General features: G+C 32.2%; 3 protein-coding genes, 1 long non-coding RNA gene and 1 pseudogene across 5 annotated transcripts; 3 read left to right on the forward strand and 2 right to left on the reverse strand.

Annotated features, from left to right (window-relative positions):
* The first annotated feature begins 6,659 nt into the window (after window positions 1-6,659).
* Window positions 6,660-10,856, forward strand: LOC105766774 (laccase-17-like; annotated as a pseudogene).
* A 2,808-nt stretch (window positions 10,857-13,664) lies between these two features.
* Window positions 13,665-19,176, reverse strand: LOC105769855 (two-component response regulator-like APRR3). The gene is made up of 12 exons (XM_012590787.2): window positions 18,846-19,176; window positions 17,728-18,067; window positions 17,171-17,332; window positions 16,908-17,041; window positions 16,469-16,636; window positions 16,160-16,343; window positions 15,682-16,078; window positions 15,551-15,578; window positions 15,041-15,337; window positions 14,659-14,940; window positions 14,410-14,483; window positions 13,665-14,315 (listed from the first exon to the last, which is right to left on the reverse strand). Exons 2-12 carry the CDS (start codon window positions 18,020-18,022, stop codon window positions 14,240-14,242), a joined length of 2,097 nt encoding a protein of 698 aa, XP_012446241.1. The 5' UTR covers window positions 18,023-18,067; window positions 18,846-19,176; the 3' UTR covers window positions 13,665-14,239.
* A 376-nt stretch (window positions 19,177-19,552) lies between these two features.
* On the reverse strand, window positions 19,553-22,521 carry LOC105770633 (mitogen-activated protein kinase homolog NTF6). 2 transcript variants are annotated; one of them, XM_012591912.2, is made up of 6 exons: window positions 22,130-22,521; window positions 21,564-21,693; window positions 21,307-21,444; window positions 20,765-21,097; window positions 20,390-20,573; window positions 19,553-20,293 (listed from the first exon to the last, which is right to left on the reverse strand). In XM_012591912.2, exons 1-6 carry the CDS (start codon window positions 22,282-22,284, stop codon window positions 20,118-20,120), a joined length of 1,116 nt encoding a protein of 371 aa, XP_012447366.1. In that variant the 5' UTR covers window positions 22,285-22,521; the 3' UTR covers window positions 19,553-20,117. The 2 variants fall into 2 exon arrangements, with proteins under 2 accessions (XP_012447366.1, XP_052485995.1); XM_052630035.1 differs by having other exon boundaries at window positions 21,564-21,712.
* A 1,677-nt stretch (window positions 22,522-24,198) lies between these two features.
* On the forward strand, window positions 24,199-26,429 carry LOC105770031 (uncharacterized). The gene is made up of 2 exons (XM_012591062.2): window positions 24,199-24,452; window positions 25,831-26,429. Exon 2 carries the CDS (start codon window positions 25,840-25,842, stop codon window positions 26,227-26,229), a length of 390 nt encoding a protein of 129 aa, XP_012446516.1. The 5' UTR covers window positions 24,199-24,452; window positions 25,831-25,839; the 3' UTR covers window positions 26,230-26,429.
* Window positions 26,430-33,737: 7,308 nt separating this feature from the next.
* Window positions 33,738-35,936, forward strand: LOC105771029 (uncharacterized). The gene is made up of 2 exons (XR_001126388.2): window positions 33,738-33,864; window positions 35,640-35,936. It is a non-coding gene; the product is annotated as an uncharacterized LOC105771029 (long non-coding RNA).
* Window positions 35,937-62,458: the final 26,522 nt, after the last annotated feature.

Consider the following 62,458-nt stretch of genomic DNA (forward strand, 5'->3'; position numbering starts at 1 on the left):
AATTTGCCTAACTAATTTCATAATTTATGAAAAATCTCTAGGTGCAATAATACTAACTAAATTTGGATTAATCAAACTACACAGTTTGCTAATATATTTTGAAAAGTATTTTTTTCAGCAAATTCATCTTCTGTTTGAATCAAGTCTACCGTTGCATTTAGTAATATTAGGTTCGACCGCCTTCTATCAAATACATATATGTTGCTTAATTTTATTATTAATTGTGTTGAAATCGCAACGACTTCTATTATCTGAGCTTTTGACCAAACAACGCTAAGCTGATATTTAAATGGCTCCATCGGGAATCTTGTGCCCCAAGTTTCAAGTTCTCGTGATACTACAAGGTTCGGCCAATAAAAACTGCCACCTACTCGTGTAAACTGTAACTGGCACCTTCACCCCTTAACATCATAACTTTTGTAGTTCTCGTGACAGCATATAATTCAACTTCGTCAACGCATAACTACCAATATATAATAGAAATCTCTAGTTGATGTTACTCTCCAAAAAGATGAAAAAAACTTCAATCTCTCTCTCTCTTCCCATTTTTTTTCTCTTCATTTTTTTCTTTAGCAGGCCAATCACAATTTTTTTTTCTCACTTCCCTTTTTATTAGAATCCAAAGTGCATCCACGGTTGGTATATATAGCCTATTGATGTTGGCCACTACAAACACAACACCAAAAAAAATTATATTTTACTGCCATGGGTGTCGGCCACCATAGTGTCGACATTAAAAAATAGAAAAAAAAATTTCCTGTTGCCTGCCACTACAATCATGGGATAAAATATTTTTTTTAGTGACATGGGTGTCTACCATTACAGTGTTGGCACCAAAAAATACCGATTATTTTTTGCAATATTGACCACCTAATAAAAAATTATTATTTTTGGACCGGAGAATACCTATATTTTACAAAATACGAGAGAAAAATATATATGGGTGTCGGCCATTACAGTGCCGGAACAAAAAATATTTTTTTTAAACCCCCAGCAATCAGTAGACAGTGATGGGAGAATGATTGACTTGGGTGCCTACCACCGCCCTCAACTGTTCATTTTAAGTAACTCCGATCATTGTTTTTAAAATTGAGTCATTATTGTAAATATTTATTTTTTTAGGGTTAATTGAGTAAAACATCAATAATATAGTAAGACATTAAATAAGGTTGTCTTATCATCGTCATTTACGACGTCAGCAATGCCGGTATTTCGGGTCAGGTCACTGTCACCCACTATTCTGTTGTAGTAGCCACAATTTAATTCAACAACATTTATATCTACATTTTAGCATATGTTACAATTATACTATATAATAAATTAATCTGAATATTAATTTAATTAAGAAATGATTTTTATAAATAAGTCATATTATTTTTATATAAAATTAATAAAGACTCACCTATAATTAAACATGAATTTAACTCATCATGCTTTTTTTAACGTTTAATTCTCCTATTTTAATTAAAGTTTTATTTGATTTTCGTGTAAATTTAAAAAATATATTTTATATAATTTTGTACATACACATAATGTGTCATAAGTTAAACGTAAAGTAATATATAGACACAGATATATATATATATATATATATATATACATATTATGATATTTACATTAAAATAAGGTTTTACTGCTAAAGTTTTTTTTCCATTTAATTTTTCTTATAATGAATTATTTAACTGCAGATCCATTTTTGTTGGAAGTAGCTAAGTGATAGGTTTTACTTTATTAATTGTAAATGTTCTGTCCTAATTACTTAAAAAAAAACTATTGACTTCATAAAACTACTATTGATTTTTATTTATATATATTTGAAAAGATTATGTTTGATAAATGTGTGGAAGACTAAGAATTTTCCCCAAAAGAACAGTGTAACGAATATAGAGAAATGGTAGTGATTAGTTAATCACTTGAAAGAGGTTTGAAGTTACTGTAGTTTTGGATAAAAGGTTGCTACTTCCTCAAAATATCCATTTCAGTCTGAGCATAGTTATGTACAATATTTTTAATTTTATTAATTTATATATCAAAATATTTTTATTTTTTTAAAAATATCATCAATGATCATTCAATTTTATGCATGGTATTGACGGGACTATGCATTTAGCTTATGAATTAAAATTTTATATGTAACAAGCAAGATTTATTTAGGGTAACAGAAAAAAGAGAGGTTAATGCATGACAAGTGAGTTCTTAAACTAAACATTAATTAATAATGTATGAAAAAGAAAAAGAAATTAACCGTGACATAACGCAAAGAAAAGCCTACATAATCATTAAATTAAAAGAGAAGAAAATTTAAAATTTATGACGAAACACAATCAATCAGAGTTATGATCTTCTTTTTTGTCTGATAGAAGTTAATTTTCTTACAGAAGTTCTGTGGAACTGATTACAGCAGGGTTGATTAAACAAAGTTAATGACAAATACACACACAAAAAATTGCTATTATGAGTAGTTTTGGTTAGGGTAGCTTCTTCTGAGTTTCAGGGGGCTCAGAAAACCCTAAAACTCTCCTTTTTGTTTAATGGAGAGTTCGTTATACTGCATTATTTAGCATCGCTTTCTTTTTTGGAAATAGAACAGCAACCCCTTATTTCTTTCCGTGCCTGCTACTGCTGCTACGTTGCATTTTTTTTTCTGACAATTTTTTTATTGAAAAGATCCTTTTTTCCATAGTTGAGTTTAGCATAATTTAGTTTTTTGTTTCAAAGGAATGAGCTGCGTTTGAAGGCAATTATCCATGGATAATCAAGGAAGATAATAAAGAGAGAAACAGGAAAAGAAAATAGTACTCTGTAATTAATGAAGATTCAGGCTTTAATTACCTAGAAGTGACTGGTGAGCAAAAAGGGCTGCTTTCGAGCAATAGTTTTTAATGCTTCTTTAAAGATATATCAATCGAACTATATAAAATTGTTTGCATTTTGACTGTGCATCTCCAGTAGTTTCCCTGTAAATTACCATATTCAATATTAGCCCAGTGATTAATCTGGCTTCATCTTTATATATACTCCTTAAAAAATATCGGAAGCTGTTTTTTCTTTTCCATGCATGTGATCGAAATTTTTGAAAACATTTTTTGATTTCAACTGCTAAGGAATCAAACCGAACATGCATCAGAATTTCTTCTTCTTGGGAATGACTACTGTAAACCGCTTTAAATGACATATAGCAATATAGGTTCTAACTAAGACGCCACTTGTTACATAATAATTATGTTTAATTTAATTTATTAATTATGTGTTTTAATCTGATTAATTCACAATATATGAATTTATTCATCATTAGTGCTTCAATACAAATCCAAATCTGAAGAATATTTATACAAAATTAGACGATATGAAATAAACTTATCATCTTTGACGGTAGTCTGAACTTGTTCTAACAACCGGTCATAGGTCATTTCAATGTAGCTATAGAAGCTACAGTACTCAATTTTATTTTTAAATGCTAATGTTTCATTTTAATGCTTAAAACTGATTAATCTCTCTCTATATACATATATTAATAATTAATAAATATTATATAAGCTATATCCCACTGGCTTTGATGAAATACGTAACTCAAATACTAGCAAATAGCAGGTTAATTTACCATTCTGGTGTTGCTCTTCATCCCCTACGGCAGTTTTAGGGGCTTTTGTGCGGATATTTATGATCTTCTGTCATACTGAGCCTATCGGTCCTACAAGTTTGATGTATGCGTCACTACGACGGATGCTCATAAATTCAGGCTAATACGAAGAGTAAATATGAAATACATATACGTTATGGAGCTGCAAAATGTTACTCGCCTGTGCCACACTAACAGGATTGCATGCCAGTAATGGGCTAGTTTCCGGGACCTCACAACGGAGGGTATCCATGGAAACAGACAGCTTCGGTGGGGATTGGCCTTGGATGGACATATACGTGAGACCCAGTTTCTGTACAGATTTTGCCCTGCCTATGTTACTTCACCATTTTAGGCGTAAGGACCATACTTTGGGGTGACCTGCCAATTTGCCAAGCTTGACAAGGAAGTTTCCGTCATCTGTCGATGAATAATAATGAATGAGTAGAGTGAAAAATCAACAAGTTTAGTTAATGCGGATACTTTGGCAAACATAAGACATTGATACATTAAATTGCAGGAGAGATTCAATTACCGACAAGTGGAGGCCCAAATGTCTGCGATGCCTTACACTATAAATGGACCCTCAAATATAACTGCTCTGCCAAAAGGTGTTTTGAAATGATATGATATGATGTCGTCACCATGAATTACATGTACATATAGATATTGAATTTAATGCCTCTTAACTTATATATTAGTCTGACAGGACATACTTGTGCAGTTTAATCAATGCAGCTTCCAGCGATGAACTTTTCTTCTGCATACCCTTACGACAGTTGAAGCTAATGCTGTTTACGTGGTTAAATATAAGGAAAATTATATTTATGTATTTTATATTTAAATTTAAATTAAAATATTTTTTTATCATTTTTAAATAGTGAAATGGATTATTTAAGTGTCAAGTGATAAGGGGTTAGTTGTTATTTGAATCCATTTCACATTTCATCTTAGTTTGTTTCGAGGTAAAATTATCAATATTTATATTGGTTTTAGGATCTTAGTATCTTGTGCTGAATGTTGGTCTTTTAGCTAGTTTTAAGTATTTTTATGTTTAATGTGGAATAAACTATTTTTAATAAGGTTGGAGTATTGAGAATTTTGAGATTTTTATTGAAGATGTGTGGGTTTCCTTTTAGATTTTTCTAGTTATAGTGAGTTAGTATTTTAGTTTAGTAATTGTAATATTTTATTTAAATGAAAAATCTTATGTAATAATTTTTAAAAATATTAACATACAAAACAAGTATAGTCTTGGTTGAAATGGTAAATGAGGGTTGATATATTGAGTTTAAATTCTATTATATATATGTACATAATTTTCTAGAGTTTATATAAAAAACAAAAAATACCCTCAAAATAATATTAGTTACTTTATAATAATATTGGATCTTTAGTAATTTCGCAATTGAATTGAGACCCGATTGATGGGTGACCCTAACTCAGTCAAACTCTTAAATATAATACTAGATACTAGATCATGAATAAAAAAAACATAATCATGTAATAAACAATGTTGTTTGAATCGGGCCAGCCGAGAGACCAGTTTGAAAAGTAGTTTTGAACTGGTTAGATCGAGAATTGGTACAAATTGATTGAACCAATTTTTTTTAAAACAATATTTTATTAAAAAATTTAATAATATTTTAATTGGACTGGTTAGATTAATCGAACTGGTGACCTGATCGGGGCGACCATTGATTTAATTTAAAAAAATGAGTAATAAAAATATTTATATGAAAATTAAATGTGATTAGTTGAAATGCTGAAGTGAATATGTTAAAAACTTTAATATTCTAAGGTCAGATTATATTGTGTGTTTTTCTAATTTTATATAGAAGATAAAAAAAAGTAAAATACCATTTAATATTACTACGTCAACTTTCATATATAGTGAGATACAGATAGATATAATTAATACAGCCAGAATGTGTTCAAAAGGACCATTTGAATGCGGTTTAGACAGGGGTTTTGGGCCTTCTAAACTTCTTTTAGCAACTTGTTTGAGGAGTTGTTGGCCCATATCCTTCTTGGCTTTTCTAGCTCTTACTTTAAATTAAAAATGGGTTGAATTTATTTATTAATTATATAAATATAAATATTAATCTTATAAAAAAAATACCAACTCTTTTGACCTTTGGAGATGAGATTTAAAAAGGATATATTCTTCAAAATTTGGAACCCATCAATTAGCAACTTGGTACAAGAAGGAAGTTTGATTTCCTGTATTGTAATCAAGCTTTGTCTGTTGATGCTGATATCTTTGCTTCAGGCATGTTGCGTCCATTGAGGTTTCTCTAAGTATCATGTTCCATAATTTTTAAAAAATATTTGTATAAACTATGCATCTCACACTTGTTGCCTTTAGTACAATCGTTGATGTTTTAAATATTCACAAAGGCATATACTTGGAGTGTATATCTCATAATTATATCAATTGACACTTTCTACATGAGGTTGTGGTTATGAATGGGGTTTAAAGATGAGAAGCAGCCGCAAAGATAAATAATAGAAATTTCTTGTTCAGTTGGTACTAATTAATGATACCATTTTATTCTACTTGAATTAGAGTATAAGTGTCGGCTAAAAACATGTGTTTGACAGAAAGATATTTAATTTCTTAAAGATCCAAGTAACTCTAAATATGTATTGACATGAATATTGGAAACAGGTAAAAAGAAAACGGAAAAGAAAGAATCATGGAATTTAAGCAAGTTAATGATTTGAATTGTAAGACTTTACAATAACTAAAATTAGAGTTATTTAAGGAACAAAGGCCAGGTATGCCTGCTTGGCGGCTAGTTTCAAGTCCAAAAGTAGCGATGTTTGCTATACTTAGTAGTTGCTCTCAGAAAGTAAGTTAGGATTATTAGTTTCTACACAAAGCCGAAGTTGTCAGTTGAAAAAGAAAGGAGACCGAATAAATTGTTTATCTTTGACGGCACTTCCCCAAGTCGAAGTCTAAGCCGCCTGATCTCTGATCCATATACGTGTATTCAAGCTGTAGTTTAAGCTTTAAAGTCTCTTAGACATAAATAGTATGGCTGCTGTTTATAAATCAACAGCATTTATGGGTGTCTTTGTCTTCACATTTGTCACTTTATGTCTTTTTCCACTGCCTGTAGCTGGGATCACCAGGCATTACAAGTTTGATGTATGTATCCCATTCCCATCGACCACTTTAAAGTCATTGAACAGTATAAAAGAGAAGTCACTTTCATTTTTGTAGATCAAGCTGCAAAACGTAGCTCGTTTGTGCCATGCCAAGAGCATCGTAACGGTAAATGGGCAGTTTCCTGGTCCTTGTGTCATGGTAAGGGAAGGCAACCAGCTTTCAGTAAAAGTGGTTAACCATGTGCCCAACAACATCACCATTCACTGGTATGGAAGTTCTTCACTTAAACACATTGTTTATGTAGTCTAGGAAGTTCCCTCAACTGTAAGTTACTACCCTTTTAGGCATGATGTTCGACAGCTTTGAACTGGATGGGCGAACGGACCGGCATATGTGACTCAGTGTCCCATACAAAACGGCCCAAGTTATGTGTACAAATTCAGAATTGTAGGCCAAAGGGGAACTCTCTTCTGGCATGCCCATATATCATGGTTAAGAGCAACTGTTTATGGTCCCTTGATCATTCTTCCTAGGCTTGGTGTTCCTTACCCATTTCCCAAGCCTTACAAAGAAGTTCCCATCATTTTTGGTAATAAATTCTAAATCAAGGGACATAAAGTTCCATCTATTTGTTTCTTCAAGTGACCTTACTTTTGCTGACATAAATCGTCATGGATGATGATTAAACTGCAGGTGAATGGTTCAATGCAGATACAGAAGCAATTATTAGCCAAGCTCTTCAAACAGGTGCAGGACCAAATGTCTCTGATGCTTACACCATCAATGGACATCCAGGACCATTCTACAACTGTTCTGCCAAAGGTACAAAAAGGCTAGTACTACAATATGATGAGCTAATTGAGTCATTTAACTCAGCTGGAGAACTTATTATCTATTGGCAACCTACAATCTTTGACTTTTCAAAGATATTTGTGTCAGAAAATTGGGCACCGAAAATCTAAGCATTTAAGGCATAGATTTTTGGGTTGAAATTTAGTTTAGGATAATTGCAATTTTAGTCCCTAATTGTATAGTGACTTTACAAGTTGATCCTTAAGCTTCAACTATAAATAGGCCTAGTTATTTCTCATTTTCTCCATCCCACAAATGCCATTCTCTACTTAAGGCATTATTCTCTCTCCTTATTTGTAAAATTTCACTTGTATTTTAGAGTGAAATATATTTGGTAGTGCCCGAGGATGTAGGCAAAATTTGCTGAACCTCGTTAAAATTCTAGTGTTCTTTATTGTTTATTTTGCATATTTTGCGAGTGTGATTGTAGTGATTTATTGTGCTATTAAATTACGATAGAGGGATATTCTGGCTAGGAAAGACCTGGTACTTAAGCGATCCTTGTGATCCACCTCTCTTTCCTGGGAATTGAACTTAGTGTGATTTTTTAGTACAATAATTTTACTCTTTTACACGCTTCCGCGCAACATTATCATTCATGACAGATACTTTCAAGCTGAAGGTGAAGCAGTTAGTATAGTGAGCAGGTATATGCATAATCCTGGAAAAGGACATTGGCAAGCTGTGAAATGGATTCTACGGTATATTCTAAAGACCGTGGATGTTGGATTACTGTTCAAGCAGGATACTACACTTGGTAAAGGTGTTATTGGGTACGTTGATTCTGACTATGCCGGTGATTTGGACAAACGAAGATCAACCACCGGTTATGTGTTTACACTTGCTGGAGGACCAATAAGTTGGAAGTCTACACTGCATCTCTGATTGCGTTGTCAACCACGAAGCCAAATACATGGTCATAATGAGGTCAGAAAGGAAGCTATTTGGTTACAAGGTATGGTTAAAACCTTGGGATTGGTTCAGGAGCATATTGACGTGTATTGTGATAGTCAAAGTGCTATTCATTTAGCAAAGAATCAAGTCTATCATGCACGTACAAAGCATATCGACGCATCGATTCCATTTTGTGCGGAAATTATTGATGAAGGAAAATTCGTCTTCAGAAGATCAAGACTGCAGATAATCCCGCAGATATGATGACCAAGGTGGTAACAACAATCAAGTTCGAACATTGTTTGAACTTGATCAATATCCTGCAAGTTTAACAGTTGAAGAAGGCACTATCAAGTATTATTGTCGAAGGCAGAAAGAATTGTGTGAAGATAAGATTATCCTAATCAAATCTTCAAGGTGGAGATTATTGGCAACCTACAATCTTTGACTTTTCAAAGATATTTGTGTCAGAAAATTGGGCACCGAAAATCTAAGCATTTAAGGCATAGATTTTTGGGTTGAAATTTAGCTTGGGATAATTGCAATTTTGGTCCCTAATTGTATAGTGACTTTACAAGTTGATCCTTAAGCTTCAACTATAAATAGGCCTAGTTATTTCTCATTTTCTCCATCCCACAAATGCCATTCTCTACTTAAGGCATTATTCTCTCTCCTTATTTGTAAAATTTCACTTGTATTTTAGAGTGAAATATATTTGGTAGTGCCCGAGGATGTAGGCAAAATTTGCTGAACCTCGTTAAAATTCTAGTGTTCTTTATTGTTTATTTTGCATATTTTGCGAGTGTGATTGTAGTGATTTATTGTGCTATTAAATTACGATAGAGGGATATTCTGGCTAGGAAAGACCTGGTACTTAAGCGATCCTTGTGATCCACCTCTCTTTCCTGGGAATTGAACTTAGTGTGATTTTTTAGTACAATAATTTTACTCTTTTACACGCTTCCGCGCAACATTATCATTCATGACAGATACTTTCAAGCTGAAGGTGAAGCCTGGCAAGACATACCTTCTCCACCTTATCAATGCGGCTCTCAACGATCAACTCTTCTTCGGCATAGCTAACCATACCCTTACAGTTGTTGAAGCTGACGCCGTTTACGTTAAACCATTTAAGACCGAAACAATCCTCATCGCCTCTGGCCAGACCACGAATGTGCTTCTTAAGACCAAACAACATATCTAAATGCCTCATTCTTCATGGCCGCTCGACCGTATGTGACAGGGTCGGCCACATTTAATAATTCAACAGTTGCTGGCATTTTAGAATATGAATTATCACCCAATAGCTTACCTTCAAGCATCTCAGTTAAGAACCTTTCTCCGTTTAAACCAAATTTACCTACTCTAAGTAACACTTCCTTCGTAGCAAATTTCGCGAACAAGTTGCACGGCTTAGCTACTGTACATTCCCCGGCTAGCGTACCTCATAACGTAGATAAGCAGTTTTTGTTCACAGTTGGCCTTGGAACTAGCCAATGTTGGCAAAACCGAACCTGCCAGGGACCTAATGGAACCAAGTTTGCAGCTGCAGTCAATAACGTATCTTTCCCAATGCCAACCACAGCATTACTCCAGGCACACTTCTTCGGAAAGTCACATGGGGTTTACAAAACTGATTTTCCAAGAGAACTTAAAATCCGATTTGATTATATGGGCACTCCACCCAATAACACTATGGTAAATAATGGAACAGAACTACTAGTCCTTCCTTTTAACACAAATGTGGAGCTAATCATGCAAGACACCAGCATACTAGGAGCTGAAAGCCACCCTCTTCATTTGCATGGCTACAATTTCTTTGTTGTTGGCCAAGGTTTTGGGAATTTTGATCCACAAAAGGACCCTAATAACTTTAATCTCATTGACACTGTTGAAAGGAACACTGTTGGTGTGCCAGCAGGAGGTTTGGTAGTTATTCTTTTCGTAGCTGACAACCCAGGTGAGGAGAAATAACACCTTAGTGCAATTGCTTCATTTTTAGTGTATGTATATTGTACCCTAAATTGCTTATTGGTGACAACTGACGACAGGGGTATGGTTCATGCATTGCCACATTGACGCCCACCAAAGTTGGGGCCTGAAGATGGCTTGGATTGTGTTGGATGGAGATCTACCCAATCAGAAGTTGAGTCCACCCCCAATGATCTTCCCATGTGTTAACAATCATCAATCTCTTGGACTTTATTCACTAGGCAGAGAAACATTGGTGAGGGAATATTTTTGCTCATTTCAGATTCAAGAGGCAGGTTCCATAACATATCAAATAAGGAATGTTTATGTAATAGCCTGAATTTTAGGGATGTCGAAAACAGTGGTTCGAGACCACCAAATCTGGCAATTAAGCTCGTAAATTTTTATCATTTAATATTTACAAGCCAAATCTGGTTTTTAAAAGATTTTTAAATTAGTAATTTGTGTTTTATAAGGCTTTATTAGATCAAGTGATTTAGAAAAGAGGTATCAAGATCTCGGTCCTATAAACCGAGCCATAAATATTTTTATAAATATTTACAGAGTGTCATTAAGGTAGTAGTAAAGTTTCGTTAAAAAATTTTAACGTTTTGGTAGTTAATTAATTAAAAAGAACTAAATTAAAAAAGGTACAAAACTTGCTAATTAAAGAAATAGTGATTAAATAGCATAAATAGTAAATAAAGGAGGACTAAAAGAGAAATTGGACCCACATGGGATGGTTGAGGCGGCATAAGCATAGAAAATTCAAGGAATTGATGTGAAATAACGGTAAAATTGTAAAATTTGCCAAATTTAAGTGAAATAAATAGGAAAGTAAAATTCTAGACATTTTCATCATCATTTTTCAGTTTTAAAACAGCCATTGAAGAGGGTTTAAGCTAGTTTTCAATATTTGCTTCATGTAAGTTTAATTATTGCACTTTCCTCAAATTTTTTTATGTTTTGAGACACTTACAATTAGGTCCAACTAACCATTTTATTGGTTTTTCATTTTATTGAAAGTTTTGGAAGATATCATTGATAAGTTTATATGATTTTAGTTATTAGATGATGAAATTGAGATGTTGATGGATACTTAAAGGTATTTTATTAAAGGATTTTGGATGAAATCATGATTTAGGGATTAAATTGAAACCTCTTTATTTAAAATATATATATGCCCTACTTCAATCATTAAAATAATTATTAATAATTTCTGAATAGATTAACTAAACTATTTTCATATGATATTATAATGAAAATATTCAATTAAAATTTTTTTAACTTAAATTGTAACATACTAAACGGACTCGATTATAATTAAGGTTTGAATCACAATTATATAAAAAAATATATTAAAAATTCTAATATATTTAGATTTTTAACTAAAAAATTTAACCTGCATTGTCACTAAAAGAGAGGATACCCTTGAAGCGGTTGAAAATACAACAACAATACCATCAATCAATCAATAAAGCACGTGTTGAAATGGCATGACAAAAGCAATAGTGGTATTAAATTTTTACACATACACGCTCGTCGTAACATCAAATTTCATTTTTAATGCCATGAGAACTCGTTCCGCACTGATGCATTTAGCTTCAACTGAAAACGTACACATGCTAAATAGTTTGTCTTTCTAGAATTCTAATCTGTACTTTACAGTACAACTAAGATTAAGGTCAAAGGTCGAAAAGAAAATTAAGGTATCTGATAGATTTATACATAATTTAATTATATTTTATATTGATTTTAAATCATTATTTGGGATGAATAATTCTCTGTGCTTATTTTTTATTTAATTTAATCTTTAAATTTAGTAAATTGTCGTATCAAAATCTGAAATAGATATTTATTCTTACATTGAAAATTAATATTTTCTTTAAGTTAATTTTAAATTTAATTATTGTTTTATATAAGACCTAAATTTGATAATTATTTTTATTTTGAGACTTGAATTTTAAAATCTTTAGAAAATATCAAATGTTTACTTAAGAAAAATTAAATCTAATATAAAAATAATTTTTAAGTTCAAAAATTAATTTGAAAGAATTTATGGCCAAAAAGTGATAACCATTTCGTATTTAATTTATTCTAAATTGTCGGATACAATTAAAAGAGGATAACATGCGGTAGGGCCCAAAGACATGTGCAGAAACACATTGGTAATCTAGGTGAATGGAGTGGAGACAGAGTGGGCGGCCCTTATATCAAATCTTTGCCTCCTGCCCTACTTTCTCTCATTTTGTTTGACCCATTTCCCTTAAAATCAAAGTTAAAAGAATCAGTTCACTAAAAATATATAATCTATTAATTCACGAATTGAATATTTTTTAATATTTTAATAATTAATTTGAATAAAAAATTAATGATCCGATTAATTCAATCACTAGTACACCTAAAAACATTTATTAGATTTATGCCCTCAAATATATTTATTAAGGTATTGAGTTCAAATCTTTATTAAATATCCTCAAATTTATATCTATTACCTTAGGGTAAACTACTAAAATAGTCACTTTTGTTTGCCTTAGATTACATTTTAGTCACTTATGTTTAAAATATTACGTTTTAGTCACTTACGTTATCGTGTTGTAACATTTTAGTCACTGAGTCGTTAATTGTTGACAATGGTGTAACAGTAAGTTGATGTGACATGTTAAATCATCATTTCAAACGAAAATTTTAGATTAAATTCTACAATTGATCCCTATATTTTTTCATTTTCAATGATTTAAAAATCTTCTAACTTTTTTTTTCCATTCTCTTATGCTTCTCCCTCTATTTTCCTCCATTCTTCATTTCTTTTAACATAGTTTTTCTATGCTTTCCATTTTTAACTAGTCCATAAGCTCGCCTCACTCAAAAAAATTAAATTGTTCAAAAAAAAAACATAGAAAAACTAAGTTGAAAGAAATGGAGAAGGAAGGAAAACAAAGGAATAAGCATAAGAGGATGGAAAAGAAAGAAAGTTTAAAAAACATAAAAGAAAAAAATTAAATTGCTCCAAACGAAAAAATATGAAGACCGATTGTACCTAAAATTTTTGTTTGAAATGATGATTTAACGTGCCACATCAGTTTACTGTTACACCATTAACAGAAACTAACGGCTCAGTAACTAAAATGGCTCAGTGACTAAAATGTTACAACGTGATAACATAAGTGACTAAAACGTAACATTTCAAACATAAGTGACTAAAACGTAATATGAGCCAAACAAAAGTGACTATTTTGGTAATTTACCCATTACCTTATAAAAATATTGAACTTTTTTATAATTTCACAATAGTACATATTTGGATGAAAAGACGGTTCACGTCCTATAATTATTATCTAAAAAGAACTCTCCCATAATTGGTTGGGACTATTTATATTTGTATTATTTTTCTCTTAAAAATTACCCAATCCAGAAACACTTTTGGGAATCGTGTTCTCTCTCTCCCCCCCCCCCCCCCTTTTTTTAAATGAAAAACAGAGGGAAGATGCATCATGCTCCACATGTAATTAAACGCTCTTTCATGGCTTATGTCCCTCACAATCACTACTTTTAACTATTTAAACGTGGAGAAGCATGTTTGGAGTTCAGGCCAGATTCAAATCCGGGCTAAGTCGGATATAAGTTCTAAAACCTATTGTTTGTTTTTCATGCGATATAGAAACTATGTCAACGTATTAATTCCCAAGACATACGGCCACTGCTCATCTTATGTACGCAATATTTTATAGGCATGGGAAGGGGAAAAGGGAAAAGTTAGTAATACTAATCAGCAAACCTTGCCTGTGTTATCTTAAACTATCAGAATATCTGTCTTCAGATGTGAAATCGTAACTCAAACTATCTTTTCCTCCCCAATCAGAACTGAAAAACAAATAGAGAGGATTAGAGACCAGTTTAGAGTAGTAACCATGCAACGACCAATAAATCATATACATTAGACTTGGGAATATCATACACGGTTCGCCGCACAAATTGCCCCTTCACACGAGGTCGTTGTTCTGCCAACTTCTTCCTGCTCTGATACCGTACCTGACAAACAAGAACCATAGAAGAAGGCCAACTTCAAGATAAACTCTAAAGCAGAAGAGGTAAGTGCCAACTTCAAGTTGTTTTATTAAAAGACGATTTGTGCAGGCCATCAGGATATGGTTACTATGCAATCCCCATTGTTCAAAAAAAAAAAAGAAATGAACAAGTGAATTACCTTCTTTTCAAAACATCTTTCTTTCCTTTTCTGGCGAAATTTGGTCAAGGCAGCCGCTCTCTGTGCAACCCGGTCTTCATCTGCGCCACTACCACCACTTCTCCCACTCGCTGTCCCATTGCCATCTTCCGTGACTGCATGTTCAGCACGTAAACCTGTTTCACTCCCATTATGTCCATTGCTACCATACTTGCTCTCTGAGGCACTCCCATTTACACTACTGGATGATCTACATTGTTTATCAGTTATTGCCATGATCTTCAGCGAGGTATCATGACCAACCTGCAAGTGATAATGTTCATTCTCAGTAGGTGCTGTGAATGAAATACCCAGTTTGCACTTCTTAATTGCGAATGAGAAGTTTAAACTCAGTATCATTTACCGTTTCAGGTGACACTTCCTGAGATGAACAAATACAACATCCATGCATTGGTTGGAAGGAAGAAGAGTGAAGGCATTTAAATGTTGAAATGGACCCAGACTTGTCAACCAAAGCTTTTGGCTTTGGGCCGACAAATTTAGCAGTAGTAGTCATATCATTTTTGTTGTTGCTTCCTACTGATGACTGATTCAAAAGAATACCATTGGAATGCGATGGAAAAGTGCACATTACTTCAGTCTTCTTTGTGACAGAACTATGATCAAGTGGAGAACAGCTTCCTACATTCCCTGTGAGAGCCTGGAATAATGGCCACAAAAATTAGACCCACTCAAGAAGTCTTGTCCCCATGGACCTACTCTTTCTATGTTTACTGATCTCGTATCATTGGCAGCAGAATAGTGCAGTGGTGTGCAAGCCATTGATCAAGTAGAAAAGGGGAAATGTTGTGAATTTGAGTGATTAAAACAGAGGCATCCCTTATACTAGTTGCCTCAGTGCTATGGACCATACCTGCTTAGCCGAAGATGCAGTACTGTATCTGCATATCGAGTAAAGGCAGCAAGTAAAAAAGAATGATTCAAGTTTGACTCTAACAGTAAAAACGAGAAATTCAGTTTAAATTCTGCAAGTAACATTCTTACTTTGAGAAAGCTGATGAATCAGAATGTCTCAAAACATTATGCCCATCATTTGCAGCATTTCTACCATCTGATGCTCCTTGCCACCTCTTAAGAGTCAGTTCAAAGGATAGCTTTTCTTCAGATCCATGGCAAGCTCCATCTTTAAGTTGTGGGACATCAGAAGGGCCGCCTGGAGCATCAGAAGCTCTACATTCAGCTTGTTGTAATGTGGTAATTATATCAGGGGTTCGATCATTGCCAGTAATGTTCTCATCCTGGTGCTCAAACCATCCCCTGTCAAATAGCTTAGAGGCTGCTTCTGCCAGGTGAGTAGGTGAATTTTCGCATTGATTTCCACATTGCCATTCATGATTGCTTTCAACTCTTACTTCTAAGTCCTTTCCCTCAGTGGCATCAACTGGAAAATCAATTACTTACGGTAAGAAAAAGAAATTGTAAAAGAAAGATCTAAATGATCAAAACACATCATAACGCATACAAAGTTGTTCATGTTGTTCTTGGCATTCTTTTCTCTGAGTAACACATGTCCATGGGCTCCCACATTTTTCATGCTTCACATGAACCACCTGGGCACAAGTGCTATTGGGAGCATCAGGAAATCGATTTAAGGAAGACATCAGCTGAGAACTCTCACCTTCAGCTGCCCTTTTTGTCCATGAACTCTAGAAAGAACACAAACATCCTCAATCTTAGATGCTAAACAATGAAAAGATTGATAATTGCAGTAACAACCCCTCACAACCCCCTCCCTCATCTATTCGTAATTAGTTAAGTTACTTAAAATGACCTGGGTGCCACTCCCATTTTCGCTTCCATTACAACCCACCAGAACATCACTGTCATCATCATGCTCATCAGTGTTGGCAGCATAATTCTCAGGCTCATCATTAACTTTCGACTTGATTGACTTTTTTGACAGTGTTCCGCTTTCACTGACACTGCCACTGCCACTAGACTAAGAGAGAATGAGAAATTAATTCAAATAGAAGAGATGCTTTAAAACACATTGCTTTCAATGAACTGAATAACAACAATAAAATCGGAGATAAGATGTACAATTCCACTACAAAAAAACTGCAATTGATACAACATCGGCTTCAAGAAGTTGAGTCAATTCCTTTTGAGAGTTCAACTTTACTATGAAATTTTGTGTGGCATTACTTTCTGAACTCCAATCTCAATCATAAGACAACATCTCATTTGAAGCAGAGATTAGAGGAACTCACACAGTGGCATCTCCTCCAAACATGCTGCCAAAGATTTTTAAGTTCATTCTTCCGAATAGGTTTTACTAGAAAATCAACTGCACCCTCTGACAAACACTTAAACACTAGATTGATGCAATCATGAGATGACATCACTGCAAAATATAGAATGTCACCAGTGATGATAATTAAATATACCATGTATGTAAATCAGAAATTATCATTAAAATTAGACCTTACGTCTCAGTTAAAGCAATTTTGAAATGCCAGTATATGAAACTTACTTATCACAGGGATATTCTTCAACATTTTGTGGTTCATAATCATGCATAAAAGATCACTTCCTGATAAAACAGGCATGTCCTCCTCTGTCAGGACAATGTCAATGTGGTTAGTTGGATCTTCGAGAAGTTTCCATGCTTGAAGACCATTTGCAACAGCCACAACTACCAGTAAAACACGTACATAAGCTAGTCTTTCAACTTCATATAGCTTATAATAACATAAATGTCAAAACAAGTACTTAGTCAACGGCACATCAAAATCTTCTACAAGTTTTCCATGCTTGAATACCAGAAAATCATTCATTTAAATTTTTAATTAAAACTAGTTACGGTGGCTCACTCATTGACCACATTTAAGGCCACCCAATTTGGCCATCCAAATTATGTAAATATTCCTAAAATTTACTTCTTCAAACAAACAATAGATTATATTCATTCAGAAGGAAAGTAGAAAGAAAATTTTTGTTTCGACATGAGATCCATTCTAATAGCAACATCTTTTAAGAGTTTAAGTTCTCAAAATTCAACATACCAATTAAATAAACACCAATACTCACCTTCATAACTACAATTTTGTAGTAATGCACTAACAAGATGGCGTGTCAGGTCTTCATTTTCCACAAGGAGAACTTTGATGGTCCTGAACGGGAGAAACCTCTCCCAACGTATCATGGAACCTCGAGGTTGTTGCTGAGGAATTTCTGACACGTCATGCACCTCAATTGCTTCCAAGGACCCATTATTTACATTTAAAGTTCTCTCAACAATCCTTGATCCATTTTCCCCAATTGAGCCTGAACCTTGCCCATCTCTCTCTACTCCATGCCTTGCTTCTTTCTGCTCGTGACACATACTGTTGTCCACCTTTCCTTTATCGACAAAACCGTATCATTTACACTGAATTTCACAGACAGAGCTCCCATCAACTAATTCAAAAGCATCAACCATAAGGAATGCAAACAATTGAATAGATACGATGCTCTCGTTTGGTCATAACTCATAACAGTAAATTAAATAAATGAACCATCTACAGTCTGCTACATCCACTACAATATGCTAAGAACCAACAAAGTAATAGAATCTTTATACATCCAAAGCAGAATTTACATTAAAAAAATGGCAGTCCAAGTTCTAAAATATTATATTCAAATTGCTAACCATCTCGGAAGATGAAATCAACTTAAGATATCTCTACTTTAAAATTTCAAACGTACTTGCTACCTGCAGCAAAATCCACTGTCTAATAGCTTTTCAACAAGCAACAAACTATCCATTCCATCCCCGAATAAATCAAATGCTTTCACAAGCAAATTTCAGATCTAATCGAAAAAAGAATAACCTTCTTAAAGTCACACTTCAAATAACCAAGTCAAAGGGAAACATTTTTAAAGAGAAAAAAATGTAGTGGAAATGAATATGTTTTTTTATTAGGAAAAAGAGAGAGGAAATCGTAAGCAACAAAGAAGTGAAGCTTCAAGCTTTCTCACATGTTTCATTCACCTTTTCCTCAGCAGCCAAACATAGCATTGAATTATATAAAAGAACAGGGTCCTAGTAGATTTACTCAAGCGGAAAAACCCCATTCAATTTTCTTTAGAAAAATAAAATAAAACTTCAGAAGAGAATTGGACACAAATGGATAAACCAAAAAAGAGATGGACATGAAAGTTGATACCTTTACAGCTTATCCATGGATAAGTAAGCCGCCATGAGAAACACTCGAACAAGAATTCCAGATTACTTTGTTAGTGGGGTTTTCATAAAAATTATATAACGAGTGAAGAAAAATGCTTGACTGACATTGAGAAATATTTGAAGGGGGAAGAAAAGATATTATTAGAGAGGGAGGTGCTGACGTGTAAGAAATGCGGTGTGGAGCTGCTGATCACGTGGCAAGTGGCGAAATTACGCATGTCAAAAATATGAGCCATGGATGGAATGATGAGTTGGATAAAATCAAAAGCTGAGAGCATAGCGGGGAAGAGCCGAATCTTAGGTCGATACTCGCAGATCTAGAGAAGGAACACGTAAGGCCCGTTTAGTGGTTTTTGTTTTGCGTGTCTATGGGAGCGGATGAGACGCCCTAGGTAGAAACGATGACGTTTTGAAGTTTTTCTTAACGTAGGATATGAGAAATTAATAATTTTAATTATATTTAAATAAACTAAAGAATATTTTTTTTATAAGTCCTCAAATACTTTCATTGATGAAATATGAAATAGCTTGACGTGATTCATTGATGGTATAAGATGCAGCATCAAATATTATCCCGGAAAAAATACAAAATTAACACAATTTTTCCATAATCTTCTCTTTCTTCCATTTTTTATTTCTCCCATCCAAGAGATAATAATTTACAAAAATAAAATAGTAGTAAATAAGTTCAAAAAATTTAAGATACATAATATATCCTTAAGGTATTACTCTTTGATCGTCATTTCTACAGTATAAAGTATAAACAAAATGTATATAAACAATATACAAATAGATCAAATACCATACAAAGAAAAAGGCTAAAACACTACTGCCTTTGACCCAAACCCGAGATAAATAAAACTAGAAGTTACTTGAACTCGAAAATTACTCAAACTTTAAAACTTCAAATGATTCTACCCAAAATAACCCGACCTGTCTAATTGACTGGTCTAATCGCAATACAGATCACCCTGTTTTCATGGTTGGTAGGATTCCAAATACTGTATATAATGACTCCAACACTATCCCAATGAACCTAGAAACAGAAAGTCAAAAACATTTCCCACCATCTTAAATCTCAACACCTCCAGGGAGAACCTATCTCCCTATATATATTTTGTATTTTTGGGTTAGTACCCGAATAGTCTTGCGTTTATGCAAAAGCCAAGCTTCTTCATGAAACTCAACGTTTGAACCAGGACTTCAATGGAGCAAAACAATATGAAAGAAGTCGTTTACTTTCTTACTGACTTCATTCCGGCATCTTATCTTGATTGAAGTTCAAAGACTCCCTCCATATTAGCTCTTTTATGTCTTCTTCGTTCAAGGTCATCTGCTCAAAATCGAAGACGAAAGGAGATGGACAAGTGGGCTCTTCATTGATTTCATGAAGACTTGACAAATATGGGTGATTCAGCGCTTCCTCAACTTTACATGCATCATACAAAACAGATGTTTCTTATAAGAAAATGAACAAAGAAACCGACAAGAAAAAAACATTGTAAATTCCCTTGCCAAATTTACCAGTGATACGCTTGCTTGGATCGAAAACCAGCATTTTTTCTGCAAGGTCAATTGCCAAGGGAGATACGTCTGGGAACTTTCCAGCAAAAGGTTGCTTAGGGAAATGAGGAAGCTGCTTAACATACTTTCGAGCATTGTCACTCCTAAGGAATCCGAGATCCGAATCTTCTGGCGACCCTAGTAGCTGTTTTATGAAATAATCAGAAAAGTGAGATATTTATCTAAACATGTCTTATCATCCACTAAAAATTTACAACCTGCTTCATTCTTTCATTGTAAACAATACCTAAAAATGGTGATTATATAATATTCAGTGCTCTTCTATGAAACTGAAGAATTGGGTTTAGGTTTGAGTGAAAACCTAAGGATGAATACCTGAGTAATAAGCCCCAACTGCTGAACATAGTCTTTACCAGAGAAAAGTGGCTCCCTTCTAATTATCTCCATTAGAATACAACCAACCGACCAGATATCGATAGCAGCAGTATACTCTGAACAATTGAGAAGCAATTCAGGGGCTCGATACCATCTGGTTACAACATACTCGGTCATGAAGTCTGTCTCTGAGGTGGTTCTTGCAAGACCAAAGTCACAAATTTTGAGATCACAGTTTGCATTGAGAAGCAGGTTGCTAGGTTTTAGGTCACGATGCAGAACATTTGCCGAGTGTATGTACTTAAGACCCCGCAACAGTTGATATAAGAAATACTGCAAAACAATATAGTTATAGCCCAAGTTCAGAAAATACACAATCATATTAAACTACCATTGGTGATTCATGATATCGAAATATGTTTATTGCAATCTACTATGGCATAGTACACGGGCCAAGATAGACTACTGATGACACCAGTAACATCACAAACTAGGACCTTGCTAAAGGGGAAAAAAACTAATAAGAATGGTACATAACCCACCTGACAGTGATCATCGGTGAGAGCCTGGCTAGACCGTATTATCTGATGCAGATCAGTGTCCATTAGCTCATATGCAATGTAAACATCATTGAACTTTTCCTTCTCTGGCGGGATTATTATGTCCTTGATTTTGATAATCTGCAAAAAATGTTAATGCAACACTTCATATCCCCTTCATAGTATAACATGAAAAGAATAAGCAAACCCAAGAAAATGTATTAACAATGAGCAAACGAGTTAAGAATCTAGTAGATTACATTATCATGATCCATGTGACAAAGGAGCTTGATCTCACGGAGTGTTCTTTTAGCATCAATCCTGTTGTCGAATGCATTCGCAATCTTTTTTATTGCAACTTCTTCCTTTGTCTCGGAATTTGTGGCACAGCTGCAATTGTCACAGGATCCTATTTCATTGTGACTCAAAATATTATTTTGAAACTTTAATCTCGTGGTCTCTCTTTTAAAATTAAGGCTATCTGATCGAAGTACCAAACCCGTAAAAAATCAAAACCAAAATTATTACTGAACAGTATAGTAAAAATAGTAACTTCTTCAAACATCAAATTGGAACGAACCCATAGCTCATTTCTGAAATTTCTGTAAAAGGGCACTAAAGATTTCCATTTTCTACACTTATAATTAGCTCTTCTGCTTAATCACTAAAATCCCAAACAATGAAGAAAAGAATCCAAAAATTCAAGCATTTCAATGAATCTGCAGCTTAAACTCTCATCCAACGAAAACCCAAAACGGAAAAAGAAAATAATAAAAAAAAAGAAAATTTTTGCATCAAAGGTAGAAGAAGGGAAAGAGAATCATACCAAACGATGCCGTAAGCGCCACGACCAACAGGCTGAATAGGAGGAACATACTTGGAAGAGACTTCGAAGATGTTACCTAAGATGTTGTAACGTACATATCTGCCATCGTAGGTTGGGGTTCCTCTGAGATCAATCGCCGTTCCTTCATTCTCCATCTTCTTTTATCACTTCCCTTGAAAAGAAAACAGTGGTGCAAAAAGAAAGGAAAAGAAAGGCGTGTTTTTATGGAAGAAGGAAAGAGAAAGCAACAGAGCGGCCAATTGAGGTTTGCTTTTGTTTGTGGATTTTGAAATTTGAATGTGGAACCAAAAGTGAAAGGACTGTTGACCATACAAAGAATGAAAAAGTCACTGGGAAAGTTTTACGAAAAGTGACTTCCCTAGATAACTTGATGAGTGGTAGGATTTTGTTTGTTTACCAGGAAAATAGTTTACATATAGCACTTGTTAGAGGTGTCATGCAGAGTTCATCATGGGCCGGGCCGGGTTTGGGCCATATCCACACAAAATTTTAGGCCTGATTTCTAGGCTCGGGTTTAGCCCGGTCTGAAATATGGGCCTAAAAATATGTCTAAGCCTTGCCCCAGAGAAACTTGCTAAGTCCGAGCTTGGCCTTGCCCATATTAAATATATATATTTGATTAAAAATAAAAAATATATATATATATTTGATTAAAAATAATATATAATTCGGGTCGGGTCGGGCCGGGCTAAAAATTTTACTCGAGCTTGACCCGTTTTCTAAACAGGCCTAATTTTTTTGCCCAAACCCATATTTCGAGCGGACCGTAAAGCCGGGCTTGGTTGCCCAACCCATGATCACCTCTAGTGTTATGGCCGGGCGGTTCTGGGCTAACCAAAATTTTAGACCCGTTTATTAGACTTGGGCTCAACCCGGATAAAAATGTAAAAATTTGAATCTGACATGGTCCACTCATATTAATTTTATTTATATATATATTTTAAATATAACATATCAAAAATACTAAAAATATTAAAATAAATATTTTCCAATAAATTTAAAATAAAACTTAAAACAAATGTATACTTAAATAATAATAAGATAAGTGCAACTTAACAAACAAATGTTTCTAAAATAGTAATAAAATTAACAATAAAACAAGTGTTATATAATATCCAAACAATAATAGCAACATAATAGTAAAATTGTAGTAAAATAGTAAAATAACAACAAAACAGTAAAAAAAACACTTTTTTTACATATTCAAGCGCCTAGGCCAAAAAGCCTTAATCGATACTCAATTGCTTTCTAAATGAGACTTATTTTTTGCCTAAACCCATTTTTCAAGCCTATATTTTTACCCAAACCCTCCCACTTTTCGAGCGGGCATGGACAGGTCTACCCCTTATACACTTGTTTTTTTATCCCACACTCAATATGCAATTCTTAATTTTAAACACTTTCGGTCACACTCTTCTAATTCAAATTTCGACCTTATTTGTCATTTGTTATCAAAATATGCTTTACACTTTAATTTCTTTATATTTTTTAAATTTTTAAATTTTAGTCTTTAGCAAGTGATAAGATTAAACTCATTAAGTTTCGATATTTTCAAAATTTGATGTGACAAACATTTTATCATACATATAATGTCATGTCAACTTGTTATTTTACATATCACTCACTAAAAATTCAATTAATAGGCTAACTATTATTTACGTACTAAAATTTTAAAACTTAAAAAGTATAAAGACTTAAAATTACCCAATTGAAGAATACGCTACTAGTTGGAGCAGGACTAAAATTTTAAATTTTGAAAAATATAGGGATTAAAATTGATCAAATTAAAGGTCAGGGACTAAATCCAAATTTTCAAAAAGTAGAGGGACTAATAGTAACATTTAACTTACGTTGAGCCCACTTGATCATGAAGTGGGCTGCTAAATAAGCGCAAATGTGGGCTAAGGCGGATCCCAGCAAGCTGCAGAGCCCCATCTCAAAAATACGTGGATCCATCATGTATTCCTTCTTATGATTTATGAACATAACATATTTCTCGATATTTTGTCGTGTTTATGGGCTTTTTTACGTATTTTAACCTCATTTTAACCATACCCCTTCGTGATTCCACATTCCCGCTCCCAGCCCCTAATTCCCCTTCCAAATCCCTAATCACTTATTCACAGACACGACACCTCCCCCACCAATCTAGGTTTTATTTTTCTTTCTTCGATTCTTCATTTGTTTTTTTTACTTAAAAAGAAGATTTGTTTCGGTTTCTTCTCAACATTCATACGAAGACGGAGAAGACGAAGAAGAAAAAGAACATTCCCATTCTGTTTTTTGGTCAAACTTCAATCAGGTTCTTTTTCTTCTTCTTCTTCTTTTTTTCGCGTGTTTCAACTCTGGGTTTTTCTTGTGTTTGTGATTTTTTTTGTTTATATTTTGTTATTGACCCTGAAATCTAGTCAAGACTTTTTTTCATATGATTTGCGCATCGCATTGTCGTTTTTCTGGTAATTAATTAATTGATTATTGTTAAAAGATAATTCCTTTTTGGTATATTCTTGTGCGTGGGATTCAAAAACTGATGGGATTCAGATCTATATTCCTAGTAATTTGGTGTATGTTATGCATACATTTGTGCTTTCATTAATGGATGAACAGTAAGGTTCATCTATGTTTGGGATTCAGGGACTAGATAGTTTTTTTTTTGTGTGTGTAAAATGATCAAATTTGGAGAAGAAACTAGATTTTAGGTGATTTAATTGAGTTATATACAAGATGGATATGGGGTATGAGTGTCGGTGGTATATAACTTCATGTTATAGATCTGTTTGTGAATATATCTTCATGTTTTCGATCTGAAAAATGTTTGTTGAATTTGCTTGTTATGTTATTTACCAAGCTTACTTCCGCGGAGGATGTAAGTTCTTGGAATACCCACATTGCTGCGAGAATGAAATCTAGGCCTTAATTCTTTGAGATTGCTCCTATAATTACTTTGTCTTACAGTGGCAAGTTTATGGCATTTGTTGGATTAATAGGGAAGGACCGCTTATGGAAGTTGTTTGCGATTTAAATAGAAACTGCAACACCAACTTTACTGGATCATTATTTTACGGTTTCAGCTTTGCTGCCGTTAATATTCATAGAAATCATTCAGACAACATCTGCAATAAACCCGAAATGAACATCTATCTAAATAGAGAGAAAGGACAGATAAAAAATAATAATACGGGCTGGGTCTGAGCTTAGCAAATATTATTTGTGCTGGACTTGGACAAAAATCTAAGCCTGTTTTTTGGGATGGGCGGGGTCTGGGTCTACTAATTGGGCTTAAGATTTTGGTTGGGCTTGGCCCATGGACACCTCTAGTACCATGGTGGCCCTTGTAGGAGGCCGATCTGATTGCATTTTGCCTCCTCCACTAAAAAAATGGGCTAACTAGTCCTTCTACAATAGATCAAAGAGTAAGTTGGTTTTGTTAAAAATTTTATCCATTTTTACTGTTAAACATTGATCCTGGGTGTTAGAATGAGGTACAAATGGCACACCACACAGTTATTCTATCAAGAACGTTAGTTTTTATCCGTTTTTAGAGTAAACGGGGAAAATGCTATGTAACTCCTAGTACAAGAGCCTCCATGATACTTTTACTACTTTTTTGCCTCTGGACATTAGTCAATGTTGGCTAAGTCTAAACACATTTCAATTTAATCAAATTTCTTTGCTCATAGGACTCAAGAATGGCTGGGAAAGCAGCACAATCTGTGGTGAAGGCAGTGGGAGAATACCAATATCCATGGCGTGAAAAGTTGGCCAAGTACAAAGTAGAGTTATCAAAGGGAGTATGGGGCTATTGGGAACTTGGAGCCTGGAAGCCTCTAGGCATCAGTGCCAGGCATCGAGCCAGACTCCGAAAAGAAATGCTTCTAGCGGGCCAAGATTGGCCATACGATCCAGAGAAGAAAGAGATGAGAAGCAAGATGAAAGGTCACAAGTGCGACAGAATAGCCGCGGAGAGAAGGGAGAATACTGCTAATTTGATGCAGAAAATGCCTGAGATGTTGCTTGCTTATAAGAAACGCAGATGGGAGAAGAAAATGAAGGAAGAAGAGAAAGCTAAAGATAAATAAATCTGCATTTTTTCCTTATTTGGGTGGTCGAGAACAAAAGAAAAATGTTGAATCTTGTACTAAGGAATTCAATGTTGGGTTTTTTGTTTGAATTATTATGTATTGACTGAATAATGTTGATACATATGTTACCAATGAGATGGAGCTATGGGTTCTCAGGGTGGATCTCAGATAATGAATTAGGGTTTGATATTCAAGCACACCATTGTTTCTTTTGCAGGGTTAGTGTTTTGTATAGTTCACTAGTTCAAAGAATAATATAGGATATTAGGATAACATCATTTTGGAAATGGTTAGCTGGTTTTAGCTTTTCTTTCTTTCTAGAGTTCTCACCATTTATATTTATTTGTCACCTAAGGTTTTTTTTAAACTTATGAGCCCAAAAGGATTCCAGTTTTCTTCATCTTCCGCTTATAGCGCTTTTCGTTTCAGTTTCAATCCGGAAAAACCCTAATCCCTGAATTTGAATCCAATAAAGGGAGGTGTAAGGATTCAATTTTACGAGCTCTCAAGAAAGGTAACTTCATTCAACTTGTAATTCTTTTTCATATCGCGTCTCTCTTCATTTTACTTCAAACCCCATAAGAAAAAAATATTACTTTCCCTTTTTTTCTTTGTTGGGGTTGATTGGATTTTCTGTTTAATGGAGGTTTCTTTGATTTGGTTCTCCAATGTTTTTATAATATAATGTTGATATTTAACCTTTTTTATTTGGTTTGATTCTTGTAAATTGTGTGAAGAATCCTTAGATCTTGTTTCCATAGTAAAATTTTCTTAAGCAGTTTGCCAATAACATGCAGTGAACTTGTTTCTTAAAGATATTGAATGAGGAACTGTTGCTTAGATATGCCCAGTTCCGTGCTATCAGTTAGGGCCGTGAATGAACGAAACTTAAACAAAATGGCTTTCGTTCAGCTGTTTTATTCGAATATTGTGAAATTTTTTAATCAAGACAACCCTCTCTTCTTTTTATTTTTTTCATTATTTCTAAATTATGCTCTCTCTCTTTGTGTGTAGAAGTAGTATAGAACCAAATAGGTCATTAAAAGAAGTGATACTCAGATTGAGATCAAATACAGTGACACTCATTGTCATCCCAAACTTCACTGTACGAACAAATAAAAACTAAAATACAAGCACATTTTGGATACAATAAAACTATCGAGGCTTATATTTATGAAAATGAAATCATTCCAAGGTTTTTTTTTTTAGGATTTTAATAATTTTGTTAACAACTACCTATAGAATATTTTGAAATTTCACTCAATACATCCAATTAACCATCATTATATTTAATATAAAATCATTACTACTCTAAACCTTTACTAATTTAAAATATTTGAGTTTGTGCTATAAATTAAATCCACGTTAATTCAATTAAAATATTATTTTATTTAAAAACAATAATTATTATTACAAATATATCTCTTTTTATTTTTTAAGACTTGATTTTAGGATGTTAAAATTACCAATTTATTTATTTAAACATTTCATTCCAATTTTTTACATAAAAATTTCTAACTTTATTTTTATATAATTTTGTTTACTTAAATCGTATTGTAGTGATATAATTAGAGTTGTCCATGGACTGAACCCTAACAAAATTTTAGGCCCAGTTGGTAGGCTAGAGCTTGAAAAATCGGCCTAAATTTTTGCTCAATCCTATCTAGATTATAGATGCTAAAGTCAAGCCCAACCTGTGTTACAACCTATAGTATCAATACAATAGAGAATGTATCGATACTTGCTATGAGGTATCGATGCATTAGAGAGGGTATTGATACTTAGGCAATGTTTCTTTAAATTTCAAAATATTAAACCTTAAAATAGCATTGGTACTTTTGTGAAAGGTATCAATACTTTCAACCCAAGGTCGGGCTGAAAGTTTTTTACCCGAAGTCCAACTTGTTTAGAAAATGGGTTTCATTTTCTGTCCAAACTCATCTTTCGAACTTACATTTTTACCTAAATTCTCTCGTATTTTGAGTAAACCCCTGAACAAGTTTGGATATAAATTATAGTAGAGTGATAATAAGTAATTCATTGAATAATGTGAGAATAGAGGGGGCAATTGTTAATTAGCGGGCCTCACTTCTCAGCTAATCCCACTTAATAAAGACCTGGTGGGTTCTTTGTGGGCCTGGGTCTTTAACTTTAATATTAATTAAAATTACAATAGATCCGCCATTTATAATTTTCTATATTATCTAGTTAATGAAATTTCATTTAAAATTATTATTTTTCTCGAGAAGATACATACACTTTCTTTTCTTTTCTTTTTTCCCATTCGTGAGAATAATTTTAAGTGATTCTTATTCAAGATGCTTTTCAAATATTATTATTTTAAATAAATTGTCAATAATTTCAAACGAAACGAATGATACCCCAAAATCTTAATAAATTTATATATATTTAAAATTTTAGAAAATTTCAATTAGGCCCCTCGAATTTCTCATTATACTTTTTAATTTTTTTGAAACTTTTAAAAATCTCATAAAATTTTAATTAAATTCCCAGTTTTTATTTTAAAAGAAAAAAGAAAAAGAAAATCTCATTACACTCATAAAATTTTGCTAAATCTTCTCAAAATTTAATCATAAGATGCGATGGATTTGATATATTTTAAATCTATTTTCAGGAAATTTAAATTAAAAAATCAACTCATTGCATTTGATATTTGTTGCTTACGATACCTCTCACGTTAAATTAAAATTGTCGTGTTGAATGTTTTAGTTCGACAAAATAAGGCAAAGGCATGTAATTAGATAAAACCATTTGAGTTTATGAAATCGTTGACTTTGAGTAAATTTGTGGAATAGGAGTCCAGAAGGACAGCTGTTTTATCACTTTCACACCCTGTCTCACTTATTGTATTAACATTTGTTTAAACCATAATAAAAGCAACTGGCAGACTTTCGGTTTACAAAAACATCAATCACTTCATTTTTTAAGTTAATGGAATTAAAAAAATAAAATCATTCTTGCCCTACACCTATCTTTCTTTTTTATTTCACATCTCTTTTCCAACCCAATCTATAATCCAACTCTTTCATTTTAGTCATTCAATCGTTCAATCTCTGATGACAATTATTTTATTCACGTTACGTCATATTTTTACTTTCTCTTTTTATTTTTATTTTTGTCACCCAATTTTTAAGTTGCATTCATTTTGGTCACTCAAAAGTATTATTGTTCTAAAAGAATTAAGGATTAAAGTGAAAAAGTGAAAAGCGATAGAAGCTAAAATAATTATTTTAAAATTATCAATTTGTACTTGTTTATCTCATTGTCAAAAGTTCTAAATTTATTTTCTTGTTCAAAATTGAAAATTTAAATTTTAAAATATCAAAATCAATTAAATAAATTATTGATTCTTTTTATTCTTTGACGTTGTCAACCGATGCGATTTATTACCATAATATTGGAAGTAATTAAATTAATTTATTTAGTCTCCTCTTAAATCCGTAAGTTTTATTTTATGTTTCCAAATTAAAACCAACTCAAATCAATCATTTTAAGGATTCTACATGGAACCCCAAATTTCTTTGATTATAAGATCTCAAATTTTTCATTCTAAGCTAAAATAAAGAAAAATCCTTACAATTAATTAAATTTGTCTTCCATGGAAAACAAAATCCATAATTTTTTTCCTCCTTCTTTACTCAAAAGAATAAGCAATTAATCTAATTAATTGCAATGTTTTTCTTTGCATATAGCTTAGTATGGAAGATTCATGATTATATAATAAAATAAATACAAGCTTCACAAAAATTATTAAATTTGAGTTATCGAGTTTATTTCGTTAATAATAATATGAAAAGCATAAAAATAAAATTTTAAAATTTAGAAGGAAATTAATTTAATTAATTTCAATAATATAGTAACAAAAGAGGCAACATTAACAATGGATAAAAAATTTCAACATTTTATTTAATTGATATTGATAACGTGAAAATTAATATTACAATATTGAAAAAATAAATTTAGAAATTTCGACAATGTGGTAAATAAATACAATTTGATAAATTTTAATTCATTATTTTAGTTTCTTTTGATTTTTACTTTAATCCTTACTTTTTTTACCCCAACCAATATGTTATAAAATATATTTTTTGGGTGGTCAAAATGAAAGCGACCTAAAATTATTGGACCAAAATAAAATTGTAAATATAATGTAAAGTGTACAATTAAACATTGCTAGAAATTTGACAATTAGGCAACCAAAATACAAAGGCTGACAAAACATCCTAAAAGTTGGATGTGTAACAAACTAACAGTACACTTGTAATCATATAGTTGTTGTTAACTCATTTAATTTGGGGGTTTTTTACTCAAATAGGGTAGAAAAAAAATTATGTACTGAATAGGGTGTCAAAAAAATTATTTACGAAAATATGGTACTTTTTTCATTGGTGCCTATCTCAGAGGCGCCAATGAATAAAAAAATATTAATTTTTTTTGAATAAAATAATTTTTATTTTTTAAAAAATTTTAAATAAAAATACGAGTCAAAATGCGATCAACGGGTCAAAGGAGAAAATGGGTCGGGTGGTGCCTCGTAGGGAAGCACCATTAAAAGTGACTCATAGGAATGTGCCATTAAAAGTGCCTCATAGGGAGGCGCCAGTGGGTAATTTTATATGTATATTGTAACTTTTTGTATGAATATTGTAATTATTTTATAATTAATTTTGTATTTATAGTTTTGGATTAGTATTTTGTATGAATATTGTAATTTTGAAATTTTATATGAATATTGTAATATTGTTTGTATGAATATTGTAACTTTTTGTATAATTAATTTGTTAGTAATTTAGGATTATGTTATAAATTTTTGTGTTTGTAATTATTTAAAATTTAATTTATTAGTAATTTAGGATTAAGCTATAAATTGTTGTGTTTAGTTTAGTATTTGGTGAGTTTAACATAAAAGTTTATATAATGTAACTTTTATATTATGTAATTTTATTTGATTTTGTATTTATTTAACAGTATTTATTGATTTTTTGAAACAAGTTTTTATATAAGATAAGATCATTGACGCCTCTCAGCATGGCACCACTAATGGCGCCTCCCAGATAGGCACTACATACTGATCCGGGAAAATATTTAATTATATTTTATAAAAAAATTAATATAAAATATTCATTGGTGCCTATCTAATAGGCGCCATTAAAAAAGAAAAAAATTAATATTTTTTATTCATTGGCGCCTCAGATAGACAAAAAGAAAAAAGTAACCCATTTTCATAAATAATTTTTCGATAACCTATTTCGGTACATATTTTTTTTCTACCCTATTTGAGTAAAAACTCTAATCTTATGACAAAAAACAATAAAATGTACACATGATATAAAAAGCAATATAAATATAATATGAATACAAGAACATGACAAAACCTAGACTACATAAACTCTGACATGTATAGTTGTGTTTTTTGTTCATATTTAATATATAGTTGTGTTTTTTTTTTTATAACCCTTTAAAAATCTATTTTTAAAGTTAGAAAAAAAATGAACGGGTAAGGAAAAGAAGAAAGATAATCTAAAGAAAAGAGAAAAAGGGGAAAAAAAATGTAGTTCAAAACCCAGCATAAATATTACTGGGATTAAAAGGAACATGACAAGAGATTTATGTCTGGGAAAAGTGAACATTTGTGTTAATTGGTGACATCATCAAGCAATATTAGGAGATGGCCAACCATGAGTGTCAGCATATGACCTAAGCTTATGACAAGTGTCGATTCTGTTGGGTGCTTCAAAATTTAGATGCGCAAACAGAGACATTTGTAACCCAAGGTTATTTTAGGCTCGAACATAACCTAACCACTAAAGTAAAGCCAAGTGATGGGTTTTGAAATTCAAGCTAGTTACAGTCGAAATTCAGGCATACAAACAGCGAAAGCAAGAGTAAAACATTTAGGACGACATGTCGTCTTCCAAAACATGGTCCAATAGATTGAAATTTCGAGTCTTTAGAGATTTTTATTTTATTGTCTTTTCAAGAATTTAATTAAAAAGAACAATGAATTAGTCATAATCTTTTCCATGGATTTGGACAAAATTGGATTCTAGCATGTTGTATACATCAAAACCAATACAGGGTCTGTAAATAAGAACTACAATCCCTTACACAAGGAAAGACCAGAAAACAACAGAACACCTATAGGCAAAAAAGGGCAAATTATAAGATCAGACCACTTAAAATTTGAGTTAGAGACCCTGTACAAAAGTATGGAGAATTTTATAACCATTTGAGATGAATGATCAATCCGAATTGTAGGCAGTAGGGGTTGGAGCAGGTGTAGTGGAGGTTGAGCTAAACCCTGGACCACTTTCTTTCATCTTGCTGGGCATTTTCTTGGCTACCGACGCCATTGAAGTAACTGATTTGAAGAAACCCTTGATGATTCTCATCTTAACTTGGCCTCTCCTAGGCGGGAGACTTTGTTGTTGCTTCTTGGTGGGGCTTGTAACAGTGAATTCCATTTCTGCCAAAATATGGGAGTTGCAAAGCAGAGGAGTATACCAAGGAAAAAACAAGAGTATGAAACCGTTTAATCTCTCTGCTTCTCTTACAAGGCAGAAAGAAAAAATGGAAGAGGGTTTGTTTTGTTTTAAGGACAAAAATGATTAAGGGAGTTTTGGGTGTTTGAAGAGTGTTGAGAACTGAGACAAGTGTTTTGAGTGAAGCAGGGATTTATGAAGAGAGCAAAGCCTTTCTAAAGGATAAAAAATTTGGTTTCTTACTTGGAGACCAAGTCTGAGGCTTATGCTGAGTTGGAAATTGAACTGTGGGAAGAATTTGATCAGGTGTTCCTAACACCATTAAATCCGGTGGGGCTATGATTTCATTAGAAGCATCAGATTATGTGAAAAAAATAGTAATAAATAAAGAAGTAATGTAAAGCCAAATTTGTGTCCAGAATCTCTGACTCTCCCTTTCTTTTTTGCCCTGCAGAGATTTTGAGCATGTCACCTAATCACCTTCAACTAGAGAACCAAATTACTGCCTTTATTTATCTAATTCAGAGAGAAGAGAAAGAGATTGCAATTATTAGATTTAATTTTTTTTATCAATTCAATTCTGACAACACCTCTGTAACAGCCCAAAATAGGGCCTAGTTGGAACAGTAGTTTCAATACCAAAAAAAAAAAACTCGAAGTAGAAATATTTAATTTATAATTATTTTAGAGTCTATGATATGTTTGGGTGATGGTGTGCAAATTTTGTTAAGAAATTTTATCGATTAAGTGCCCAATTTTATTATTGGGATCCAATTGTATTAATTGCAAAATATGAGTTCTAGAACATAAGTACTTGTTTTAAATGGGGGTTTAAATTAGAGGTCTTTAAATGACAAATAGACCATCATATTTCGTTATGGACAAAACTAGTCATGGAAGGGTAAAAATTGAAGGTATAGTAAAAAGGGCATTTTTGTCATTTGGGTGTTTTAAGGCATAAAAGACAAAATTGAAACCCAAAAATCTGCTCATTCTCTTCTCCATGCTGCCGAAACTTTCAGCAAGTCATGTCTAGGTTTCAAGCTTTTTCAAAGTTCAATTATCAAAGAAATCGAGATTTGGACCAAATACGGGGAAATGTCAATCAAAATAATCGACTCGCGTTGAGGTAAGTTCGTACGCGTTAATCATTGTTACAATTATGCTTTTAATGCTTTGTTATTTCATAAATTGTATACACGAGAATACAGTCACGTTTAACGATAAATCGGCTATGTTTAGCACTTAATATGAAATTCGAGATAGCTTCAGCTATTTATGGCACTTAGTGTGCGATTTGGAATAGCTTCGGCTATTTATGACACTTAGTGTGCGAGACTGAGATAGCTTCGGCTATGTAAGGCACTTAGTGTATGAAACATTGAGTATTCGATAATGTTACGAGAATGTGTAAGTTCGTATAGTAAGTTTATAAGCAATTAGATGTTAAATTCTGAATGAATGTTAATTATATATATGCTGAAATGAAATATGCAAATATATATATAGCTAAATGTGTTTTAGTTCGGAAAGTAAAAATAGATGTGAATGCGATTTATTGATGTTTAGCACTAAGTGTGCGGGTATGAAATAGCTATGACTATATGAACGGCACTAAGTGTGCGAAATTAAAATAATGATGTTGGATAATGGGCACTAAGTGTGCGAAATTAAAATGATGATGTTGTATAACGGGCACTAAGTGTGCGATACCAAGAGCAACTTGGTTAGATGAGAAAGAGCACTAATTGTGCAACTTCATTATGGCATCGGCTCGAGATGAGTTTTGAGTGCCAGTGTAAGACCACGTCTGGGACATGGCATCGGCACCGATATGTGATCCCATGTGAGACCATATCTGGGATATGACATTAGTGTCCTACCAGGTGTACGAGATATCCCAAACATCCCTAATATTACAAGTAGTTCAACGGGAAATTCAAGGAGTATGCTCAAGATAAGTAAGAGTAGGATATGTGAGTATTATGACTAGGCACAGGTATGTATATGAGATTCATAAATAATGTGCTCAGATTATGATGCATTATTGATAAGGATGCAAACAAGTAAGATGTGTCTATGATCACTTGATTGTTGTGTGCCAAGATATAATATGCTTTGGTGTAAGTGTATATAAATGAAAGTGGACACAAAGAATTAATGAATGAGTGAAATTGACCTTAAAACAGTTGTGGGCAACAGCATTAGTATAACTTTGAAAAATCACCAAAAATGGTGGAAATTGAATTAAAGTCTGGGTGAGATATGAAATTAAATATTAATGAGTCTATTTTTTCCATAAAAGAAACAGAGTAAGCAAAAGAAGTGTGAATTATGAGGTATTTGAATTTTAGTGAGACAGGGTCAGAATGAGTTTCGGAATCACCTGTTCCAACTTTGAAAAATCAGTAAAAATTGTACAAAAGTAACTATGGAGTATAATTTATATGTTTGAAATCCTTATTATGTCTATTTTCAAGTGAAATAAACGAGAACATCAAATGAATTTTGTACGGGGAGAAAATTGATTCGTTGTGAAGAAGTGTCAGAATTGTTGGACAGCGAAACAGGGGTAAATTTAATGAATAAACTGTATTAATTGGCTAGACCAAAAATTCTTAAATTTTTATGGTAAGAAATTATGTGAGTCTAGTTTCAGGGAAAATTTACGGTTCTTCATTTGGAGTTCTGTAACTCGAGAAATAAATAATTTAGTAACAGTGACTCAAGTAGACAGATTAATGTGAATATTAGTAATAAAGTGTAAGCATGTGATATAATGATTATATCATCATAAGAAATTATTACAGGATTTGTCCACACAAGTTTAATAATTTCTTATTATTTTCATATGAACTTACTAAGCATTTATGCTTACTTCCTTCTCTTTCCTTTGCCTTATAGTATCGCCAAGTTAGCTCGGGAATCGGTGGACGTCGGAGATTTGCTCACACTATCAATTAGAACACTTGGTATATCTAGATACATAAATTTTTGGGTTACGGCATGTATAGTAGGTTTGGTCGTTTTGTCATATATGTCATATTTCTTATGGCCTAAAATGTTGACCCTTATTTAATAAATGTTCTTTTTGATTAAGGCTATTTGGAGATGGCCAATACGCCTATGATATGGTTATTCATGTATGTGGTAATTGTATAATTGAATGTTGTGGAGGTGGTTTACAAATGATTTCATGAATGACGATGTGTATGGGAATGTGAATGTAAAATTGGATATTCGGATGTCCAATTATAGTGTGATACATGTTGACGAAATTTTATGACACGGTTTTAGATGTTCAAGAAATTTTAAGTCCGGTAACACCTCATACCCTGTTCCGGTATTGGATACGGGTAAGGGGTGTTACAACCTCAGTTGGTTGTCCATTAATGATTCATTATAATTATAACAATCAAATTACGGGAGGGTTTAAAAAAATGCAAATTTGAGCCACAATACAATTAATTAATATATGAATTTAAATGTGAACCCTTTTTTAGGGCACCTAAAAAAAGCTCGACACTTTTTGTCCCCTGCTTGTTTAGTAAGGGTTTTTTTTTCAACTTGTTTCATAAGTTCTTGGCTTCCACTTTCTCTTTTTCTAGTTTGTTGGGGCTTTTATCACTCCGAAATTCTCCATTCTCCTTTGCCTGCCCCAGTGGAGGCTTCTTCCGGCTGCTTTGGGATTGCAAGTTTTATGCTCTTTTGTTTTGTTGGGCTTTATGGTCTTCGCTTAAGGGTAAACATTGGGTCCTTTGCAGTGTCGAAGTAAGGGGCGATCCGGACCTGGACTAATTGCCATTCATTTGAAGGCAAGGTGAGGACAAGTCTAAGAGCCTGCCAAGAACATTCTCGTTTGAAAGCTGACAAGCTGTGATGGTTTACTTTTGTTCTTTTTATGAATTTTATTGCATCTGTTGTTTTTGGTCAACAACATTTCCATTACCGCGGCGGCCAAGGCTTGGAAAAGGACTCTTTGCATCATAGTGACTCACATTTGTTGTTTTGGCTTGAGTTCTCCTTTATCAATAATGGAGGTCTTATTGGAGTGTTGGATTTTCCTCTATTGCTCAACTTAGAACTTTAAGGTTATTGGCTAGTTTTGGGAACCATGTCTCCGACTAGTTTGGCAATGCTTTTGAAAAGTGCTATGAAAAAGTACTTTTGAGAAGTGTTTTTAAAAAGTTTGGTTTAAAATTTGATTGTTTAGCATTGCTCTCGAAAAGTGCTTTTGAAAAATAAAATATCCATTTTAGACATATTATTATCAAGTAACAAATATGTATTTAAATAATATTTAAATTAGTTAATATTATTATATTTTAGTAAGAATATAAAAAATTATTATAACTTGTTGTTAATATTTTAATATATGAAATAAAAATTTTAAATATTTTTAAGCAATAAATATTAATTATTTATAAAATTTAATTAGAATATATAAACTATATTTTAAATATTTAAATATAACCATTAAATATTTGTAATTAGTATTTTAAAAAATATTTTTTTATTTTTAATTAATGATTTTAACACATTTGTAATTAAGCACCAAGAAAAAAAAAGAAAGTACTATGTTATTGAAGGGGTGAAAAAGTAATTAAGCACCAAAAGTGTTTTTGAGAGAGGAAAAGCTAAAATTTTTAGCTTCTCCTCTTCAGAAGTGTTTTTGAAAAGCACTTCTGAAAAACTAAAAATTTCAGTCAAAAATAACTTGTTCTGCACAGCTTTTCTTTCAAAAATACTTTTGGAGTCTTCATTGCTTTTTTTAAGCAATAAAGAACTGGCCCTAAATGTTGAAAAGTACGAGCAAGAAAATTGAAACCCATTCACTTGAATTGATGATTAATCCTGAAATCAAAATTATAACCACGAGACTTACAAAAGCTCATAATTTCAGGCGCACCCCATAAACAATATCATTTTCTAATCCTTTGAGAACTGCAAAAATTGAAGTTTAGAGACCGACAATGCACCCTGGACCTGCCTAACTTAATTAGGCTCAGAGACAGTCAAGAGAGAGTGGTTAGAAAGAATAAGAAGAACAAAAAAAGGGTCAGCTCATTGACAAACCAATAACAAAAGAGTAGTTTGTTCATCCGGCTAAGCTAAGCTACCATTGCTACAGCAGGGCACGACTTGACTCGAAAAGTCCATCATTACATCATTTTACCAAGCATCGTCCATGCATCAGAATGGGACCTAACTCAGATGCCATTACAGCACAAAAAAATATTGGGCAGGAGTTATCTTGATCAAATCAATGTTATTTTGAGAATAAAAATGAAAAAGAAGTGGAAAGATTTTTCTGTTCGCATGTAGGAGTTTGGAGAATTTTGGGTTTCATATCTTGGCGCGTACAGTGGATGGAAAGCGTTGTTCTTTATTTGTATTTGTACCACGATTATATTTGCTTCCCTTTTTTCTTGGAGGTTGCCAGGTAAATGGCCTACCATCTTATCTTTTTATCATTTTGTAGCTGTTAGCCAGTAGCGGTAGCACCTGGTCCTGGATGTTGACCTTGTCTTTTACAAAAGCTTACATTCTGCTATATTAGTCTCTATGCATTGCATTTGTTTTTATTTTGCTTTTAAAATTTATTTTTGACCAAAAATAGCTGTTAAATTAATTATATTAATTAATTATTTTTAAATATTACAATTAATGAATCTGAAGGCCAAAATTTCAAAATTTAAAAATCTATTAGAACTATAGAATCAAACTGATCATTTTACTCATTTCAATTAATAACCTAATTTAATCTTTACAAAACCCATGGCCTTCAGACCACTGTCATTTCATCTTTTACCAACTCATATTTGAAATTAGTATAATGGATATATATTTGTAATATTTTAAAAGTTCAAATATGATGCAAGCTTTTATAATCTTTCTATATTTAAAATTTACTCTCTCTTTAATTTTAAAATTAGATTTTCTATTATTTGGATATAAAACTTTAAATTTAATTATTAACCTCCTTAAATTCTTCTGTTAAATTTTGATTTATTCCGCATAAATTTTTTTTTATAACATGGCTATTAAGTTAGTTTTTTTATTATTTGAAATGTTTCTCTAGATAATTTAATAGGTTGGATATGAATTTTAAAATTAAAAATAAATAAACTAAATTCTTGAAATCAAAAATAAAATTCTAAATATATAAAAAAATACAATATTTAAAACGTATTTTATTATTTTAATTATAAAATTTTCACATTAACATATTTGATAAAATATATAAATCACGGTAAGTTGTAATAATATTATTATCCTCATTTTTAAAAATTTTTTAATTGAGATACCACACAAGAAGGTTGGATCCAATAGTATAAAATGAAATAAAATTCTCAAAAAAAAAAGTGTAACTTTGTGTACGCCCTATATTGATTCTGACTTTTGTGTATGATCCATACAAAGTTTATATATGCATGCAACACGAATCTAAATTAACCAAAAAGTTACAAATATTATATTAAAACTAGATCCTTTTAAGAATATTAAAATTGAAAATTGAAAATTGAATTTGTTTGCTACGAACTTCGAAATGGGATTAAAAGGGAAATATTATTATATCTATATACGACTTTAAATGTTTATATTTATTACATCAAGTTTAATTTCAACTGTGAAATTGGACCAACCGTATACAATGTGAACGACAATGATGCAAAGATAAATTACTATATTCCTGTTGACCCATTAAATAATGCAGATAATAGCATCGAAAGTGCTCTTTATTTTAACATTACTTTTGCTGTGCTTTTCCACCAACAAATGAAGAAAAAGTGCAACTTCACCTATTTTTTAAAATATACGATCTGACAGCATTATCAAAACCGACCGAGTCCTAGTATTGGTTGTGGTGAAAAGGAGAATTTTCACCTTAGGTCTACACTTGAACGACTTTTGTCAGTGAGGGCTTGGTGTTTGTTTTCTTAATATATGATTAGATTGGTTATAATCAGTAGAATTCCACCTACTAATTACCACGCTTTTCATTGGTTTTCGCTCTCTCTCTCTCTCTCTTTTAAACACAAGAAAAATGATGAAGTTTATGATAACTAGCTTCACTCTTATGTCGCTTCCCAAACACCATGTGATTATGAAGAAATAATGAAATAAGAGATTGAGTTGAGTTGACCCACAGGATTTGCCTTGGCGTCTACGTTAATTTTGATCCTCCCTTGTGGTTTTATAACACACAAAGTTAAATCAACCGGATTTAGGCGGTCGCCGTTGGTCTTTGGCCCCTCTTATCCCGCTTCTTTCTCTTTTCCCATTCTAATAAATACCCGAAATGGATTTTTTTAATTATAAAAACGGAACAGATTATTGGAACTTTGGGTCTTTCCCATGCAAGGTTCTTCAATAAAAGCAAAGCACGGAATTTCACTTTTTCTTTTGATTTGACTCAAATCCCACTAAATAAAAAACGAATGATAGAGTCATAGAGATACTCTCTACTAATATTTATTATTTATTAGAATGGATTTTAAGCAGAAGAAAACAAACAGCTGCCAACCCATAACTTTTCAAACAATCATGGCTCCATCTCCCAAAGAAAAACACAATCCATATCCAGAACTCAAAATTTGCAGAAAATCCAAAAGTTTATGCAAACATGAAAATCTTCAGACTACTGAATCATAGATTCATAGTGCATCAATTACACAAACAACAGATGGGCAGTAGGAACAGAATGACAAATAAACCCCGAAACAAACCAGCCTCACCATGAACATCATCTCCTCTCAAAAACTAGTCGGAAACAACTATGGAAGAGGGCTTAAACCACAAAATACAAAAACAAACAAACGAACATGGGTTTATATATATATCCCCTACCTTAACTGACAAAAAACACGAGTTAATGTAGGGTTACCCTTGTTGAGAAACCAGACAGAAAGCTGTAGCCTGAATCTAAAATGTCAGGTTTTGAAAAGCCTAGCTACAAGGATTTCAGAAGAAACCTTGTTTTATTCATGGGGTTTTCTGGATACTGCCTTTTCGGGGGGAAGGTTAGAGAAGGGGGGCTTGAGAACCATGAAACATGTTTCTCAAACTCAAGAGGATTGGGACAAGAACCACAAAATAGGATGATGATTGATTTGACCCTTGACTGAGATGGTTGTTTTCCAAGATATGTGGCCATTTCCTTCAGAGGTATAGCCACTTTGTGGTGGAGTCGAGGTTGTAGACGAAGACGAACAACTCTTTCCATCATATCCTTCACTTTTGTTCTTCCCCATTTCTTCTTTAGTCTTGGACGCTGCAGAAACAACGGTCTTCGCTATGCTCTCAAAAATCTGAGCCTTCACTCGCCCTCTCCTCGGCGGGAATTGGGTTTTCTTCTTCTTCGTTTTCTCGGGACAAGTCGCCATTGATGTCGAAACGGACGATTCTGCAACCGAAACAGAGAAGAAACAGAGTAAGAGGATGGAACACAAACATGAATCGCAGAAATATAAATGATAAATAAATCGAAACAACAAAAAATGCAATCAAAATTCAATGAAATGAAAAGAAGGGAAGGAAAACATAGGATTCATGTAAGAAAAACAGATTGAGATAAACATTTATACTTGGGAATCGAGATACAAAATTGAACTTCAATTAAACAGGGATCGAGCAGCGTTTGCACGTAACAGCTTACAACAACAAGGGAAAAAAACAATAGTTTTACATATGCAGGTTAAGAAAAGGGGAGATGAAGCGGGAGTAAAAGAGAGAGGGAGGGGAATGGAGACGGTGAAATGTTGAGAGTAAGATTAAGATATGAGAGGGTGGTCGTCTGTTTATTTTATAGACCAGAAATTGAGATCAAGTTGCGGGTAATTACATTGATGTTTCCTTGCCCTATTATATATACACGTTCATAGAAGAAAAAGTAAAAGGATGGGCGTTTAAAGGATTTGTCAAAATGGATGAGAAATGTAGCTTCTTGGCAAGTTCTTATGGTCAGAACTGATAAATAAGAAGAGTGACACTTGATTGATCTAAATGGAATCTATAAATATTCCAGTAAAATGCTCCTTTTTCCTTCGTTTTTCCTGGTTATGTACTTGGAGAGTCAAGTATGTACCTTTCACACCAATGTTTGGATCATTCAAGGGATGTAATACAAAAGAAACGGTTTAATTTACTTATATAATTAGGGACGAAAATAAATAAACAGCAAAGCTTGGGATGTTTGCCATTTACCCCTTCCTAGTTCCTACGTCATTCACAAAAGCAATTGTCTGTGGTTTCCCCTGTGGTTTCCACGAGAGATTGGTCTGAGCCGCCATCACTGCCACATCAGACCCCAGTAGTTGATGTGTAATGATAAAAGTACAAAAGCAATAAAAGGAATTGGGGGAAAACAACAAATATTATGTGGCAGAAAAGAACCTTTTTATTATTATTTATTTTTCCAAACTGACCTCTTTGTCTGGACATCATGGGAGAAAAAGTGCTGGAGGATTAAAATATTATAGTACTTCTCGAATTAAACCTGGATAGATTACATAATACATACCAACTAAACATTAAATATAAGGAATTGCTAATGACATTTTGGTAAGACATATAATAATGTAATTAATGCCTCTCTTCCTCCCTTGGATAAGTTTTATGTTTGAAGTTACAATATAATGAGACTGAAAAGGGTGGAAAGGCAATGGCAAGTGTAGATTGAATAGGGAGTTTTGTGTTGAAGGTTGAAGCAAATTCAAAGTCAAATCAACTAGTCTTATTAATGCTAACACTGAATGGGTAAATCATAGCAAGATTGAATGAAAAGTGAACTGAGACCGCGTTATCTTCACTGTAAAAAATGAAAAAGGGGACAATTTACACAAGGAATTTGATTGGCAAACAAAGGTGCTCACAGTACAAACAAGGAATCAAGTGGTCAAAAAAGGTCGCTTAATTAATAATGACCCATTCCCTTGAAAGCCTAAAGACTGAGCTGCACACACATGCTATCAAACTTCTTTTTAGATGCATATCAACCTACTGCTAAAAGCAACTGCAGTGAGACCTCGTTTCGTCTACCATTGTTGTCCACTTGTTGGCATATTATGTTTTTTTTTAAGAGCTTTTTTCATAAAAAAATCTATATTTTGACTACCCAACCTAAAAACGGATTTTTTTATAGTTTGAAAATTAAGTATAGCATAAAATGATTGGTTTGTCCTCGCCTTTATAGAATTTTATCATTTAAAATATACCTTTTGACATTATAAATACATGATTCAATTAAACACATTAATGTGGTCATTGGTTTTAAATGATAAAATTGCACTACACACTGAAATAATCAGTTTTTGAGTGGAAAGCTAATAACCTTTAAATTAAAAGAAAATTTGATGACCACATATAAGTCGTTATTCAATGTTTCTTTGTAAGCTCCTTTCAGCTTCGATTTTTGCTTGAATATTTGCAGATGTTGAAGAGCAGGGTGTTGGTAGTTTATAAACTTTCTAAACTGTTCTATGTACATCTCAGCTCTCTTGTGTGCAGAGATGATTAATTCTTAAGGCCCATTTTTACTTTGGGTCTCTTTCTTCTAAGGCCTGACTTTTCACCCATTTCTCCATTAAAGGTTGGGTCAATGAAAAGGCACATTAATAAAGGACTTGTTCTTTCATTTCAAATTAACAAATTATAGTAAATTTGAATCTTACGGATGCAGTTCACTTGTTCTTGATTTTTTTGGGGTTAAAAATAGTGAATTTTCTTAATATGTGTCATTAAGAGCAATTAACATATTGGTTATAGTAATATTTTAATATTGAATTTAATAGTTAATAGTTAATGCTATTATAATGCATGATGAGGTGAATCTAAAAATGCAGAGGATACGATGTGTTTCTCTGTGTTACCTTTGTCCACAAGTAAATTACGGGGATAATAAAGACATGAGAAGAAAATATTAAGTGAGAAATGATGGCAAATAGACATAACTTTTATATATTTGCTATAAATGAACATATTTATAATATCCTGACATGGTACGTACATATAAATAAATCTGTCATATGTTAGCTGTTTCGGTATCAGAAGATATTAGGGAGGTGGGTGCCACTGCCCATCATCAGCTGAACCTACCCCTTGGGTTTAGGGTTTTATTTAAATAAACAAAATGATATGTTAACTTCAAAGGAAACATGTACTTGTGCATCAGATCTTTAGATTTTTATTCTGCGTTGGAAGATGAGATTATACCCCAAAGTAGAAAAAGGGAACAGAGGTTGGTGCATCGAAGCCCCTTCATTATGATTCATAAACCAGGATACATGAATGTGGAGAAAACTAAAATTTAAGTAAAATAAACAAAAAGTGGATCATGGGGGATGCTTCGGAATAATTAATGATGTTCAAAGACAATGACACTGTAAAACGTTTGGTAAGTTTGTTTATGTAACTAAACTATCATCACACTCATTTATGACATGGTTTTGCATCTGCCATCTGTCACTGCGGCTTTCCATTTATTCCGTTCAGAAATTTCAACCCCACACTGACATTCTCTTCATTTGGATTGGACACCTTTTAAGCCTTGTGTTTTTTATTTTCTACACCAAAAATTTGTGCTTCTTTGACAAACCCCACAATAAATAACAAGGGACCATACAAGTATTTTCATCCTCCAACTTTATAAAAATAATCATTTTAGTTTTTCATTTAAAAATATTTTTTAACTTATATATTATTTATTAAAACATCTCAAAATAGATAGAAATTTCAACTGTTTGTTAACTTTATTGATGTGGTATACACATGTGGACGCCAATCAATAATTAATTAATTAATTTTAAAATTCAAAATTCAAAAAATGACAAAATTAAGATTTATTGAAAATGTATAAAATATTTTTTAAAAATAATTTTAGCCTAACATATGCACATGGATTATGTATATCACATTAACAAAATTAACAAATATTTCCATTCATTTTAGAGTGATTTATCAAACAATATAAATTCGAGACAAAAAAACTAAAATAACATTTTTTTATAAAGAATCATTATGCCTAACAAATTGTAATAAAAGGATCTAATAGATAAAATAATGAAATCCAGAATCAAATTTCATGAGGAGTAAATTAAATTCAAACCAAAAATATAAACACGATGATATGTATGTTATTTGAGGTTGAGTGAAATCTGTACCAAGTATATATTGCTTACAGTCTACTCCACATCAAGATTCAAGCATCTACCCTTGTGCTAGGAGCTTTTAATTTTTAATCAACCCATATCAATAAAATACTTTACAACTTTCTACCCATGGTTTTATTATTCTCATCAGCTAAATAAATATATATATATATATGTAAAGAAAGTAGTCTACAAAACCCTTTTTTAAGGTCTGGTCTATTTATTTATACAATATGATCCACACACTCTCTCTCCCTCTCTTATTTATTCCTCAAAAAAAAAATGTGCTATACGTATAGCTGGTTTGAATGGTGAATAATCCAGTAAGCACCAAGTCAGCAACCTGACTAAAACCTAAACAAATAGTAAAAAGGGGTGATGATTCAAACCTTGTCGGATTTGTCTCTATTTTCAAAGCCAAATTGGGTTTTAATGTTTTAAAATAGTAGATACAAATCAAACCTTAATGAAGATTATGTCTGGATTCAGTTACTAAACTAATTCAATTCACTTCCATCTTTTTCTCTATTTCTTTAACCTTGGTTTCAGCATCTTAATCTCCTCGAAATTTTATTCCTTTTATTTATTTACTTCCCCATCTTTACTTTAATATTCAAACCATATCATTAACTATCTCGGGCTAATATTTTACAATTTTGCAAATTATGCTCACCATCTCAAATTACAGTATTCAAACCTATATATTTATTAATAAATATGTTATTAATGTTGAATGTCTAATAATAAAACCAAAAAAAAATCCTTATTTGAGAGTGAAGAAATATAGAGTTTATTGTGTAAGTTTTATTCTGAAAATATCATTTCAAAGTTAACCTTTACAGAAGGCTCATCTAGAACATTTATAGACACTAACTTCTGTTAACAGACTAGCTAACAACCCAGCTATTCTGTAACTGCACTCTAACCGATTCATTTATCTTAACATGCATCCATCTCCTTCTCCGAACAAACCCGAAGAAAATTCTGAAACCTAGTGAATGACCCAACTGATAGCGGTTTAGTTAATACATCAGCAACTTGATCAGACGCAGGGACTTCACCAACCACAACTGATCCATCAGCAACCTTTTCACGAACAAAGAACAAATCTAACTCCACGTGCTTGAATTTGGAATGTAACACAGGATTGGCAGCAACAGCAACGGCACTGGAACTATCACACCAGATATTAGGCGGAGCAGTAGACTTAACGTGCAACTCCTGAAGTAAGGAAAGTAACCACATGACATCACTAGTTACAGCAGCAAGACTTCGATATTCAGCCTCCGCCGTAGATCGAGACACAACCTGCTGTTTCTTAGACGACCACGAAACAGGATTTGACCCAAAAAGACACAATATCCTGAGGTTGATCGTCGATCATCGAAATCCAACCCCCAATTAGCATCAGAAAACCCAACCAAAGATAATAAACCAGACCTACGAAACGTAATCCCAAAATCAAGTGTTCCAGCCAAATACCGTAATATCCTCCTAAGTGCACCCATATGAACCGTGGTAGGATTATGCATGAACTGACAAACCCTGTTCACCGCATATGCAATATCAGGCCTAGTAATAATCACATACTGTAACGCACCAGCCAAACTCCTATACTCCGTCGGATCTGACAAGGGATCCCCGTCATCCTTAGAAATATGAGACGAACTAATCATAGGTGTATGAACACTTTTAGCATTAGACAAGCCACTTCGTTTTAACATATCCTGAATGTACTTTTTCTGGCATAAATGAAGACTCCCATCAGAAGACCTAGTCACCTCAAGACCCAGAAAATAATGCAGACTTCCCATATCTTTGAGCGAGAACTCATCATTCAAAGACTTCACAAACCACTCAATAGAAGATGATGAACCTCCAGTTATGATTATGTCATCAACATACACAAGAACATAAAGTATGGAGTCAGAGCAAGCCCGAACAAACAACGAGGCATCAGACTTGGAACCAACAAACCCAACTGCTAGAAGAAAAGCCTTTAACTTCTCAAACCATGCGCGAGGAGCCTGACGTAAACCATATAAAGCCTTTTTTAAACGACAGACCAAAGGTTTCCTGTCAACTCCAAGCTGTACATATCCCGGAGGTTGCTGCATAAACACTTCTCTATCAATATCACCATTCAAAAAGGCATTGTTAACATCCACCTGACGAAGCGACCACCCTTTAGTGACCGCAATTGATAAAATAACCCTAATAGTCGCAGCTTGACCACCGGACTAAATGTTTCTTGAAAATCACATCCGGAACACGAGAACAACCTTTCGCAACCAAACGTGCTTTGCACCGCTCAATCGCATCGTCTGGATTTTCTTAACTTTGAATAACCATTTGCAATCAATAACCTTGCGACCTGATGGCATAGACACAAGTTCCCAGGTACCATTCCGAATGAGTGCATCATACTCAGCTTGAGCAGCAGTTTGCCACTCAGGGCTAGCAAATGCTTCTTCAATCGTTGAAGGTTCACTAACTTCAACCGCAAGAACTTTAGGCTTGAAAATCCCAGCTTTTGATCGAGTAGTCATAGGATGAACATTCGTATCAGGCACAAAAATCTCTGGTCCTATAGGAACAGATGGAATTGGAACAACTGGTGTGGGAGACTGATCATTAGAATACGAATTAGTACTTCCGGAACTAGCAGCAACTTTATTTTGAGGACCCGGAGCTTCATTCAGAACCGGAACACTAGGAGAAGTAGAAGTCGTTGGATCTGTATCAACTTCATTCAGAGGAACCGAAAATCCACTCAAAACACCCGGGCATGCAGAACCAGTAACTATGTTCCTATTATCAGAAACATTAGTCTTAAGTACCGGAAAACACGTAGGTACAGAATTTACCTCCCAAGTGGAGCCTGATAAAGACGCCGGAGAAAGAAACCGTGATTCATCAAACTCTACATGACGAGATACAATGATTCGACCATCCGGTAAGACACATTGATACCCTTTGTGACAAGAACTGTATCCTAAAAACGTACACGGTTGAGATCGAAAATCTAACTTGTGACGTTGAAACGGCCTCAAATACGGATAGCAACAACAACCAAATACCCGTAAATGCTCATAGGTAGGATCACACCCATACAACGCTCTATATGGAGTATTACCATCCAGTACAAGTGTGGGAAGACGATTTATCAAATGAACCGCACATGTAAACGCATAGGCCCAAAATTCCATAGAAAGCCCTGCTTGAGCTAACAGAGTAAGTCTCATTTCCACAATATGTCTATGTTTACGTTCTGCAACACCATTTTATTCAGACGTATGAGGACAGGTAATGCGATGAATAATGCCTTGATCAGCTAAAATCGAGGCAACCGCTTATACTCCCCGCCATCACTCTGAAGCGCTTGATAGACTTGCGAATTGATTATGCACGAGTTTCTGAAACTGAACAAAACACTTCACAGCTTGTGATTTTTGTCGAATTAGATACACCCAGGTGAAGCGAGAGCACATATCAATAAACGAGACATAATACCAATTTGACCCAGAAGCAACTGAGGCAGGGCCCCACAAATCCGAAACAATCAAAGAAAAAGGGTCAGTATTTCAGTAGTGGAAACTGGAAACGACAATTTATGAAACTTTCCCTTTTTACAAGCAGTACAAACATCTCTTATTTCAACTTTATTTAATTTGAAATGACAGCTATCAAGAACATTCTTAACAATCTTCGAAGAAAGGGTGGCCAAGGCGCTTATGCCACAGTAAACAAAACTCACTATCAGCAGTCTAAGTTGAAATATCAACCTGAGCAGTGGATGGATGAAACGAAACAGGAACAGTAGTATCGGATATGGAGAATTGATAGAGCCCATTATGTATACGGCCCGTCAGCAAAACCTCCTGTGTCACGCTATCCTTAATCACACAATAATTTGAGTGAAACTCAAAAAAAACACCATTATCAGTTGCAAATTGTGATATCGACAAGAAATTCTTCCGAATAGCCGCACACACAAGACATTAGATAATCAAGTACCCTAGACTTTGTAGCCAAAACACCGACCAACAGATGAAATCATAGCAAAGTAACCATCACCCATTAAAGAGAAGACGTGCACGAATACGAACAAAGATCATGTAGTGTCAAGGATCTTGACACACGTGATTGCGGCACCGAATCAGATACCAAGATGATGAGCCAACCGCCTTGGAACCGGAGAGTCCGACTCATCTCCACTAATGCCACGTGGTGTAGAATTTATATGCGAGCTAGAGATCGACGGATCAGAGTAATCAGAGGCATGTAAACTACCCAATCGAGGAAGTCCAAAACATGGATTAGATGCCGAGAAAACACGAGCTCATGGCTTAGTCTGCCATGGAACACCTATATTATCTGATGGCTTTGATGGTCTCAACTGCACATTATTCGAGACAGGATTAGTAGCAATGAAAGGATTATTACCACTATGTGGCCCAATACCATCCTTCGGCCCAACACCACGATTCGGCCCAATAGCACCATCAATCCCATCATGCGGCCCATACTCTTGAGGCCTAAATGTTCGGCGCTCATTAGGCTCCCAGGCCTAAATGGACCATACGGCCCCACCTGTTGCTCATGAAAGGCATTAGTCCCATCAGCAAACCATTTTTTACCACAATCATAATTTTGACCAGCAATATAATTTTGACCACTTCCAATATAATTTTGACCACTTTCAAAATAATTTTGACCAGGTTAGTGAACCTAGGCCTTGTGTTTTGTTTATGCGACCATCCCCGAGGACCAGAAGCAGTAGGGACTTGCGGCGGACATGGCGCCTGAGATGTGTCATCCCGGTGATAGCGATAATAACACCGCTGAGCAACATGGCCGAACCTCGAGTAGATCTGGCATTGAAGCGCGGCCGGAAGTTCCTACCACGGCCACGAGATCCCGAACGGCCTCCACGCAATGCGCCATCCTCGACCGGCGGCGAAGACTCCTCCACAAGATTTGCCGCATACACAACGTCTTGAGAAGCCTGTGCCTGCTTGTTCTCACACTCAACGAGCGCAGCCACTAAACGTTGAAACGGTAGAGGAGTCGGCGACAGCGATGCAGAGGAAACAACACCTTCAAACTCTGATAGAAGGCCCGCAAGCAAGACCGCCGTGCGTTCCGCCATCGAAATAGGATCACCAGACGCTGCCAAAAATGCACAGATACTCTTCAACTTAGTGACATACTCACGGATCGACATATTACCTTTTTTTAGAGAATGAAGTTCATGACGTAGGCGCGACTGCTTGAGATCCGTATCTGCAACAAATAATTTCAACGCCGTCGTCCACACATCCGAGGCCGATTGAACCTCCGAGAACGAACTCAAAACCGACGAACTTATAGTAGAAAGAAGCTAAGACGTGAGGAGATTGTCTTGCTGTTGAAAAGCAGAGGACGCCGGATTCAACACCAAAGCACCGTCTGGTGCAGTGACGAACTTCGGTGGAGCTGTAACAGAGCCATCAAGAAAGCCAAACAGTTCATATCCATTAACGATAAACCGAACCTGTTGTTTCCATTGAAGAAAAGATCCTTCATCAAGCTTAACAACATCGTGCCGAGGGAAGGAATTAACCACACGATCATTGGCAAAGGTAGCTCCATGCGACTCAAGGGACTCCGAGGCAGCAGGAGTATCATTAGCGTTAGCCATGAACACGACTCACCTAGCGATTGATACCATGAAGAAATATAGAGTTTATTGTGTAAGTTTTATTCTGAAAATATCATTTCAAAGTTAACCTTTACAGAAGGCTCATCTAGAACATTTATAGACACTAACTTCTGTTAACAGACTAGCTAACAACCCAGCTATTCTGTAACTGCACTCTAACCGATTCATTTATCTTAACAGAGAGTATGAATAAATAAAGTATTCAATTCAAAGCCTAAAAATGGAATTTTATTCAAATTAAAAAAAAAAAACCCATTCAACAGTGGGTCCTTGTAAGAATTATTTTTCATTTCATTCTACTTATTTTATTCTTGGGTGCTATCCTTTTGCTTCCTCAAACGTGTGCTTTTTAAGTATAGTTTTGATATTAACATTTTCTTGTTGTGTTTGATTGTTTTTCTATATAAGATTTTGACATTTTAATCCTGTTATATATTGATGTTACATGTTTGGCGTGATTTACGTGACTTGGTACTTTGTAAATATATATATATATATATATATATATATATATTATATCTTCAATTATTTTTGCATTATTACTTTAAAATTTTATTTTATAATAAAATATTGTCACGTTGTTGGAGGCACCTGTTTTGTATGGATAAACAAATATGATTGAATCTGATTTAAATGTAATTAATAAAATATATATTTTTCGTATTCTTGTTTTGAAATTTTAATTAATTTAATAAATTAGAAATTACAGAAAAACTATATTTAGGAACAAGTCACCAAATCCATAAACCGCCTACCACATCATCCATAATTACTTTATTTTGCTAATCTTTTAAGTACATTATAATAACATATTAGATTGAGAAAAATACTTCCCACAAATTTTAAAGCACTGTTATTCGATATATTGCAAGTGCAACGTGTGTTGGAATCATAACAAGTACTGTCTCTTAAATTATGTTTTAAAATTTTAAAAATATATTTTTTAATTTGAGATGTCCATGGATCCAGTTTAAAAATAATAAAATAAAATATATATTTTATAATTAAATTTAAATAAAATATTTTTTTTATCTAAGCTCAACTCCACTTATGGAATTTTTACTTTCTGCTAACCCATACAACTTTTATCTTCTTTAGAGATTTTATTATAAGATGATGATAATCTTCATTATATACTTTAATGTAAGTGAAATTATCCAAAAGTATTGTTATGAATTTAATACCATGAATTAATACTAATGTATAAAGAGTCTGTTTAAATAACAAAAAGTTTGTACTTGTGTGAAATGTATGTTTAACAAGAATATTAATCACTGCTCTATATAAGTTAAAACATTATAATTGCAGTAATTCGAATGTATTTATCATCATTGCAATCATAACTTTAAAATGTACTAATAATAAAATTACATATATTAATTAAAAAATGCATTATGTTTCAACTTAATATAACTAATATAATTTATAATTTGTACTTGAAAATTATTAAGTATAAAGATCACATTTAACAAAAACAGATATAATAACTTTTATACAGTCTCTAGTTGTTGCAGTAGAAAAAAAACTAATTGAATTGATATAAAACCAACAAAATAAATATAATAATTAATAAGTAGTGCAGTTGTAATTGTGTTTAAAATTCAATCGTTGAAAAAATATTTATATTTATTTAATAAATATGTCTAAGATAATGAATGTATTTTTCATAATTTAAAAATTCAATATTAATAAAATCATTAAAGATTAGTAGACTTCGAGTTTGAATTAGATCTGATCATGGGTCGAATCATCCGACTCAACCCGAAGGTCCACCTGAAAATTAAGAGGGTTTGGGTAAAAATATAAGTCTAAAAAATGAGTTTGGACAAAAAAAGAGGTTCGTTTTCTAGATGAGCCGAGTGTCAAGTAAGCTTTTTTTACTCAGGCCCAACCCGAAGTTGCAAAAAAAAAAATTTCTTGTTGTTTCCACTGCTTTGATGTTGTTTTGTTGTCATTTCGCTATTATATTACTACTATTTTGTTGTTATTGTTTTGGTATTATATAACTCTTATTTAATTGTTAATTTTACTACAATTTTAGAGGCATTTGTTTGTTAAGTTGCACATATCTTAATGTTATCTAAACATAAATATTGAAGACAATTTTTAATTATTTTCAATTTGTTAGGGACATTTATTTTAATATTTTAGTGTATTTGATGTATTGTATTTTTAATTCTTTTATATAAAAAATAATACGAATGGATCAAATCAAGCTCAAATTTTAACATATTTAACAAGATCGAACTTAGACAGTATCTTAAACCTATTTTTTTAAACTTAACCCAAACCTAAATTTATATTAAAACCCGACCGACCCACAACCACTCTAATTTGAATACTTGCTCATAAAAATAAGTAGAAAAGAAAATAAAAAAGTTTGAAGAACGTATTTAGAAGTGGTAGGCGCGTGTTAAAAACCTGGAATCAGGGAACAAAGGAGCAAAAGACGAGGTTTCCTTAAAGGGTAGAAGTTTTAAGTGAGTCGGTCCCCGGAGGATGGGGTGCGTTTGATAGACGCGTGGCTCCAGAGGCTGGGCTTCCTCACCATCTGCGACTTTATATTTTCAAGGTTTTGCTCTTTGATTCTTTCCTTGCAAGAATAGCTTTAAATTATTTTCCCAATAGTTTTGGGAAACCATGCTTTGACTTCACATGTAAAATACATTAGGTGAGAGTTGTTTAAGTAAGATTTATTACTCCTTATTCATTTATAATCAAAACATTACTCATTTAAACATTGGTTTAATAAGTATGGAGCACAAGTTTTGTTTATTAAATGTCAACGCTCCCAGGTATTCGTTCTTTAATCAATCATAAATACTACCTATTAAGCTTTATTTAATGATTTTGAGTATATATTATATAAAGTAAAACTAGTTTTATTTTTCTTCAATTTAGTGGAAATAGTCTCACCAGTTATCAAACTCTTACAACTTTGAAAATTTTTAAGCAAGACGCCTTATCTGTTTATTTCAATTCTATAATTCAATCATTTCTACACTGAATTTTACTCCAAACTAACCAGAACCGTTGATCAAATAAATCATCCAACACATCACCACCTACAATCTATGGGAAAGTTCGGGGAGGATAAAAGAACACGTGGCAAGTGAGAATTGGTTGGAGAGTGGATAAGGAGGATAGCCTTTGGGGACGGGCAATGGGGTATAGCCGGTGGAGCCGTCACAATCATGGTGGTGGGTTGGGCCAAGGAAAATGATTGATTAAAATCTTTAAATTTCTAAAATTGGAAAATCAAAATTTTACAAAAGATTTTAAGGTAAGCCGATTACCTTAATGGGAAGGCTGTCAACGCACTAACACTGTGACTAACAAAACCTTTATTTGTTTATCTTACTGCCACGTGTAAGTAATTTTTCTCCATCTTCCTTCCTTTTAATTAGAGGCCAAAATCAATTTTAAGTTAATCAAATTAGTGAGTCCTATTTTATCTTCTTAACTCAATTTCATTTTTTTCGAGCCAATTCGAGTTAAGATGAATCGAGTGAAATTAAAATATTAAGCATGTCAAATTAAAATCTTATTACAATATAACTAATTCTATGTTTAAGCGTATAAATTTGAAACCGTATATATTTGAAAACTTTTTCAAAGCAAAATAACAAAAAAAAGAAGCTTTAGTATAAAAACTTGAATCATTAATTAACTTATTTAGGTCCCAAAATTATTATTCTAGAGAAATTTTAAATTTTAACTTTCTTTATATATTTTTAGAATTTTTAAAAATATAAATTTGGAATTTTATACATATTTTAATTTTAAAATTATTTTGTAATTTTTTTGAGATAAATTAATTTGCTCATTTTCAAACTTGATAGGGACCAAAAGGGTATTTACACCAATCTGTTATTCAAATTATTCAAATTGTAAAATTTGACTCGATTTGAGCTTGAAACTCAAATTATTTTTCAAAACGAATCGAGTTTTGCTCACCCCTCCATTTAATATTTGATATATTTATTTCGAATGGACTGTATATTTGTTTCAACTCAACTGTTAAATAAATATTATTTTAGAGATATGTTTCTTTTTCATATAAATTTTAGAAAAATAAAAAATATACATAATGAGATTTGAACTTAATACTTTATAAAATTTATTCCTCAACTCAATCATTTCAATCAAAATCATATTTCGTTTTAATGTTAATTTTTAATAAATTTATTTTACATAATTTTTTCACTCACATCATATAAGTCATAATCTAATACCTATAAGCCTGTAACACCCCCAACCCGTATCCCTCGTCGGAACCGGGTTACGGAGCATTACCAGAGATTACAGATCAAACAGACAGAAATCTCAAACATTTTATATCATCAAAATAAGTTATCAAGCATCGTTTTAATCCAAATTATAAACTCTCAAAAATATCACTTCATTTACAATCAAACCACAAAATAACTAATATTTAGACACTCTAGGTATATGCCGACACAAAGAAATAAACATCACCATATTTGAGTTCGGGATCGTTGTTGGATGTTGAATCAGCGATCAAACTTAAGTACTTAACCTGCGCACGGAAAACAAAATCATACGCTGAGTAAAACCTCAGTGGTATTTCTATAATCCGAATATTTAAAAAAATAAAAAAAATAAAATATGTATAATAAAATGTTAAGCACAATTGAACATTAAAAATCACACAATACTCGATTTTCATCACTTGCTATATATAATACCTTTCCATAATTTATTCACGTATCATTTAAACAATAGCACTATCCATTCCACAATCAATGTATGAGCATATAACTCGTGTATTCCATGTCTTTACAACATATATCACATTTTATTTTCAGTTTACTATCTCATATTCTTATTCTTAGCCCAAAGTAGATTTTATAGAACACACTGGATATACGGAACAAATATAGAAGTGCATTATTATGCACTAATGAACAGAGAGCACTAATGTGCTAATCAGAGAGCACCAACGTGCTAATAATTAGAGAGCGCGCTAAAGTTCCTTAATGGCATGCCACTAATATCCCAGTAGTTCTAAAATTCATCTACTTGGGCATTAAGGCTAATTTTATACATATAAAAAATAATTCAATTATCATATTTGCACAATTTCACATTTACACATATATATTCATAATATATATTCCACTTTAATTCAACCAATATAATTTCATCACATATCAAGACAATCCATTTCAATTGTAAAAAAAAAACAATAATTCTCACCTCAATCACTTACTATAACATTTAATTAAAAATACAACAATTAATAATTAGATTCAGATTATAGAAATACAAACCAGGAATTCCGAGCTATTCCTCGTCGACTATATTTTTCCCCTTTTTAGTCAAGAATTTCGGTACGACGATTGCTACGGAATTAAAACAATTAAAAATCATCAATACAGCACCATTCAATCTCACATTAAATATTTCAATTTTACTCAATATTTGCCTAAATTTTAATTTAGTCCCTGAATCGAGACTAATTTTTATTCTCAAAACTAATTTCATATTTTCATTCCATTCTCACTTTAAACTAATTTAACTCTCTAATTTCACCATAAATCCTTAATTTTAAATTCTCTCAATTTAGTCCCTATTAATTCAAAACCTATAATTTATTTTACAAATCAACCCTTTACTAACTTCTAACTTGAAATTCAATCAATTTAACCCCCAATTCGTCAATTAATTCAACACAACTCATGTCTAAAAATAAACTATCTTTCAAATTTTCAACATAAACCACGGAATATTTTGTTCTAAAACTCCAAAAACTCAAAAATTACAAGAAAATGGATTAAACTGACTTACCAAATTAACTTTGAACTTTGAAACCCCAAATTCTCCTCTTTTTTTTTCTTTTTTTTTCTGTTCTTTCTCCTTTCTCCTCCTCTGTTTCGTTTTTTCAATTCTGTTTCTTTTCTTCTTTTCTATTCTTTTATTTCATTTACTTTATATATAATAATAATATAATATTATAATAATATAATATAACAACATACTTATTAATTAAATAACATAATATATAGTATATATTTTAAATTAAAAATATATTAGATATTTCTTTTGTTATGCCGCCTCAATTTTAGAAAAAGGTATAATTTCTTTTTGGTCCTTTTAACTTTTCTTTAATCTTTAATTAAACTTTTATCTCTATTGCAATTTAATCCTTTTTAATCAATTAACCATCGAAACGTTAAAAATTCTTAACGAAACTTTACTACCACCTTAATGACACTCCGTAAATATTTATAAAAATATTTACGGCTCAGTTTATAATATCGAGGTCTCGATACCTCGTTTTCGACCCAATTTACCTAATAATTTCTTTTAAATCACAAAATTCACTAATTCAAAAATATTTCTAAAATCACGCTTAACTTATAATTATTAATTAATAAAATTTTCTAACTTTTTCATCGAATTTAGTGATCTCAAATTACCGTTCGACACTCTGAAAATTAGGTCATACAAAGTGTTTATAATAAAATTCAAACCCGAACATGTACATAATAAGTAAAGTAACCAAATCATGAATTCGTTATAATGTAATTTTTTAAATAAATATCTCTGTTTGTTACATAATTTTGAATAATTTATATTTATATACATGACTGACGCAAAAGTAGAAAATATATCTATAATCTATAGTATATATTGATTTTATCTTCAAATTTATTATATTAGTTAATTTATGATTGTTCTTAATATACTAAATCTATAGTATATATAGTATATTTTGTTTTTAGGCTTAATTCACGATTTAGCCCTTAGAATATATTTGTTTTCAGATTTTGATACTTAAATGTTTTTTGTCCCAATTTAGTATTTAAAAGTACACTCAAATTGATACCTAAAACATGCTTCAGTTTTATTTATTAGTCCATTTGTTATCAAACTTAAAATTTTATTATAACCAATCACAGAGCTTTACGTAGCATCTCCATGTAAAAATATGAAAAAAATAGAAATAAATATTAAAATTCAAAATATATATTCTAGAAAAAATATAAATTAAAAATATGAATATAAAATTTACAATATTTGAAATTAATAATATTAGTACAAAATTGTAAAATAAATTTAAAATGGTTTTAAAATATACTTTTAAAAATTATAATATATAAAATTCTAAAAAGCATTTAAATTTAATTTAATTTTTGCGATTACTTGATTTTAAATACTTTTTTTGAATTTTAAAACATTTTCAAATTTCATATGTTATTTTGCTTTTTAAATTTTATAAAAGAATGTTTTTAATTTATATATATATATATATATTATATATAATTCTTTACATTTTAATGAATATAATATATAATACTAAAAAATGTGTTCTAATACGTCACGTGGCTAGTCAATACCGATCAACAGTGAAAGTCAAAAATATTTTTTAATATTTAAATATTTAGTAATATATTTTAATTTTTAATTTAAATTTAATATTTTATTTTAAATAAATAAAATTACCACGTAGCATTTATTCATTGGTCAAAACATGTCATATGATATTTTTTTAACGTTCATTATAAAATGACCAAAAATAAAAGAAAATAATATTTTAAGTACCAAATTGGTAAAAGAAAAATTAAATACCAAAGTAAAAATATAATATAGTTTAAGAGGTAAATCATAAATTAAAGGTTGTTTTGAAGGTAGATGATGGTATTTGGAAAACACAAATTAAGCATGTGGTTCTTTGAGGGAAATGACGACAATTTATAATGATTTTCGCCTATCAACCCCAAAAGATATGCCATTCGATTCTTGGAATATGAAATCAATTTTTAATAATTCTTTTATCTTAAAAAAAGTTAATTATTGACTAAACTTAAATGTTAACTAGTTTTAAGCCTGTGGCACGGCAACGTATATATTATTTGTATGTGAATAGAATATACCTAAAACTAACCTCTTTTGAAAACAATTATTTTAATACATTTCTTATCTAAAATATAATATTCACATAAAATTTTGCTTAAAACTCTTTAATATTTTATAATATAGTGACAATATTAATAAACCACCATGATTGTCTACACCTAATCCATACTTTCAAACCTCAATTATGGATTTATAGGAGTTTCAACCCAAGAGATTAATGAAGATGAAATAAAGTAAGGTGTGGAGCCATTTGGTTATTTAATTAATATTTTTTTACTTTTAAATTTATAATTTTATCAAATCACTTTTAAAACGGATACAAAAAGTAAATATTTTTAATTTTATTGACGTACCATACACATGGATTGTCACATTCAAGTAATTTTTAAAAATTCAAAAAATATTTAAAAAGTGTAAAAAACTAATTAAATGCTAACGTGTGAATTGCATCCACATGTGTACCATATCAATAAAGGATAAGGGATTGTATGAAACTGCGATTCTACACCATTCTATTTGTTCTCCAAAAAAATTCAAATCCAACTAAAAATATTAAAATTAGGAGGAAAAATCTGGTCACAGTTTCATATAACCGTTCCTCATCAATAAAGTTAAAAAATGTAAATATTTTTTATTTATTTTAGAAAATAAAAATTAAATAAATGTTAAAATAAGTTAAAAAATGTTAAGTACAAAAATTAAGAAAATTTAAAAAAATTAAAATGATTTTTTTACATAAAACAATAATGGAAAAAAAAAAGAGTCATTATGCTGCTGCATACTTTGACTTTAGTTGAAGGAGTTGCGTTAGCCTCACTCATGGGCGTGAAAGATGTTGATGATGTTAACGATGCCGCAAACATTCTCAATCATTTACGTTTGCTCTTTAATCAATTTATTTCAACAAACCCATTTTCTACTTACATATGCATGTCGAAGCATAGTTTAACAAAATTATTATTATTTGTTCTTTTTAAAGTTTTCTAGTAATATTACCAGCAATAGCCTCAAACATTTCGACCAAAATGGAATCCATTTTTGTCTAAATAAAATTATATTCAAACAGTAAAATTAATGAAAATATTTGTGATTAACAAATATATATATATTAATTTTAAATAATGTAGTAAAGTGTTATGTTACTCCATTCATCCCTTTTCTTAAAATAAAATAATTTCACATGAACACAAATGTCGGTTTAGATGCTATATTTTCTTCCAAATTGACTGCAATTAAGATCTTTAATTACCTAACACTCATTATTTTTTTCAATAACATATATATTGTGCTATGTCCAAATGCATTGCACACGTTGATGAACCCCAAAATCCTCCCTTCGGCTTAGGACGCTATGTCAACAACATAAAATTACTGTGAGATTTATTTTATGTTGTTCAATAAAAATACATAATAGATGGTTAAAATTTTACATGAATATCACGTGCAACTATATTAACAAATTTAATAACTAAATTGTTAAAATATTAATTTGTAAAAATAAAAATGATGCAAATTATTAATCAGTAAATTTTAATATAAATTATTTTGGACGGACGGAAGAGCTTTTCTAATAAAGTCTCCGGTTAGATGTAAAAACTAATGATAGGGTTGTGCTAAAAAAAATAGGGTTGAAAGGTGAATTGAACGAAACGCACTTCCGGATCTAAAATTGAATGATTAAAAATCTATAAAATACGATATTGTTATAATAAAAAACTAAAAGCATTATATAATTCATGAATTGATTATGACAAAACTCAAATCATATTAATCATGATTTTATGCATCGCACTGGATTTCAAGATGAAACAAATATCACGTTAATAAAACATTTTGATTTTTAAATGACATATTCATCATTTCATCATAAAAATACAAAATAATCTGATTAAAACATAAAATTAATGGCTCAAGAATTTTAGATAAAAAGAAACCTACTTGATTGAATTAAAATTTTAGATAGGTGTAAAACAGGTTAAACTGATACAATGATGTTAAAATTATAATTGGGTAGGAAGATATATGTGATAACAATTTAGATATGAAAGAAAAGAGAGCAAACGTTGTAGTCGTAGATGTGATGTCTCGTATGATAGGAAGAACCAAATTTCCAACTTCCTAGATTTACGTACAATTGCTCAAAAAAGTGATTCCCATGGTCAAGAATTTCAACTATAATTTATCTAAACTTTCTTACTATTTATATTTCTTTTAAGGAACCTGTCCCTAATCTATAAGATTCGTTTACTTGTGTTTTGTCATAAAATTTATAAAATCCAACATAAAAGAGGAACTATACTTTATTTCTCTTTAATATTAAGGACATTTATGATACAAAACTAAAATAATTTAATTCATTAAAAAGCGAGGGTAATAATGTACACATCCATTTCTCATGAAAATCATGAGTTGAAGCGTAACTATCAACCCAATAAGAGAAACTAGAAAAGGGGGAAAAAAAGTAAAAAGACTTAACCACGTGTTTTTTGTGCTGTTGGAAGGACGGCAAGGGGTACAAACGGAAATTGGAAATTTCAACGAGGGTATAAGAACGAAACAGAAAATGAAAAACTCCAACAATAGCTCGATGGTTGGAGTGGGGGCAGTAAGGGCAGGGAGTGATTTACAGCTGGTCAGCTACCGGCAGCCGTCGACGTGTACCCTTGCTGTCCACTCTTTCACATCAAATTTTTAGGATTTTTTTTTATTTTTTATATAGTAGAAAAAAAAATTAAACGGAGAACAAATAGAGCACGTTTAAATGAATACAAATGGGAGGGATGATCCATGAACGTAGGATTAACTGACCCAATATGAGTAAGAGCAAAACCTGACCGTTAGATGAAGCGACATGGTTGTTGGGTCACAGAGAGTACGATTTGATTGGTATATCAAAGGCATAATCCTGTGGTTCCGATACTACAGAAATTTGAAGGCTCAGTAGTAAGTTTGGACACGTGGCAACTGATTGGTGGAAAGTAGAGTGGCTCAAATAGGGTTACGACTACTTGAATGCATCCTCATTAAAGAATTAACACGTGGAACACGAAGAGGAAAGGGTAATATTCGGTACAGTCAGAACCAGAGAAGGTTCATATCAATTTTTGTGGGAATAAAAATCGATAAATTTGTATGCACCATTTATTATTATTATAAATTAGTAGATTGAGAGAGGGTGAAAATTTCCCTTTCAAAAAAAAAAAAAAACCTGGGTTGCTGATTCTTTTTGGTTTTATTTTAAATAACGTAGAGGAAATAATTGGAAAAATAGTCAATTATTTATATTTTCCTACAACTGTACGATCAATGTTTTGTAGAAGGTTGCATCCATTTGTAATCCATATACAAAAAGTTAATTTGTACAAATTATGATAGATACAAACTTTTATCAGAAAAAAATACAATATACCCTTATCTATGTACTTTCTATTTAATTTACAAAATAATAAACAAATAATTTCACTTTAAAGTGCTATAAAAATAATATATTTTGGTTTCTTTCATAAAATTATTTGATTTTAATTAACATTAAATATTTAACAATTATATTTAATTTAGTTATGAGTTAACCTTGACATAATTTTATTAAATTATTTTTTCATAAATTTAATTGGTTATCTTTGTTTACAAAATTCTAACTGACCAAAATATAAAAACTAAAAAATGAAGAAAAGAATTTCTCTCAAAATTAATATTAAAATATAAATTGTTAACATGTATTGGCTTGCAAATATTATAAAATAAACGAAAAAATATAATTTCCATCAACAATAGTTATTTAAAATAAACTTACAACTTTATGAAAACAATATGTAGGATGTGAGTCTATAGTTATTTTGGTTTACATCGACAAGTTTTAAATTTATTATTATATTTTTGTTATTACTAAATCAATATAATTATGCTTTATAGTAATTAATTTGAGATTAGTTATTACTATCAGTGAGTGAGGATAGTTGATTATGACAAAAAGTTATTTTATAATA

This window comes from Gossypium raimondii, chromosome 5, assembly GCF_025698545.1.
Source record: "Gossypium raimondii isolate GPD5lz chromosome 5, ASM2569854v1, whole genome shotgun sequence".
NCBI lineage: Eukaryota > Viridiplantae > Streptophyta > Magnoliopsida > Malvales > Malvaceae > Gossypium > Gossypium raimondii.

Bases quoted from the DNA above. Each gene is read 5' to 3' on its own strand.
- LOC105769855 (XM_012590787.2), bottom strand. From the start codon at position 18,022: ATGTGTCACGAGCAGAAAGAAGCAAGGCATGGAGTAGAGAGAGATGGG. The intron at 15,338-15,550 runs GTATGGTCCATA...CCATTATTCCAG, and splicing joins CTGCATCTTCGGCTAAGCAG to GCTCTCACAGGGAATGTAGG. The intron at 14,941-15,040 runs GTAAATGATACT...TATCACTTGCAG, and splicing joins AGGAAGTGTCACCTGAAACG to GTTGGTCATGATACCTCGCT.
- LOC105770633 (XM_012591912.2), bottom strand. From the start codon at position 22,284: ATGGAGAATGAAGGAACGGCGATTGATCTCAGAGGAACCCCAACCTAC. The intron at 21,445-21,563 runs GTAATCTACTAG...CATTTTTTGCAG, and splicing joins GTCACATGGATCATGATAAT to ATTATCAAAATCAAGGACAT. The intron at 20,294-20,389 runs GTAAATTTGGCA...ATGCATGTAAAG, and splicing joins TCCAAGCAAGCGTATCACTG to TTGAGGAAGCGCTGAATCAC.
- LOC105770031 (XM_012591062.2), top strand. From the start codon at position 25,840: ATGGCTGGGAAAGCAGCACAATCTGTGGTGAAGGCAGTGGGAGAATAC.